The sequence below is a fragment of the Phragmites australis genome, chromosome 24 (genome assembly GCF_958298935.1).
Source record: "Phragmites australis chromosome 24, lpPhrAust1.1, whole genome shotgun sequence".
NCBI lineage: Eukaryota > Viridiplantae > Streptophyta > Magnoliopsida > Poales > Poaceae > Phragmites > Phragmites australis.
The window spans coordinates 15,604,596-15,676,684 of record NC_084944.1 but is presented as its reverse complement, the minus strand read 5'-3'; the positions used below and the strand labels follow the sequence as shown (position 1 = coordinate 15,676,684).

The 72,089-nt window shown below is 45.9% G+C and overlaps 1 protein-coding gene and 1 pseudogene across 1 annotated transcript; both read right to left on the bottom strand.

Moving 5' to 3' along the window:
- Positions 1-20,925: 20,925 nt before the first annotated feature.
- Positions 20,926-22,271, bottom strand: LOC133907814 (thiol protease SEN102-like). Its single transcript, XM_062349907.1, has 3 exons — positions 21,790-22,271; positions 21,456-21,688; positions 20,926-21,354 (listed from the first exon to the last, which is right to left on the bottom strand). Exons 1-3 carry the CDS (start codon positions 22,238-22,240, stop codon positions 20,926-20,928), a joined length of 1,113 nt encoding a protein of 370 aa, XP_062205891.1. The 5' UTR covers positions 22,241-22,271.
- A 10,264-nt stretch (positions 22,272-32,535) lies between these two features.
- Positions 32,536-36,245, bottom strand: LOC133908093 (uncharacterized; annotated as a pseudogene).
- Between the last annotated feature and the right edge of the window lie 35,844 nt (positions 36,246-72,089).

Below are 72,089 nucleotides of genomic sequence, written 5' to 3'. Positions count from 1 at the left end.
GCGTCTCACCGGCTGCATGGCAGCTCTCGGGCGCTTTATCTCCAAGCTCGGGGAGCGAGGACTCCCCCTCTTCAAGCTTCTGAAGAAATCCGGTCATTTCGACTGGACGCTGGAGGCCGAGCAGGCCTTCCGCGACTTAAAGAAGTACCTTACTTCACCACCCGTGTTGGTGGCTCCCTCTCAAGGTGAGCCCCTACTACTCTACGTTTCGGCCACTCCTCAGGTCGTGAGCATAGTGCTGGTGGTGGAGCGCGACGAGTGTTCGGGGCCGGGTGCTGGGTCCCAGCTCCCAGAGGCCCCCGACCACTCACTTGTCCTCGTGGCTCCCCCTGGGCAAGGGGTCGAGCCCGAGCACACTGCTCTTCCCAGCCAAGGAGTCGAGCCCGAGTGCCCGGCCAGCCCCGACCATGCTGCCGACCCTGGGGGCTGCGGCAGCCCCCCGGGTGGGGCCACCGTCCGGGCCCGTCGGGTACAGCGACCGGTGTACTTCGTCAGCAAAGTCCTCCGGGAAGCCAAGACAAGGTATCCCCAGGCGCAGAAGCTACTCTATGCCATACTCGTCGCCTCCCGGAAGCTGCGCCACTACTTCCAGGCGCACAAGGTCTCGATGGTTACCACTTATCCACTGGGACCCATTCTCCGGAACCGGGAAGGCACCGGGCGCGTTGTCAAATGGGCGGTCGAGCTGGCGGAGTTCGACCTACACTTCGTCTGTCGCCAGGCAATCAAAAGCCAGGCACTCTCCGACTTCTTGGCAGAATGGACGCCCGTCCCCTACATTGTCCTGGGAGAGATCTCTACCTATCCCGGGCCAGACGCGCCCGGGTACTGGGTCATGCACTTCGACGGCTCCCTCTCGCTTAAAGGCGCAGGGGCCGGAGTGGTTCTCACCTCCCCAACAGGTGAAGAGCTCCGGTACGTCGTGCAGTTGCAGTTCCGCGCATCCAACAACATGGCGGAGTATGAAGGTCTCATCGCCGGCCTCCGGGCTGCGGTGGGGCTCGGGATTCGTCGCCTCCTGGTCAAAGGGGACTCCCAACTGGTCGTCAACCAGGTATCCAAGGAGTATCAGTGCACGGATCCTCAAATGGCGGCGTACGTGGCTGCGGTCAGGAAGCTCGAGAGACGCTTCGATGGCCTCGAGTTGCGGCACACATCCCTCGCCGCGACAACGCTTTGGCCGAAGAGCTCTCTCGCCTGGCCTCCTCACGTGCGCACGTCCCTGCCGAAGTCTTTGAAGAAAGACTCGCACGGCCTTCCGTCCTACCTGCCGAACAGGATGAAGGGGAAACCTCGAACTCAATTCAGGGGACCCCGGCGGTGCCCTCAGTGGGAAGCCCCGTCAGGGTGCCACCGTCCGGCGAGTGCGCTGTGCTCGCTGAATGTTCTCAAGATGCCTCGTGGATGTCTGACATCCGAGGGTACTTGAAAGAAAAGTTCCTACCCGGGGATGAGGCGTCTGCCGAAAGGGTTGCTCGGCAGTCCAGAAGCTATGCCATAGTAGACGGGGATCTCTACCGGCGTAGCGTGGGAGGTGTCCTCCTGAAATGCATCTCCCGGGCAGAAGGCGGCGATCTTCTCGCTGAGGTCCACGAGGGCGAGTGCGGTGGTCATTCATCGTTCCGCACGCTAGTCGGGAAGGCCTTCCAGCAAGGTTTCTACTGGCCTACAGCTCTCCAGGATGCTTCCGAGCTGGTTCGGCGCTGCAGGGCGTGCCAGTTCCATGCAAAGCAGATTCACCAGCCAGCTCAGGCTCTTCATACCATTCCCCTGTCATGGCCTTTCGCGGTCTGGGGTTTGGACATTCTGGGTCCATTCCCCCGAGCAGTCGGGGGCTATGCATACCTATATGTCACCATCGACAAGTTCACCAAGTGGCCGGAGGCGGTCCCAGTCATCAAGGTGACCAAAAACACGGCGCTCCAGTTTATCCGCGGCATCACCAGCCGCTTTGGCGTCCCGAACCGGATCATCACCGACAACGGCACCCAGTTCACTAGTGCCTTGTTCGGGGACTATTGCGAAGATCTCGGCATCAAGCTTTGCTTCGCTTCCGTCGCTCATCCTCGGAGTAACGGGCAGGTCGAGCGCGCCAACGCGGAGATACTGAAGGGCCTCAAAACCCGGACCTATAATGTGCTCGCTAAGCACGGGAAGGGATGGGTGGACGAGCTGCCAGCCGTGCTATGGGCTAATCGGACTACGCCAAGCCACGCCACCGGGGAGACTCCGTTCTTCCTCGTCTATGGCACCGAAGCAGTCCTCCCCTCCGAGCTCACTCTGGGCTCCCCTCGAGTGCATGCATACTCTGAGGGTGAGCAGGAGCGGCAAAGACGCGACGACGTGGACTACCTGGAAGAGCGCCGGCGGCGTGCCGCTGTCCGGGCGGCTCGGTACCAGCAGAGTCTGCGGCGTTATCATCTGCGCCATGTCCAGGCCCGGTCTCTCGAGGTGGGGGACCTAGTTCTCCGACGCGTCCAGTCGCGCGAAGGAATGAATAAGCTGTCCCCTGTGTGGGAAGGTCCCTTCACCGTGATCGCGGTCCCGCGGGCAGGTTCTTTCAGGTTGGCGACGGAGGAAGGACAGCCACTCCCGAATCCATGGAACATCGAGCATCTCCGACGCTTCTACCCAAAGATGGTCGTGCTCGCGGCTCAGGTCAGCAAGGCCGGGGGCTTCTCCCCGCCCAAGCAGTCCGAGGGTTTCGCCCCTTGGGTAAGTCACTGTCGCCCAACCTTGTAAATATTGCACAGTCAGTATTTCAATAAGCAATCGCTATGTCAAAATATTTTTCTGGATTCCGTATGTTTAATCTGTCTGGTGAGGTGCTCGGTTGTGCGAGAAAAAGTTCGCTCTCTCTCTTTTTTCCCAGCTGATAAAAGAATCCCGATCGGTATGCATGCGAGCAGTCGCCGCTGACTTACGTCCGGCATGGTAGGCTGTGGTGTTCGGTGTCATGGCAGGCTCCCGGGCACTACCGAGTTTCGGGGTGCTCTGGGTAATCCCATCACTCGAGCTGCTCGAGTAGTCCGAAGCTCGGGCCCCCGGAGCGGGCTGTCGGTGCTCGGTCTGGTCTGTCACACCCAGGCGCCACCGAACCATAGGACCTCTGGGTTATGCCTCTGCCCGCTCTTGTCCGCCGGTTTGGGTATTCGAGAGGTCTCGGGTCGAAAACAGGAGCAGTCTATAGTAAGTACCGCACTAACAGAGCGCACCAGACAAAGAAATTCTATATTCTCTCTTAAGTCACAGGCTGGCAATCACGAGCAGTTCGGCCGCGAGGGCTCCAATGCCCCGGTCTCTGGTCGGCCCCGAGGGTCCTCGGGTGGTCCTACCACTTAGGCATGGGTGGTCGAGATCACCCGATCCCAGGAGCCTCGTATACCTTTGGGCACTCGGGCACTCCGTTGAAAGAATCAAGTCCCCGGGCACCCGAGCTCGGAAGCACACTCCTCCTGGATCGGTGGGCCGGAAGGCCGACAGCTGTTCGGTGAGTGGTTATATTCAGACAAGTCTGCTTTCAGTAAATTTATGTTCCCGAGTCATTCTCGGGGGCTCTCGCGCCTTAATCTGTTCGGTGAGGTGATTTCCTCGCACGCAAAAACCCTGCTGCGCGTCTACTTTTTCCCAGAATGACAGAGCAGTTTGCAGAAAGGAGTAGCGCGCGTGCGGTAATGTCTGACCGAAGCCCTTCGTGGTGGTCGTGGTGTTCGGTCCGCTTTTAAGGACCCTAAGCACTACCGAGTCCTCGGGTACCCTGGGTAATCCTATCGCTCAAGCTGCTCGGGTAGTCCGAAGCTCAGGTCTCGGGGGCGGGCTGTCAGTGTTCGGTCCGGCCCGTTTTAAGCCCGGGCACCACCGGACCGCGAGGACTCTTGGTCACATTCTCACCCGCACGCGTCTCCCTTCTACTAACTGAGTGGTCGCAAAGTGAAAAAGTGTTCACTAGGCACGGCGTGTTCCGAGCGGGATCGATCTATCTCCCGGGCAAGGGAGTCTGTGTCTTCGTTTCTTAACTTAGGCAATACGGACTCGCGAGAGCTCGAAGGCCAACTGCGCCAGCAACAGCGATCAGGACAACTTCATCCTCGGGGACGGGAAGGTTGGGAACGGCCCGACTGAGTACTCCCCGGGACTTCAAAGTGAAACACCAGAAGAAACATCAAACACTCAGAGAAACTGGAGTTGCGAGCCCAAGGAAAAACTGCCATTAATATTCACAGGATATATACAAGGCATTTTCTAAGGGTTCTCTCCTACATCTACATTCATCAAGACAACAAAAGAAAAAAGGGTACAAAAGATCTAGTCGGCAGCAGAGGCGTCGGCTGAATCCTCTGAGTCGTCCCCGGGGGCTGGCGGCGGCGGCACCTCTCGCCTGAAGCCGACCGCCACCACGGCTGCGGTACTCCGGACCGCTACCCGGGCAGCCTCTCCCTCAGCCTCGACCACTCCCTCCCGCGCCGGCTCCAGCGGGAAGTTTGGGTCCCTGCTTCGGTAGCAGGCCAGAACGTGCTTGGCCACTGCATGTGCCAAGCCACGTCCCTCCCGGGCGGCGAGTTCCTGGACTGCCCAAGGCAGGGCCTCGAGGCGCTCGCAGACCTGCTGCAGCCCCAACACTTGTTGTGCGGGGCCGTCGCCTTTCTCGCCTTCAACGAGCCGTCCGAGACCACCCTTCTCTACGGCCCGCCGCATCCGCCGGAGTATGTCTTCTAGCATATGCTCAAGGTTGACCCACGAGACAAAGGCGGTCTCGAGCTTCTCCTTGGCGGCCCGCAGCTGTGCCTCGAGTCCCTGGTTCCCGACCGGACCGGAAGAACCGCCAACTGCTGCAGGGGCGGCAGCCTGCTTCGTCTTGGCCACCATCTCGGATAAAGCGCGTTCGCGGGCGGCCAGTTCTGCCTCGTGCTTCGCGTTCTGCTCCGCCCTGGTCACCATGGCCGCCGCCGCCGCGTCAGCCTCGCCCTCTCGGCAACTCAGTTCGCCTTCTCGGCGACTCAGCTCGCCCTCCCTCCGGGCCAGCACATCCTCCTGCTGAGTCACTGAATCCTCCCGAACATCGAGCTCCGATGCTAATAGTTCGTTGTTCACCTCCCGCAAGGAAACGTCCTCCTCCCAACGGTGGATCTCTTCCCTGATCTTCCGAAGGTCGTCTTCCCTGCGCTGGAGGTCGGCGCACGTCTTCTCGGCCGCGCCCTCCCGGCGGGTCAGCTCGGCTTGCCGCTCCTCCGCAGCCTGCTCCCGGGCTACGATTGCTACCTCCCTCTCCTGCGCCTGCCCCATCCTGGTAAGGGCCTCGGCAGCTTGCTGCCTCGACGCCTCAGCCAGGCTGGCGGCGTCTTCTCGCTCCCGCGCGGCTTCTGCCCGCGCGGTCTTCAAAACTTCCTGTTCCCGCGCGACTTCCGCGCGGATATCTTCTAGGAGCTTCTGCTCCCACGCGGCCGCCACACGGGCCTCCTCCTGGGTGCCCGCCAGCTGCGCCTTCTCCAACGCCAGGCGGGCACGCTCGGCCTCGAGCTCCCCCTCCTTGGCGTTCACCGCTGCGCCCAGCCGCCCGACCGCTACTTGGACGCCTTCAATGGCGGCCAGGAAAGGGTCAGCGGGCTGGCCGGGCGCCGGTGGGGCCCAGGCTTCTCCGCAGAGTGTCTCCAGGGGGGCCGAGCTCTCTGCAGGGCCCTGCGCTGCCATCCGCCCCGGGATCTGCCTGCCCGGGGTAGGCTCCGCCGGCGCCGAGGACTCGGGCGGCGGCCGCATTCCCGCATCGGCCGCCCTATCCGCCGGCCCCGGCAAAGCGTCCACCTCCACCGTCATCCGCCCCGGGCTCTCCGCGCCCGGGGTAGATTCCACCGGCACCAAGGATCCAGACGTTTGCTCCGTCCTCCTCTCGGCCGCCGCCTCCGTCTCTCTCCCGCTAGCCGCCACGACGATTGGCGCCTCCGCCGTTCCGATGCCCGCCTCCGACGCAACGGCAGGCGGGCTCGGCTCTGGTCTCAGTGCCCGCTCTTTCTCCGTCGCAGTAGCGCCTGCGGCCGGCCTACGGGAGACAAATGAAAAAATGCCGAAGCTTAGTTCGGGCCAGAAATGCCCATGGAAAAGCAAGAAAGGAGACTCACCGATACCGCCATTTGGCCGCTGGGAGCCTGATGTCTGGGTCCGGCGCTGTCGGTCCGGACTCCTCCTGCCGCCTCTTCTGCTGGGGGCTCGGCTGAACCGCTGCGCGGGCCTCGGGCGCCGCCGTGCGGGCCTCTGGTGCCACCGCGCGGGTCCCGGTTTCCGCCATGCGGGTCGCAGGCGCCGGCGCAGGCCCCATCCGCACCAAGCGCGGCTCCAGCACCGGGAATGCCGCCGCTGCCGTTGGCGACAGCGGAGAGTCTGGCACTAGGATCAGGGCCCGGGGATGTTTTCCCCTATCTCCCGGCGCCACCTCTTCGACGATTTCGGTGGCGCCCCCTACGATCCTTAAGATCATGATACATCTTGGTACTCCCAAGGTGAATGGAGTAAGCTGATTCGTGAGCTTCTCTCAGAATCGTCTTTTTAATATCTTCCCGGTTAGGTACACAAACTCTCTTTTTGAACCATATTGTACCTTGACTATCTTCCGTGAAACCTGGAGCTTTATCCTCCTTAATAAGCTGTCTAATTCCCTTGAGCTTCTCGTCCTCCAGTTGACCTTTCCGAATTTCTTATTCAAGGGTACAATCTAATTCCATGGTGGTTGTTTCCATGTCTGCCAGAAATCCAAGGTTGAGCTTTTCGAACTCTTTCCATAACCCAGGTTGGTTATCTTGAACCATCATTGAATTGCAGTAACCTTTCTGACTCAAGGCGTCGGCCACAACATTTGCTTTTCCTGGGTGATAGTGAATTCCCACATCGTAATCTTTAATTAACTCCAACCATCTGTGCTGACGAAGGTTTAGATCCGGTTGAGTGAAAATATACTTCAAGCTCTTATGATCCGTGTATATTTCACATCGTTTTCCAATGAGGTAATGCCTCCAAATCTTCAGAGCACGAACCACAACTGCTAGTTCTAAATCATGTGTGGGGTAGTGCTCTTCATGCTTCCTTAATTGTCTTGACGCATAGGCCACGACTCGACCTTCTTGCATGAGAACACATCCAAGTCCTTGTCGCGAAGCATCACAGTAGATATCAAAGTTCTTGCTAATATCAGGTAGTACTAGCATTGGGGCTGTAGTCAATCTCTTCTTCAACTCCTCAAAACTTGCCTGACAAGCAGGACTCCATTTAAACACCACATTCTTCTGAAGCAAAGAGGTAAGAGGTCGGGCTATCCTAGAGAACCCTTCTATGAAACGGCGATAGTACCCTGCTGTCGGTGTATTCAGAACCAGGGGTCCCTGAGTCCCGAGACCGGGCCGGCCATCCGCCACATGTCACCATCCCGCAAGGTCCACCCTGCAAGATAAGAAGAAGCTAAGTCCCGGGAGAAGGTGCTCGGGGCCGCCGCCTCTGGTTCCCGAGCACCCCAGTTCCCCGATGATCCGCAGAGCCCAAATACCGGGAAGGAACTGCTCGGAAGGGTTCTCACTTACCCCCGAGTACTGTAGTCCCCCGATGATCCAAAACACCGCTCAGGAGAGAGTGCTCGGGGCTGCACGTAGCAGCCCCCGAGGACTCGGTTCCCCGAAGGTCTCACCCAAGTGCTCGGGAGAGAGTGCTCGGGGCTGCACGTGGCAGCCCCCGAGGACTCGGTTCCCCGAAGGTCTCACCCATGTACTCGGGAGAGAGTGCTCGGGGCTGCACATAGCAGCCCCCGAGGACTCGGTTCCCCGAAGGTCTCACCCAAGTGCTCGGGAGAGAGTGCTCGGGGCTGCACGTGGCAGCCCCCGAGGACTCGGTTCCCCGAAGGTCTCACCCAAGTACTCGGGAGAGAGTGCTCAGGGCTGCACGTAGCAGCCCCCGAGGACTCGGTTCCCCGAAGGTCTCACCCAAGTGCTCGGAAGAGAGTGCTCGGGGCTGCACGTGGCAGCCCCCGAGGACTCGGTTCCCCGAAGGTCTCACCCAAGTACTCGGGAGAGAGTGCTCGGGGCTGCACGTGGCAGCCCCCGAGGACTCGGTTCCCCGAAGGTCTCACCGGAGTGCTCGGGAGAGAGTGCTCGGGGCTGCACGTGGCAGCCCCCGAGGACTCGGTTCCCTAAAGGTTCGCGCAAGATCGTCTGACGACCCAAGGGGTCCCATCGTCGAGGTGTCAGCCAGTCAAGGGCCCAATGCCGCATTCAATAGGCACTCACGGCCTGACATCCTGACATCCTGACATTCTCAGCAGCCCACGCCCTAGTGTCAGACCCTGCCATGCACTGGCGAGGGGGCGTGGGTCCATTTAATGCACGGGTCCCGTCCCGTTTCATCCGGGTGCCTCGGGATAACGTTGCCAGAATCGAAGCGCTCCGCCTGCCACCCTGCCCTGGCAGGAGAACAAGACAGGGTGGGCGCACCGGGCACCTCTGAGGCTGCCCGGTAGGCCCCCTTAATGGCGCCGGTGGGCATCCACAGTGGCGGGTGGTCGGATGCGCGCCGCATTTTTCCACCGCCCCTGTCACTTCGCCAAGACGGAATGATGACGCCTTTCTCCGTGGCGCCTTGGCATTCGCGCCCCCTCTTTCCCATTCTGGATAAGTCAAGGTCGGCGCGCCTATAAAAGGAAAGGATGGAGAACTCAAGAAAAGGAAAAAAGCTCTCTGGAGACAGACTGAAGAACAAGGTAAACAAGGCAAAAAAGCCCGACAACTCCCACGCTCGAACCAGCTCAAGCCGAGCTAGAACACGAGAGCCTCAAGCTCTCTATAAACGGCTCTCCCCTGTAACCAGATACATCCTTGAAGAATTCCCTTCAAGGATAAATATAGCACTCACACAGGAGTAGGGTGTTACGCCTCCGTGCGGCCCGAACCTGTCTAAACCCTGGTGCACCCATCTTTCTCGCACTAGGACGATCATTTCCCACCAGCCACTGCATTTATTTCCGTTCCCGCTTATTTCCCAAACAAGCTTGTCCAGGATCATCCCCCCGGCCGAATCTCTAAAAAGGGGTCTCTCGGGATCCCTGCGACAGGAGTTCATCCTCCGACACCTGCTAATCCAAGAAAGCTTCTGATTTCTGACACGTTGGTTGGTGGTAACCAATTCAGTACATCCTTCACTTTACTAGGGTCTACCGCTACACCTCCGGCGGTTAAGATATGGCCAAGGAACGCGACTTGGTCTAACCAAAAATCACACTTGCTAAGCTTGGCATACAGCTGATGTTCTCTGAGTGTCTGTCGCACAATTTTCAAATGTCCTTCGTGTTCTTCTTTGCTTCTGGAGAAAATTAGAATATCATCAATGAACACCACCACAAACTTGTCCAAATAATCCATGAATACCTTGTCCATGAGATTCTTGAAGTAGGCTGGGGCATTGGTTAATCCGAATGACATAACTGTATACTCGTATAGCCCATATCGAGTACTGAAAGCCGTCTTTGGTACATCTGACGGTCGAATCTTCAGCTGATAGTATCCTGATCTTAGATTAATCTTGGAGAACACCTGGGCTCCTCTCATCTGATCAAACAAATCCTCAATCCGGGGCAACGGATACTTGTTCTTAATGGTTACCTCATTAAGTGCCCTATAATCTACACACATCCTTCGGCTACCATCCTTCTTATCTACGAAAAGAACTGGGGCTCCCCAAGGTGATGCACTGGGTCTAATAAAACCTTTGCTTAACCGCTCTTGAATTTGCTTCTTTAACTCGACTAGGTCGTTAGCCGACATCCTATATGGCCTTTTTGCTATAGGGGCCATACCAGGTACCAACTCAATGACAAACTCGACTTCTCGATCAGGTGGCATACCTGGCAATTCGTCGAGGAAGACATCGGGAAACTCAAAAACTATCTTGATCTGCTCAATGGTTGTTCCTTCAAGTGAATAGAGAGACCGATCCTCTGTTGCTTGTTCCGTGGCTACGAACTCCACCTTGGTACCTTCTCCATTGGTCAGGTGAACTGCTCTTCTGGTACATTCTATAACTCCATTGAACTTGGCTAACCAATCCATTCCAAGGATTACGACTATGCCATTGGTTTCCAAAACTATAAGGTTCGCGGGGAATTCTACCCCTCTTATGCTAAGCCTCATCCTCAGACATATATATTTTGCCTTCAAATTCCCTCCAGATGAGCTAATAAACATATTATTCTTCATCATAACCATAGGCAATCCATGCTTTGCAACATACTGAATGGTGATAAAAGAATACGAAGCTCCAGAATCAAACAAAACAGATGCAGGTCGGGAGTTAACGAGGAACATACCGTACACCACATCTTGAGCATCAATAGCCTCTTCTGCTGTGACATGGTTGACCTTCCCATGCACATAGTTCTGTTGTCCACGATTATTCTGGCTGGGGTTCTGACTTCCATTGCGTGACTGGGCTGGGGTTGGAGTTGTCCTTGGTGTGTTGTTGGTTCGGGCTAGATCTTGCATCTTCTTAGGGCATTTATTCACATAGTGCCCTTCTTCTCCACAATAGAAACATCCTTTGTTCGGGCCTGGAGTTGCTGGACTGTTCTTGGTTTGAGGTGTGGTTGGTGGGGTTGATCGGGGCGTCTGATAGTTGGAGCGCTGAACAGAGTTTTGTGACTGAGTCCGATACTGAACGTTGGAACGAAACATGGGGCCTTGCGGAGACATCTGTGCAGCTCCACGGGATCGTGTGTTGCTTCCTTGTCCTTGGAATGACATCTTCCTCTTCTTCTCTTCCAGCTGGCGGTGCTTGTGCTCAACCATTAGGGCTTTGTTTACCAATGCTTGGAAATTGGGAAACTCCTGGGGTAGCAACGCATATTCTATGGCGTCATTCAGGCCTTCCAGGAAACGTTCCTGTTTCTTCTCCTCTGTGTCCACTTCATTGGGTGCGTATCTGGATAACTGAGTAAACTTGGTCAGGTACTCCCTCACAGTCATGGGTCCTTGCTTCAAACTCATGAACTCCTTCTTCTTCAGACGTACATCTCCAGAGGAAAGGTGATGGGTGCGGAAACTAGCTTTGAACTCCATCCATGTGATAGATGCAGGGTTTTCATGTGCTGCGCAGTAGGCTTCCCACCAATCTAGGGCTTGACCAGTGAGTTGATGTGAGGCGTAGAGAACCATCTCCCTATCATTGCACTGAGCAATGTGTAGCTTCCTATCTATATCCTTCAGCCAATCATCTGCATCCATTGGTTCCACTGCATGACTGAAGACCGGGGGTTGAGTTTGTTTGAATTCTCCAAGCCTTGATGGTTGATGTGGTTGCGGAACATGGTTTGGTTGTTGTTGTTGCATATGCACCATTGTTTGAGCTAAAGCTTGCAAGATTTGAGTTTGCATAGCCATCTGCTACTCCAAGGTTGATGGAGGGGGCGGGGGTGGATTCTGATTGTTGTTGTTCTCCTCTTGAGTGTTAATGCTCCTCCTTGTGTTAACCATCTGGTTAGGGTTGAAGAAAAGAACATAAGTAGATGAGCAAGTCTGGAGAAGTTTAACTAAAGGAACCCATCTATATTATATTATATAGAAATAAAGATACGTCTGTGGACAAAGTGCCAAAGCATCCCACAGCTCGCATCAGCACTTAAGCAAAAACTCCAACTTGCACACTTAGCACCATAACAAAGCTCACACTAACATTAATATTACCCTTAACAATTACATCGACGCTAGGTTCTAATAAGGAAAAGACTACTATGGAATGACTACACTACTGGGACTCCTCTCTAGTGCCGGACCCTGAGGGGGAGGAATCAACTGATCCTTCCTCAGAGGCGGCGGGGGTGTTGGAGCAGATCCTCTTGCGCGGGGGCGAGTGGATAGACAAGTCTTCTTCGTCATCTTCAGATTCCTTTTGATTTGCATCTTGTTCATCCTCAAGGGAAGCGGAGACGAAGGCAAGGTGCTGGCGAACTTCTCCCAATTCCCATAAAGCACAGTTGAGCTCGTCCTCCAAGGCCATGGTAAGGGCAACTTGCTCTCGTACCTTGGGGTTTTCTCCAAAGGTACTCTTCATGAACGGTTCGTCACTTCCTCGAGTTCTGCGGGGACAGTAACCATACGGGGAGTTATCCATCTTGTTGTTGTATTGATCATGAACACGGGATATGGCTTGATGAGCCGCATCTCGAACTCCAGTGGTGAAGGTTGCTCTCAGGACCATTGCTGAGTGAATGCCCACCACTCTTCAAACTTCCATACCCTCGTCTTGACTTCGCTCGTAGTCATAAATAGTGACTTCAACCTTCCATTCCACATATCCAGGGTATAGTTTCTTCACTTCCCTGTAGACTGGCTTCTGAGTATGTCCAAGTCTAGAAAGTATCCCCCAAAGAAGGCGCGGAAGATGTCCAGCATGAAGACCATCACTCTCATGGATCCATATTCTAGAAGGTGGGGTCATCAATCTCCTCTTCAGTTGGCACACGTGGTAGAATAGGTGGACGTCCTCCGGTTGACTTGCAGGCAGTAAGTAGCTGGCGAACCATCTAAAAAGGAAGAGATGGGATGTAAGAAATAGTCTTATGGATAGCAAGAGACAAGTTTGAGAACAATGGGAAAGGCTTGGATGGGTTTAGATGACTAGGCAATTCCTTAGGACGACCATGTTAGCTAGGCTTGCGATCCTAAAGTCAGTATTCCTCTGATACCACGTCTGTCACACCCGATTTTAACGACCAAAACCAAGTGCGGCTTATGTGTGCCCAGGAAGTTTAACACACATAAGGACGTCATAGGTGAAATAACAAAAGCAATACCTTATTCAATTAAATGTTCACCTCTTACAATAAAAGACTTCACCTAAGCAACTTCAAAATTAACCTAAACGACATCATCTAAACGATGGCAACGGAACGAAAGCATTGGCGACCAAAACTCCACAGGCACCGACTGGAAGATACGCTCCTCAGAACACCAGGTCGTCGTCTTGGAAATCCTCAAAGTCTTCCACTGAGCAGCATATGTTTTTGGTAGGAGAAAGCAAGGGTGAGCACATAATGTACTCAGCAAGTGTGGGAAAATAATGACGTGCAGGCTTATATCAAGGATAGGCTGACACAAGGTATTATTTGCGTAAATACGAGTAATGAAAACACATTCGGACTCAAAAGCATTAGACATGTATTAAATGAATGTAACCCAACAATCCATCATCTAGTATACAAGGTTCCCCACCCTGCATGCCACAACCGTCTAGTACTCCCCGTACTAAGACCAAGACCACAACATCTAGTACTTCATGTACCAGAACCAAAACCAAACCACCATCTAATCATGTGAGGATCCAAGTCTCTCATATCCGTGAGCACGGTTGTTATAACAGTTTTACACTCTGCAGAGGTTGTCCAACTTTACCCACGAGTCAGTGAATTCCATGTTGCCGTGTTTGCAAGACACTTAACACACGCCAGTGGTGTGTCGCCAAGAATCACTATATGACACTTCCCACTAACTAAAGACTAATCCAATGCATGTCTGCCACTAGGTTTCACCGCCAGGCTTTACGCAAGCAAAGCTCCTACCCAGAAGCCCCCTTTTGCGCTGACCCAACGCACACTGGACAGACTCTAATCAGTATGTCACACCTTACCCATATCAGCCTCGTGGTTGGTACGTTACTTCTTGGTTTGTCGCTCCACGAACCGGTCCTTACTTAGGTTACTTGAGCAAACACTAAACCAACGTCATAACCATGACAACTATCACCAACATCCCTATGCTCAAGACCTAAGGTTCCATGTTGCTAAAACATCATCATATTAACCATCATTACTGCATATGTTCTTTAGTCAAAATTATGACACTTCCCAATATCCCAAAAGCAAGGCTAAGCAATCTACCCATAAAAGACTCCTAACCATAGACCATCTAGGTTCCAAGGGATGATAAGGGAATATCTAGGGAAAAACCCTAACATAGGTGACTACCCATCATATTGACAGATATTGCATGCAGTTTTGTAAAACAAAACATTTAAAAACATAGGTTCAAAATAATCAAGGACACTTGCCTTCTCCTTGCTGCCGCTCAGTGTATTCTTGCTCCTGATCTTGATGTTCTTCAAATTGATCCGGGACGTTATCGGTAATCGTACAATTACCGGCAAGCAAACAAACAAGATACACTAAGAACAGAGCACAAAACAAAAGAACAACGAGATAAAAAAAACTGGCTAAAAAGAAAGAGCACTGAAAAACGAATCCATCGACGCAAGAATCGCTTAAATCGGAGTTACGATGAAAAAGTTAGGGCTAAAACAAGTCTAGGGTTAAATCTGGAAAAAGAAAAGGAGTTAAATTGAATTAACAGAAAGTCCAGGGACCTTTTTGTAAAAATAGAGGGACCAAAAATGTAATTATGAAAAAATATAGGGACCTAACTGCAAAAAGATAGGGCTCTTTTTGTTATTTTAGAAAAGTTTAGGGGCTAAATTGCAAAATTACCAATTAAAGGAATTATCAGATTTATTTTTATACTGAAAAAGGTTTGAATTACTGACTGGGTAGCTCAGGCTGACGTGGCATGGTGACAGGGGTGACACATCAGCAGAAAGGCTGAGGTGGATGGGTGACATGGCATGGCTGCTGACTGGGTTAAGTGGCAACACGTGGAAGCTTCTGATTGGTTGACCGAAGGGGTAAGAACAGATCTAATCTGGGCTGAGGGCTTCGAATCCGACGGCTGGGGAAGGCTTGGGCGGCCGGTAGGGTGTTCTTCAGCGGAGCTAAGCTCGGGCACGGCGACGACTCGCCGGAGACAAGCGCAAACCTCGTCGCCGGCCTCGGTTCACGACGACAAGCGGCGGAAAAGCATCAGGAGGAAACGGCGATCTCGTTTTGGGGCTTACCGAAGGCGGCGCATCACGGGAAGGTGGTCGGCGACAAAAGGGGGCGGCGGTTGCTTTGGGAGCTCGTCGGAGAAGGCTCTCCGGTGGTGCAGAGATCAAATCGACGACGGGAAAAACTTCTGTGGTGACAGGCACTCGCGATGGTGGGATCGGGATGCTCTGTGTTGCTCTGGAACGGCGTGGCGGCGAGCTGGGCGGAAGCGGCGGCGCGGCGAGCTCTTAACTCGGTGTCTAAGGCTCAGGTTTTGGCGAATTCTGGTTGAGATGCGTTCGGGGAGGGAGGCTCTACCTATATAGGCAGCTCGGGGTGTCCAGGGTGACGGCGCAACGCGTTTGACTCGAACACGGCGGCGGAGGGCCAAATCCGAGCTCGGTTTCCCCGTTTAAATGCGGAATCCTTAGAGATATGGTAGGTTAGAGATAGAGGAGATCCCGGGCTTTGATTTGGCGAAAATCTAGAAGCTTTAAGGCTCGGGACGGCTCGGATTCGGATCGGAAGGCGGTGGCCGGCCCGTGTTTGAGTTCGAGTCGGAATCCGACCGAAGGAGGAAGAAAGGTCTGACGAGTGGGACCCGTCCGTCGGCGACTCGGGTGTGGGCGGCTCGGCGCGTGGGCTGGCGCGCGCGCGACTGGGCTGAGGCTGGGTTGAGGCCCAGGTGGGAGTGGAGATCGGCGGCGGTTGGGCCGAAGCCGAGGAGTTGGGCCGAAAAAGAGAAAGGCAGCCCAGAAGAAGTTTTATTCTTTTTCTTTTTCCTATGAATTCAAATCTAAATTCAAATTCAAAAATCCAGGCAAAAACTCTTCAAATAAATTCATCAAAAATTCAAATAAAATACTACTTGCCTAATTCAGCATGAATGCAAAATATTCACTTATATCCTATGTCATTTTCTTTTTCTTTCATATAAAATAGGGTTTTCTCTCTTCTTAAATAAAATATTTAAATTCATTTGAGCTTTTAACAACTATTGAGAAAAATTTAGAATTAGAAAAATTAGGGTGTACATCACGGAGATGGGGCCTGCAGAGCCCGGCATCTTAACCGTGAGGTATGCATAGTGTGTGACCACCATGAACCGAGTGAGCGCCGGGCGCCCGAGAATGGCGTTGTAGGGGAGGGGGACTTTCACGACATTAAAGATGACATTTTCCGTCCGGAAGTTGTCCCGACTCCCGAATGTCACTGGCAGCTCGACCTGCCCGAGGGGCAGGGTGTGCCCGAGTGTCACCCCATAGAAGGGGAGCGTCGGCTTTAGGCGCCTGGAAGGCACCTGCAGCTTCTCGAAGGCCTCCCGGGAGAGGAGGTTTAGGCCTGCACTCCCGTCGATCAGCACTCTGCTGACCTTTACGTTGCAGATGGTGGGCGACACTACCAGGGGTAGTCGCCCCACGCCTGCAGTACTTGCGGGGTGGTCGGCCAGGGTGAACGTGATCGGGGAGTCCGACCACTTCAAGGGCCTTGCGGCATCCGTGCTCGGGGTCGCCGAGCACACCTCGCGCCGCATGGTCTTGACACAGCGGCGGGAGGAAGGCGTGTACGCGCCTCTGTCAATGAAGGCGACAGTGTGCTCAGGCTCCTGGAAGCCGAGCTCTTGGTTGTCAGGGGCGGCTCTGTCGCTGTCGTCCCTTCGGCGCTCCTCGCGGTCCTTCTAGCGCCGCTCGATGAGCCATTTGACTAAGCGACACTCCGTGAGGTCTTGCCACTCGGTCTGTGGATCTGGCACCACTTCCCCGACTCAAGCCTCGCAGGAGCGGGGGCCCTTGCGGGAGCAGGAACCCTCGCGGGAGCCGGAGCCCTTGCGGGCGCAGGCCTTCTGTCGGCCAGGCCGGCGGTCAGGCTCCTCGGCCGGCCTACAAGCAGGGCCTTGAGCCGGCACGACAGGGACAACCTCGCGCCTTCTTCTCTTTTTCTTTCCCGCCTGTCAGAGCGGGAAGGACCAGGTTGATCGGCAGCGGGTTGCTCAGGGCGCGGAACGTGCCACGCCCGAGCCTCCGCCGCCTTGGCGCACTTGTCGGCCAACGCGAAGAGCTTCGCGGTGGTTTTGACTTCGTGCGTGCCCAGCTTTTCGAGCATCCGCTCATCGCGGACACCCTGCTGGAACACGACGATAATGGCGTGGGGGGTTATCCGCGGAATGGTGTTGCGGACCTAGCTGAAGCGCTGTATGAAGCGCCGTAGCATCTCCCCCTCCTGCTGTTTTACGGCGTGGAGGTCGCACTCCAAGCCGGGGCACGTGAATGTGCCCTGAAAGTTTGCCACAAACTGGTGGTAGAGGTCATCCCAGGAGCCGATGGATCCTAAGGGTAAGTTCATAAGCCAAGAACGGGCTCTGCCCCTCAAGGCTACATGGAAATAATTGGCCACCACCTTTTCACTGCCGCCCGCTGTTTGGACATCGGTGGTGTAGATCTGGAGGAACTCAACGGTGTAGATGGACCAGTCGTACTTCTCCGGCAGTTCTGGCTGGAACTTCGTGGGCCAGTTGACCCGACAGAGCTCACTGGTGAAGGCGCGGCAGCCTGTGCCGTACCCAGTAGCGCGGGCAGCGCCCTTGGGCGGTGAACGCCGGCGAGCCGGGGAACCCCGGCGGTCATGGACCAGCATAGAGGAGGCTTGGTCCTCTGCCTCAGCCTCGTGCCGGGACTCCTATTGGCGCTCAAGGGTGACACGCGATCTTTGACGGCCCTCCGCTCGTTGAGATTCAAGCAGAGGTCCTGAGCTCCAGTTGTGGCCAGGGGGGCAGCACTCCGCTTGGAGGCCCCCCGGCCAGTTTGGCTACCACCTGAGGATGGACCGGCCTTGGTTGCGTCGTGGTGAGAGTTGGCGCGGGAGCTTTCGGCCAGCACCTGACGGTGAGCCGTGCCCACCAGAGCGGCCACCTCCTGGAGCCAGCGGCCTTCTGGGGTTTCCCCCACCGCCTGGACAGGCGGGTGCCTGAGGAGAGCTTGCGCCACAAGCAGCGCGCTCCCAGGATTGGCATCGCCGAAGGCGAGCCTGCGCCGTAGCGGCGCCCGACGCTGCCTAGACGTGGACCTCATGGCAGGAGTTTCTGCCACTCGTTGAGGGTTAGGCGGTGCGCTTGCAACGGCGGCGGCGGCCCTGTTGGGCCCAGCGCCATGGTCCCCGTGAGAGGGGAGTGCCGTGCAGGTGGACCGGGGCTACTGCTGAGGAGCAGCAGAGACTGGGGCCTCCTGTGCAAGGGGCTCTATTTCCTCACTGGAGCTGGAGCCGGTGCTTCGGAGATGATGTCCACTTGCCATTTTTTGGCAAGAAAACAAAACAAATTCAGGGATGCAACCCCCCTACCTGGCGCGCCAGCTGTCGAAGGGTGAACTCCTCAAGCAGGGATCCGGAGGGACCCCCTTTGAGATTCGGCCGGGGGATGATTCTGAATCTGTTTTGCAGGTGAAATCAATGGGCGTAAATGCGATGCAGGTGGGATGGAAGGATCGGATGCAGAAAGTAGTAAATGCTCAGGAGATTTTAGACAGGTTCGGGCCGCACTGAGCGTAACACCCTACCCCTGTGTGTATGCTATAAATGCTCTGAGAATGTCTCTCAGAGGTTCTGCTGGGTTACAAGAATATTTGTCTAGTCTAGGGCTTCGGGCTTCTTGTTCTTCGGTGATCTGAGCTTCTGTGCTTGTACTGAACCTCTGTCTTGCATAGCTTCGACTTCCTTGGCTGTAACTAACTTGTCTTCTCTGGGGAGCCCGCCCCGCCTTAACTACCCGCCGGGGCAGTAGCGTGCCCAGAAAGGGAGGGCACGAGTTCCAAGGCGCTATAAATGGAAAGCAACCATCATGGGCTGCTGCGCGAGGTGACGGGGAGGGTTGAAAACGCGCCCCCGTCCAGTCTTGTAGGTCATCATGCTGTTCTTCAATGGGCGCCGCGGGAAGGACCCACCGGGCAGCCATCGAGCACCCCGGCGTGCCCGCCCGGTCAGAGCAGGCCTGACACAGCAGGGTGGCAGGCGGGGCACCTTGGACTTCTTAGGCCCTCGGGGAACCGAGTGCTCGGGGGCCACTGTTCACAGCCCTGAGCACTCTCTTCCGGATATGTCCTTTCTTAGTCCTCGGGGAACCGAGTGCTCAGGGGCCACTATTCATAGCCTCGAGCACTCTCTTCTGGAACTGGGTGTTCGGGTCTTCGAGGAACTGAGTGCTCGGGGGCCACTGTTCACGACCCCGAGCACTCTCTCCCGGAACTGACTTTCCTTGGGTCCTCGGGGTACTTGGGTGCTCGGGGCCCACTGTTCGCAGCCCCGAGCACCCCCTTCCCAGTACTTGGCTTTTCTGGTCGTCGGGGGGCTTGAGTGCTCGGGGGCCACTGTTCGCAGCCCCGAGCACTCTCTTCCCGACACTTGATCTTCTCGGGTCATCAGGGAACTCGGGCACTCGGGGACCACTGTTCATGGCCCCGAGCACCCTCTCCCGGGACTTGTTCTTCTCGCACCTCGCGGAGATGATCCCGCGGAAGGGCGCCACGTGGCACTCTGCTGTTCTGGCCTCGGGACTCGGAGACCCCTGGTTCCTGTGTCACCGACAGCTTCTATTTTGTGAGATCTTTATAGCTGTGCTCCTAGATTTACGTACATATCCCTTTTCTTGTGGTTTGGATAATTAAATACAAATCTTGTGCATTTGAGTACTGTTAATGGGGTTAGCGGATAAATAATTAATCATGATACATCTGCCTGTTCATTCTTCGCAGAGTGGTTATTGCAGTGCGAGGATGAAAGAAACAGCAGCGATTGATTGGAACGGAGAAATGATCGGTCCGGGATTAATCTGATGACGTGTCTGCTTGAGAAGAGAGCTTTAGAGGAAGTAATTGCAGTTAATGGGGATGACCTATATAGATATTACAGATTAATTAACTTTTGTGCCACCTTTTATTGGAAATAGCATGTAACAAATTGTGGCCATAGATATCAACACTATCCAAAGATAGATATCAACACTACGCAAATTTCACTGCCCGGTCAACACTTCTCTTTGCCTCTTCTGGAAGTACCCATTCAAATTGATGCGGCAGCGAGCCAAGAATCACACAGGTAGTAGCAATCTATTTGCATGTGGAAATACGAGGCAAACGTATCTTTTTGAACCAAACGTGTAAAATTCGAAGTTCCAACCTCAGAATTAATATCTATGTGTAGGAACCTCCTAGGGATGAACTTCTGCGGTTCATTCAATTCCATAACTCGCAACATTCTCGTTTGCTGCTGCCATGGTTGTATCTGTTAGAAATAAATTTGTGCCTGGTCTTTTGTTTCAGTTAACTGTTCTTTTTTGGTCAATAGTTAGCGCATGCATGAGGCCACGGTTTGTGTGGATGCCGTGCGTGCGCCGTTGGGGCGTGGAGAGAGTAGCTCGTAGCGTCCGAGTCTCGCGCCATGAACGGAAAGTACGTTGTGCGTCGTGGGGATGGACGCGGCACAAGCGCGGCGTGAAAATCGCTCGGGCGTTGGTTGTTAACGTTGTATTTCCTTTGCTTTATATAGCGCAAGAAAGGGTCTAGAGAAGCAGCTTGAACGCAGCACAAAATTCCTCTCGGTGCTCAATTTCTCTTCCAAGCATTCGCGTGTGTTTAACTTGTGCGGTTAAGTTTTTGCCGGGGAGCTCTGATAGTATCAGACATCCAAGTGGTTTAGAAAGGGTATATGCCAAGCCTGTGTGGATGCACGGATCGATGCCGTTTTATTTTGAGCTTAAGTGTGTCCCCATACAAGAAACTCCCAAGCAATGATTTTATTTTTCCAGACTAGTAGACCACTGTTTTGTGACCACAGGAGTATGGAGTGATCAGGCCAAGACAAAGAAATACGTAATCGACCATTTAACTAGGCCTTTTCTTTCGACAATAAAAATGAAGCCAATAAGTAGAGTACGAAGCCGAAAGTCCATGTTATTATTCATCAACTAAACGGACCTCCGTATTATTCAACCCTGCCACTGGTAGGGCTAGGGTACTTTATATATGATGATCGGTAGATCATGCAATTTATATATGGGCATCTCAGAGCTCATCCTTGGCGACACCGGCACGTTTGGGATGAGCAGCAGCACTGTCGCCGATAGCAGGGCTGCATGGGCAGTTCTTGATGGGGTAGATGGGGTACATGGCAATGCCGCAGATGCCCTCCTTGGCGCCGATGTCGCGGATCATCCGGATGTATCCTCCCTCGCCCCACTGATCACCCCACGAGTTCTTGACGATCCAGTAGCGCACGCCATCCTGTGTCACGCCGTAGCCGACCGCCACCACCGCGTGGTCCAGATACGTCCCGCAGTCGCCGGCGAACACCCCCTCCTGGTACAGCATCAGGTCGTAGCTCGCCTCGATGTGGACGGACACTGGCTGCAGGTACACCCGGTACTTGAGCGCCTGCTCGTTGTTCGCCGGCACCGCGTCGTACCCGTCGATCTTCACCATCGGGGTCTTGCTCTGCATCCATAGAGAAAATTAATGTTGGTTTATCTTACGATGATCCATCGAATCATCGTACATAAGAGTTGATTGATTAAGCAGCATGCAGGGAAGCGTACATAGTCGATCCTGCACTGGTCGTCCGCGGCTTCGTAGGGTGGGTAGTTGCAGTCCAAAGCAAGGCCGGTCTGCATGGCGTACTCGAACACGCCGGACGTCTGGCCACCGTCTTCGCAGTTGCCGGCGCCGGAGCAGTCGAGTACCTGCTGCTCGGAAAGCGACAAGAGGTTCCCGGTCACGATGGCGTTGATGCTTTCCACCGACTCCGTGCCCGAGAAGGCCCAGCAACTCCCTGCCGAATATTAATGCATTAATACCGATGAATTCAGATCGATCAGAGATTCAGAGGTAACGCTAGTCACATGCATACTGACTACTATTATACGTACGTACCGCACTGCCCTTGGTCCTTGACAGGGGTGACGGCGCCATAGTCTCTCCAGTCGAACGAGTCTGGCACGTCACCGTCAGCGACCTTGGAGCCCATGTACTTGGGCTTCACGGCATTGCGGTTGACGGGCTTGGCGCCCGTGTACTTCTTCTTGAACTCATCGAGCGTCATGTCGGCGAACCTGTTGAGGCCGAGCTTGTAGGTCTTGTCCTTGCGCCCGTTGAACTCGTGCACGTACGCGGCGTTCTTCTTGAACACCTCGAACTTGGCCTTCTTCTCCGCGAGGTCCCGTGACACCGTGTGCACGCCGCGCCACTTCTCGTACAGCTTCCACAGGCTCGCCTCTGTCTCCAGGTCCTTCTCCGTGAAGGGGACGGCCCCGCCGGCCTGCACCATGGCAATGCCGCCTATGGCCAGCACCGCCACGACCAGGAGGATGTGCTGCCTCTCCATGGCCTAACTTGCTAGCTTCAAGTAATTAGTAGCAATTACTTCAAATGTGAGTGACGTGGATGGTGACTTGGTGAGGATGCAGTGGTGGTTGCCTTTTATAGAAGGTAGAAGGGAGCTGAGAGCTTCTTAGCTCGCCATGTGCGTCGTACGAAACTTGGTTTCTTCTTCTTCTTGCTTACATTAAGCCGACACGACCATGGATATGCCATGCAGGTTGTACCAGAAGCTAGTTTAGGTCAATTACAAGGGATGAGGGCTGCTTTGTGATGAGACGCTAGCTCATAGTTTGATGATCTGTCCTCTTATTCAGTACTAGTGATACTGATTGGTACATGCCTGTCCAGAAACCATTGCACTTCTTGTACGTAGTCGCCAGTCATCTTATTTCACGGCAGCAGTTCGCAAATAGTGCAATAATGCATCTAGGGTTGGCAAAAATAAAAAATCTTGTTTCGCAGGTTACATGCTACACTTACACTTTTTTATACTTCAAAAGTTAAATAAGAAAATAATGCAACTAGGGTTGTCAACAAGGCTTTCTCTCGCAAACAAAAAAAAAGGCTTTGCCTCGACTTGATTGTCTCGTTAGCTCGTAACAAAATTGTTTCCAAACTATATATAAGCTAACAAAATTGCTTCCAAACTATAAATAGGGAGCGACTATACCACACCTGGGTGTTTTAGGGGCTCCCAACACCCGATTTTCAGCCATTGAATTTGAGATTTGCAGCTCAATTTAGATCTAACTTTGTACAAACAAAGTGTTATTTAGGACTCTAACACCCGAATTTTAATTACACCATTACTCTAAAATTACACAAAAAAGTGACTGTAACTCATGCATAAATTAAGTAACTGTAATTCCAATATAAACTAATTGTAACAAGGTATAAACAAAAAATAAGGTGTTAGAAGGCCTTAAAATACTTAAATTTTTCTTACCTCATATACCTCGCATACCTAAAGACCAAATCTTGGCACAAATTAGAGGCACCAAAATTAAGGTCTTTGAGCACTCTAAAACGCTCATGTGAGATTTAGCAATTCCCTATAAATAATACAATCGACGTGCCTCCGCTCTCAGACGCCACTGTGGTGTTAGGAGCAGAGAAAGAGAGGACAGTGGTGGCGGGAGGAGCTCACCGGCGAGACTCAGCAACGCCGGGGCTGAGATGCTATTTTACAGGCAGCTAAAATTAGAGTTTATTTCAGTCGACGAGTCTCAGCTGTTAGATCGTGATCGGACGTCAGTTATTGTTTCTTTCACCTCTGATCCATGCAGCACTGTAGATCTAGCCAGCGTGTAATCTAGGAAGCGTGAGAAAGAAAGGGTGTGTTGGGAAGTAGAAGAAGGGCGCTCTGATCTGAATCAAACGGCTGCTGTTGTTGACTGAATTGAGATGTGTTTTCAGTCTCCTGATAGCTAGAAGGTCCCATAAAAATATGCTAATTCTGAGCTTGATAAAATATCCGTTAGCTAAATATCATCGACTGCTTATTCCATTGGTCAAGTACTTGCACTGGAAGAAGCAGGGTAGTATGCGGGTGCCAAATCGATTTGTTAACCGTTCAGTTATGGTATCTATCAAAACGATAGGCTGCAGAATCTGCAGTGGTTGGTCCAGTTTTGCAGATATATATACGTGCCTGGATAATGGACATAGATAGTGACAAAGCATGTATATATTTAGACTGGTGTTACTTTCACACAGAACACGGTTACCGGTTACCTACACTAGTATATATATCCACGTGCACTATAGTGTAGTATTAAACCAGGAGCAAACCATGTGGAAAACAATGCCTTGCGTGGCCTGAATCTGACCACTAAATAAATTCAATCTCGTTGGTGAGGTGGATGACACATTGCACTACAAAAGAAACACAAGGATATTAATGAAAAGGGATGGATCAAGTTTGGCGTGGCTGCACCATTATAAATTTACCGTACTAGCTCCGTCTCTGCCTTCGATGTTTGCTAACACTTAAAAAAATAGGTCATTCCTGTCGAATCATTAAGTACTGGCTACGTCAGAACTAGTATCGATGAAGTATCAGTGTCGGTCCGTAATATCTCACGCTCGATCATTGATTGAGCTGAACTAAACCGACACTGATATTTGACACTGATACTCAGTATCAGTACCGGCTCTTGACACAAACTGGCACTTGTGAGGAACGGTGACATTTTAAGAGGGGATGAATTAGGACACTTAGAAATCTAAATCAAATTGGTTTTAAAAACTTCATAAGATAAACATATCTTAATTTCTATCTAAATATGCTCATGAATTAGGACACTTAGAAATCTAAATCAAATTGGTTCTAAAAACTTCATAAGATAAACATATCTTAATTTCTATCTAAATATGCTCTAGATTTATCTAGTGTGTCTACTCGACTGCTCAAGAGGATTGTAACCTACTCTAGCAAGGTAATATTACAAGTATGAAAGGAAAGACTAGTTTACTAGAGTTATCTTCCTATGGGAAAAGAGTTTATTATGCAACCATTGCGCCAGGCTTGACAACATCATTATGCATAGTTCAAGAAGTATAGGGCTGACTAGACTAATGAGGATGAGGTGGTGCTGACTTGGCATGTTATGCAAGCAACGACTTGAATTAAAGAAGAGGTACGCTGAGGTTCAGTCTCAACCACCCATAATCAAATGATCGGGGTTACGCTTCTAGGTTAAAGATACTACCAGTAAGTCTGCATAGCGGCGGTGGCTCGGCTTTTATTGAAGACAGCGATCGGGCGCGTGGCCACTGACATTGACATTGGGTTTTGGTGGCATTTCAGCAAAATGAAGGGTACATGGTGTAAAATGCAGAAAGGCTAACTCAAAGGCATGATCAGTTTTCGAAGGGGTCGTCCAAGGTAGCGGCAAAACAGAGCGATTGCTACTAGGTTTGGTGGTGACAACTAACAGATGTAGCAACACAGATGCTCACGTTCCTATAGATTGGCTATGAGTTTTGAGGAACCATATGAATAGAGACATTCATATTTCCCAAAAACATAATGCTATAGCACGGGTTTGGACAGATCATCCCCTGAGAGGAAGAACGATCAGCAGAGATGAGATAGGTGACGGCTGTGACATGCTGCTGTGGGCAACCATGTTTCGGTCGTTTTTCTCCTCAAACGGTGAAGGAATCCCAGGGTCAAGAAAAGGTGACATTGATTTCACATCCATACGGCTTCTAGATTAAAAGGGAACGCGAATGCATATCTGGTGCGCGTGCAGCATGCGTCTAGACTGGGGCAGTGGGCACGGTGATCGTGTTCCTGGAGGCGTCGGTGCTCTAATAGCCGATCTGGTTGGAGAGAGCATGGGACACATCCTAGGGCACAAGTATTCATCTTCTCTACCAAGATGTTGCCCTTCTTGTACGATCCCAGCTTTGTGCTCGGTCTAATGGGTATGGCTAAGCATAAAGCCTGTTAGCATCAAGTGGGAATGTATCTATTGGGTGGTGGAAAACTACTTGTTCTCGCAATCAACGCATGAATAACATATGTATTGGGACTGTGTATTTGACTTATGTGCCGCAGCTACTATCAGGAAATATTCCATGTCGTTCTTGTACTCTGCGCTTACACGGCTCGTATGGTACATCCATCTTCTGTGCATCTATAATTATATCATTATTATAAATCCATATTCAAAATATCTATAAGATTTTGTAATCACCAACAAATAAATTACCTCTCCATCTTTTACTGGCAATTGGCCCGGGTTGGAGGAGCTATCTTTTGTATGCTTTTGCGTCCGCTTTCGATGAGTATTTGTTGGTGCCATTCCTAAAAATTTTCATTATTATTCAACCCTTATGTATGAATAATTAAGTAAAAATAAAAAATAAATACGCTCATACATAAAGTTTCTATATTGTGGAGCTTGCTAATTAAATAAAATATAAAGATATAATTGGATCTTGCTACATACTTAAATATCATGGCAAAAGTTTCTAATTCAGGGCTTCCGATGAGTGTTTATTTGATTCATGATAGACATGCAGGGTTATATAGACATGCAAGGTTATTGTAGGATTTGCTATACGTGCCAGAAGCCATAATTGCTATACAGGCCGTGTACATATGTCATTGCTGCATGTGGGGAGCACAATATGCTACCTAGGCAATATGTTTCTAAGTACTTTATGAAGGATTAGATACTGAACATATGGAACCATGAGATGTATGGCTATGACATTGTTGATACATTTATAAATAATCCATGTTCCTCACGAATCTATGTGTCAGACTTTGAGAGGATGAAGAACACACCGGGACGTCGACAAACTCGACGAATTCAAAACGATATGGATGAATCCGAGGCGGGTCCAAGGGTGAAGCTATGAAGCAAGTGCAATAAAATAGGTCACACATACAAGTACTGTCCGAAAAATGTACCTGTTGTGAAAGGTGGGGTCATGACGGTAGTTAAGTGTGAATGTATTTACCGTATCTTAATGTTATATTTTTAAGGTATTCTCCTTAGTTATTTATGTTGCATTTGGACCTTACAGTTGTATCTGATTGTGTACTTACATGTTGTAATATATTAATGTAACTTTGTGTACATGTATTTTATATGTTGTTCACGTAACTATGTGTATATTTTCATGTAATAGGCTGTTTATATTATTCATGTATATTTGGTTGCAATGTATATTTGGTTTCAATATATATTATTCTTGTATACATGTTGTAATATATTCATGTATATTTGGTTTCAATGCAGATATGGCGCACCCACCGATCCCCAAGCTTCTTGACCCTGCAGTGGACAAGAAGCACCATAGTTTCTTATCTACCGTTCACCAGACAGAGTTAGGGGTTTTCCGACCATGTAGCCCTAGGGAGCTACTTATGATCGACGATCTTTAGAAGCATCGGTATGTCGCTAATTAGCTATGTATATGCCAGTTTATTTATTTATTGCATGCCCCACATTCATTTTATATTCCAAATGGTGCAGGTTGGCAGCATCTAGACTCCTACCGCTGTGTCGTTTGGTGGAGGCCTGAGCGACAGAGAACCCTAAGGCAGCAGCGAGGCGATTCTATTTCGATCGCTCGCTGATCGCTGCACTGGTTGACCAGTAGAGGCCTGAGACCCATACTTTCCACCTCCCCTGCGGCAAGATGGCTCCGACGTTGCATGACGTAGCCTACCTATTAGGCTTACCTTGTGTCGGAGCTGCCATTGGAGTCATCAATGTGGATGTAGACTGGATGGATGTCATGCATCAGCGGTTCATCCTTGTTCAGTGGACTGACAACGCACTCGCCTACGTATCCGAGTTCATGTCGGATCCGCGAGGGCCCATAAAGAAGTGGATCCTCCAGTTCCAAGTACCTTACAATTTATCTTCCCAATTACTTTATGATTTTTAAGATATTTTACTCATCATCATTTGCATTACTTGTAGCCTGTATACATGCACCCGGAGGCCGGCTTGTACTCGATCTCGAGGCACTTGGAAGCCTAGCTGCTTTAGTTGTTCGGCTGGGTTATGTTCACTAGCAGCCAAGGCCACCTGGTGTCGAGGACCCTTGTTCCGTACGTGAGGTGGATTGCAGATGCGGAGCCCGATAATGTCCCCCAGTTGAGCTAGGCCTCTGCTGTCCCTATTGTGACGTATCGAGCCTTGTGCAACGCGTGCACGAAGGAGCCACTAGCCACATTTGCTGGGTGCCCACTACTGCTCCAGATGTGGTCTTACGAGCAGTTCGTGATACCAGCCCATTGTGGATCAATCCCCGTATCCTGAGGAATGGTACAACGAGCCTGAGGAAGATGAGCCCACCATTGCTATGGTGTCGATGTTGGGTACGTATGAAATATATTAATGCTTCACTTGTTACATATTTTAGTTCTGGTTTCTTACTATGTTTCTCCACAGCCGCACTAGACGCATGAGCAGGCCAAAAGTGTGTACGAGCTTTTTAGGTCGTAGTTCGACCGTCTTCATCCAGACGATGTGGTCTGGACCCCCTCCAAGCCCATGCACCTGTTGGTCTATCTCCGTTTTTTAACCGCGATGAGGAGTACTGGCTTACAAATAAGCCTCTCATCTTCGACATCTATGTTGAGGAGTACTCACCCCACCGCGTCATGAGGCAGTTTGGACGCTTCCAGGCTTTCCCCCTTGTCAACATTTGCACGGTTCCAAGCCATGTCCATAGGTAACTAAAATCAAATAAATAATCCATAGCATTCATCTCATTAACAGTCTATTTAACGTGGTTGACTTGCAAGTATACATGAAAGGGACAGCCGGGCGCCATACGTCTCAGCGTGGTCCCATGGCTTTGAGAATGTCGTCGAGGAGCCTCGTCCTTTCGTCAAGCCGAGTTTTGAGGAGTACCTGCGATGGTACTCCTCGCATACACGTACACGGGTCACCTACAACCCAAAGACTATCCGGCACCACGTCGCGTCGACTACGTAGGCCTACCTGAGCTATTGGGATGAGGACGCTACATTAGCGGTATGTGTAATTAACATCTTATTTATTCATCATATAATCCCATAAGAACGACTATAAACTAAAATTCTCATTTCTTGTTTGTTTCAATAGGTCGATATCATTTACGATATCCATAGGGACACAGCTGGAACCATGGACCGCCTCAGGCAAGGTGTGCAGCTTAGTGCGGCAGATGTAGCAGGGTTTGTCAAGCGGGTTTTTGACAAGACCGCGTGGGCCCTGAAGCTTACCTCTTGCCGATCCACCACAGACGTTGCCGGTGCTCCTACCAAGTCGAGTGGGGTCTACGCAGAGTCGTCCAGGAGGTCTAATGTGCACCGCCGTCCACCGGGATTGACACTCACACAGCCACCTGGACCACGCCCTACATGCCTGGACACAATAGGTACATATTTTTTATATGTACGACGGTTAGAGATATTCTTTTGTTACTGATGCATTAATTTCAAACAAATATTAGGTGCACATACATATGTCTCAACGCTGCCACCTAGACCATGCCTAGTGCCAACACCCTCACCTCTTGAAGTCCTCTAAGGTAATGGGCGACACTAAATTGCCGTATTCAATATATTCAATAGTATATCTAATATATTCCGTAGGTTACTATGATGATGAAGCTGGGCCATCTTCATCTGCACCTCGACCGGTCGCACATCCACTGTTTGGAGCTCCATCGTTCGCACCCTACTACAACACTCATGCCTAGCCATCTACTGTTGCACCTGCATATCATACAGGTACAATATTATATTTTATACAAATACTTTTATTTGCAAATTTACGGGTATCTAATAAATTCATCTGTTCGTAGGCCCCTCAAGTCAGTACACATGGATGACGGCGGAACCTTCGCAGTCGTCATACCTGAGTCAGGAGGATGAGCCTGGGCCAGACCCCCCGTTGGACCTCGTGAGGGACTTCTTTGGGGCCACCCGGACTACGATGTCGTCACGTAGTCACAGCTGCCCAGTACTCCACTTCGGATAGAGCACACCCAGGACCAGGCCTCGACACCTTTGATCCCTACTATGCCTATCAGACAGGTTGGTCCACCCGACGCCCTGACCTACTCTAGGGGCCATGTGAGGGCGAACCAACGGCAGCAGCTCTGGGACCATGATTGTGGGAACGGTCGACGGCAGCAGGGGAGACTACAGGAGGATTGTACCTTTGCTTTTGTAACTTATATGTCTGTTTTATGATGCATCTTTGATTAGCGAACTAGTCTTATATATTCGGACGTGTCTACTTTCTATGGTCTACTTATCATGTCATAACTGCATTTCTTAATTCATCGTGACCGCACGCTAGTTGCATTTCTTAATCCAACGTGACCACATGCTATTTTTTATCGTCCTGGGCTTTGTATGAACAGTTCTCGACAGAGCTAGAAAAGCATTTCTTACAAAGCTACTTATACATGAAGTGACCACACGACACCTCTGTCAGGAGTCTAGCTTTAGACATGAAGTGACCACACGACTCCGCTTGAACTATGAAATGACAACACCATTGTCCTAACATAATTAATAGACACGAAGTGACCACACGATTCAACTTTAATCATGAAATAACAACACCTCTGTCCTGACACAGGCTGTAGACAAGAAGTGACCACACGAGAGAGCTTGAACCATAAATTAAATGACAACATATGTATCTTGACACATAGAATCTCTGCCTAGGATAAATGCTACAACTTTTCCATTATTGAACAGGGTATCCAATGCTCCAGTCCTCCGCCAAGCCCATGCACTCAGTCCATGCACCAGCCCTTAGCCACCATAAATAACCCTACCTTCATCCATAGATACACCACTCATTCCTCAGCTTTCTCAATTGAAATGTCTTCCTCAGCTTCACCAAGCCCACCCAAAAATATTAGGGGATTTTCATCCCCTAGGGGTTTGAACCACCGATTTGCTTCTGTAGCGACCTTTGTAAGCTTCGCGAGTCCCAGGACATCTCCTACACCTATGGTCTACACTTCTTCTTGTGTACCATACCGCGGCTGAAGCCCGTGAAGCTGAGAGGGTAAGGAAGCGGGAGAGGACCCGTTGCGCTAAGACGGCTGGCCCCGATGCCCTGAGAAAGGGCAAATATTCTAGGTGCACTCAGTAGAGAGCATCTAATATAACCCAGCACATTTTCACTCCCTAAGGCATATTAAGATTAGCAACGACGCGCTATTAGGTTGGTCCTTAGGCGTACCGTACATACCACCATTTTTCATCATCGTGTCTTAATGGTTAGGGTCCCATGTAATGTTTGCTACCGTATATCCCTGTCACCGTATGTAACCTCTGTGCTGGGTAATATGCTAAGAGTGCTTCACATCTACAATTATTCATAAAATTAGATTTTGTATCCTTCCAATAATACATCACTAAAAAAATTACTGATACAATTTTACATCAAATACATAAATAAATATCGATAAATTTACAACGATCCACAATTTCCAAAATATCACTACTCCGTGATTCCGTTTTGGCCACTTTTTGACCGTTTCGATTCAAAATTTCCAAAATATCAATTTCCAATATTTTTCACCGAATGAATGTGCACTATTTTTCAAATTGAGCTATACAAACGTTAAATTAAAAAAATAAATTTCAACAAATCTACCCACCCTACCAGTGCGCCGGCAGGGGCTACCCGGCCTCTCATAGAGCGGTAAGCCTACCCGCCCTCTGAGAGTGTGGTTAGGGCGGCGGGCGCCGAGTGGGCCCCACCCACCTTTTAAGAGGGCAGTAAGGGGTGGCGGTGCCACAGTGGTATCGTTACCGCTCTCAGAAAGGGTAGCAGTCCTTTTAAGAGCGGTAGACGTCTATTTATATAAATTTTACCATCAAAAGTCTATTTATTTAAATATTTAATAGGAAAAATATAAAAAAAAAAACTCGGCGGGATTGTGGCTGCTGTGTGGGTTCGGCTGATGCGCTAGGCAGGCCCAGCTGCCGTGCTGGGAGTTCGGCTCGGTTTGCTGATTTATAAATAGTAACGTAGCCGATCGAGCACAGTACCCCGCCAGGAGAGAAAACAGACCGAGAGAGTTTTAGAAAAAGAGAACAATAGTTTCTCATCTACGATTTCGTGAGGAAACTTTTGGGAACGCTTTAGAGACACATCTTATAACTCGTTCATGTAATAAAGTGTAAATTTTGTAAGTTTCTCGTCCTGTTCTTGGTGTTTGTTATTATGCAGTGATTTTGGATGGATCGTCCAATGGTTACAATTTATGTTGGTTTGATCCATCTAAAAATCATTCTAATGTATCAAGTTAATCCCACGAAAAATTTGATGGTCAAATTTTCATAATTCTTGCAATATTTATGTTTGATCTATTTTCATCCTAGTCTGCCTGTGAATTTTGTATCTTTAAAATTAGAGATCCGATTGACTTGATTTTTATGAGAATAGTTTTTATAATTATCCAGTTTCTACAGAAAAAATTGAGAGTAATCAAATGGTTAGTTTTTTTCTACAAATCGCTTTTAGTGATATGATAGTTGTCTGTTTCAAACTGAATTTCACGAGTAAATCAAATATTTAATAGGGTGATCTAAATTTTAAATTTAGTTTTCGCAATCATTCACACCTTCCGATTAGGTATTTTATACATATTCGATTCTATAGATGTAAAATTCATGCATGAGATAGGTAGACGCATAAAAATTCCATTTCTTGCCTAAGTTTATTCCTGGAAGGTAAAAAATCGAGTACTAGTAAATATCATGTTGAAATAGAGTAGTAAATTCTGATGTCGAATCGTGTAGATGGAATGGGGGAGAAATCAACCCAACGGGCTTTGAATACTACAACAATTTGATCAAAGTTAAAAAGAGGCCACTTCTCGTTATTCCGACTCTTACAGCTGGCTTCAAGAGCCTTATTTCAACAGTAATAAACACCCGAGTTACAAGCAACATATATGCATCTTCCCAAGCTGCAAGAAAACTAGCATGGTTATTGCACTGTGATCAGAAGAAAACAAGCATCATAGTCCGTCACTGCTCAGTGGATGTTCTTGTCCACCGTCGTTTCAGTTATGCAACTTCTCATTATTCGCTCGGCGAGGACACCATTGGAGACAGCGGTGACGGCGACAACAGGGAGGTGGTATTGGACATCGGCTCATGGACGACGGTGTTCGTCGAGACACAGATTGGGTTGCCATCCAACTGCAGCATGATTGCTCCGAGGATCTCGGTCAGAAGCTTCTTGGACTCTGCCTCGTCAACCGCCTTCCCGTCGTCGGCTTTTGCCATCTTGAATGCTTCGTTCACCACAGCATCCACCTATGGTGTTTGGAATCGTTAAACTTAGTAGTTTATTTAAATAAAGGTTAAACTTTAGTTACAAGTCTGCAACATTTCAGATTTTTCAATTATGGTGCTACCAATGGGATAAACTGCGGCATTTACATGTTGGTTCTGCTCTACTGTTACGTGTTATATTGGGTTACGGAGGAACACTTTTACCTGATCAACAGCTCCATAAGGTGGTAAACATGCCGAGTCGGCCATCCTATCAAGTGCAACCCGAAGATATTCTTTTGATGTCTTATCCTTGTGTTCTTTTGGCACATCTCTCCAAACAGAGTCCAATAGCTAGAACAAGTTAAGAGATGTATGTTGTTAATCAGTATCATGTAAAACCGACGATCAACTACTGAAGTATAATTCTCATACCTTGTCCAGTTCAAACTTGTTCGACAGCAACCTCCTGATGCCACTCCCGTCAAAGGTGTTCTCAGTATGCGCGACAATCACAGGGTGCTGTTGCAGTCGTCGAGTGATGATGCCCAGAAACTTCTTGAATTCTTGGAGGAAGACCTCTTGCGAAACATGTTGCTCGAGCTGATCAGAGCGCAGTTCTTGCAACGCGGGTTCTATAATATTATCCACAACCTGTCACAAGCACCCAATCATAGTTTGTAACTTATATTATGTCGTCTCTGTTTTCTCAACGAGCATGGATTAATTGTATAGAAGTTATGCACCGCTACTAATTCACTAAAAAGGGTATTTATTCTGAAAGTAAATATTCAGTACTTATATCAAATTACCCAAGATTCAATTCAGTTAAAGGAATTACATTCTGAGAGTAAATATTCAGCTTTCATTAGATTACCCAAGAGTCCGAAGCCGGTGGCATTCCGTGGTCGACCGTCAGCTGTCGAAGAGCAGCCAACAAGCACTGGCGCAGCGTCGCAGTTCCAGATTCCACTTGTGAAAAGATGGCGACCACTTCTGGCTCATACGTCGGACTCTCAACAAATTCATTCAGGTCTTCCCCATCTATCCTCAGGATCACAATGGGGTCCCTCTTCAGCCCAGCCGCCATTCCAAGAAGTATGAAGGACAGCACCCGCTGAAATCCCGACTTATTCACCGAGTCTTGCTTCCCGTGAGGCCGTGACTGAACTCGTTAAGAACCTGCAGGAAACATTACAGATTGTATAAATGGCTGGTAATTTTCCCCATTATCATGTTACTGTATCACTGTATCTTAGCTAGTATTTGGTTCGTGGGATGGAGTGGATCTATCTTATTTTTGAGCTGTTTGTATAGAGAACAGTGGGATGGAATGGTTCGAAACCAGAAAATATTCTTTAAAGATTTGGGATCGAACCGTTCTTAAAAAAAAGTTGTGGAACACAGCCATCTCATTTCAAACGTGATATTGACGGTGGACCTAAGATACTAAAATAGACTCGTCTCATCCTACCTAACAAATAAGCACCTATATATAAATAGAATCATCACATCCCAAATATATAAATCAAATCATCTCATCCCACCTCATCCTTCAACTAAACACTACTTTACATACAACTTTGATTCTCATGGCTCACTTCAATTCGCAAAAGTTTTAAAACATTTTCAATAAGACAATAATACATTTTTGGAAAAATGCCTAGTGCCAACAAGAGCGAGGATGCAGTGGTGGAGGTGTGAAGAAGTCTATCCTGCGAGGGTACAATCTTAGGATCTGTTTGTTTGGATTTCTATTTCTAACTTTTTTGAAAAACTGTGCTTTTAGATTTCTAAAAAGTTAATTTTGGATTTTAGTTGTTAAATTTTACAATAATTTTTTGTTTCTTAGCACACTACTTCTCAAAAAAAGCTACTCTTAGCTAGCTTCTCAGTTTCTAGTTTATTTTCTCAGATGTAGGTTTCTGGCTTCTACGGAAGCCACATTTTAACAAACATGTTTGTTTGGATTTTTAGCTTCTGAGTTTTTAATAGGAATAGAAGTCAGAACCAGTCTGGAAGAAACAGACCCATATTGTGGATGTGAGGGACACCATTCGAGTAAAAAACAAGTTTATTTGCACCGGAACTGTTTGCAAACGGAACAGCATCTTAGGAACTACACTCTTCTAGAGTTAGCCGTCACCTGATATCTAGTAATTGTACTCTTTTTGAAAATGTTTATAGTGAGCAGTTGTTGTCTGTGGTCATTCCAGAGAGATCAATCGTGTCCGATAAAGAGGAAAGAAAACTGTCAAAAAATTCTTGACATATTGTGATGTTATGTATACGTTGAGAAGTTCCTGGGCAAGTATTTTTTTTGCAGACCATGACTATTTCCAAATTAACAACACTCTTTGTATTGGACTGAGTAAAAACATTGTTATGATACAGTCAAACCTTTTCAATGCCTATATTTCTATTCGAGCAACCGTGAATATACAGGAGTTGGTAATCTTTTGTTTGACACCACATAAGTTGCATATTTACAACATATAAGTTATTTTTTATTCATAATAGGGAAAAGGTAATATTTTTATTAGGAGTACGTAAAATGGACTTATTCTTTCTCTTTATTAGGACTTGGATTATTTGCACTATTTGCACAAACTATTGTCAAGTATATTTTTGAAAAATAAATGAAAGGGAACACCCATATATAAAACATTTTTTTATGGTTAAGCACCCCGTGAAATGAACAACCCCTTAATTTCGCCACATCGCAAGAAAATACACATTAGTTAATTTTACACCTGAAAAATATTAGTGAAGCATACACACCTCAAAATTCTTAAATCTTATAGTTAAGTAGACACTTACACACCCCGCAAGAAAAAGAGGAAACAAAACTAGACACTTACACAGTGCTCGACAACAACATAAACATCCACTCTCAATTTACGGCTCAAATGACTTTCAAAGAACAATGGAAAAAGAGAACTACTGTAACTCATACCTCGGAGTAGATGTGGTCGGCCTGCGGCGACGACCCCCTCGCCGGCAGCCCGATGGCGGCGCCAATATGCGAAACAGCCGGCTGGAGCTCCCTCACCGACAGTCTCCCGTCGCCGTCGCGGTCGAGCTGCCGGAACCTGTCGTCCACGAACTTCGCGAACGCCTCCTTGTTCTCCACGAGCGCCCGGACCTCCGATCCGTCCACCACCTGCACCTCGCCGTTCCTCCGCCCCCTGCTCCTCCTCACCTGCTGCTGCTGCTGCTCCATCTCTCCGCCCTTTTATACCATGAGAGAGATAGGAACGGGAAAAGGTTGCAACTTGCAGCGGCAATGGCGACGGCCGTGGGCTCCTCGTGACACGGGCGAGATGGGTGCTACAGATCGGTCGGTCGCTGGCAAAGTGGCGAAAAGAGATCGGCAATTCACGAGCCCAAACTATAGCTTGCAGAGCTATCCGCGCCTTTTTCTTGGTGTGTAGTGATCAGCTTGCTGCGTAGTTGGTTGGTGCGTTTTATAGATCGTAGCTTCTGTGTGTGTGAGAGAGAGATAGAGAGATGATTATAATGTGAGAGAGAAATAGCGCAACTGGCGGCTGCTGCCTGCTAGTAGGAGTGTGCAACTGGGGGAGGAGCTGCAGCGCGCGCGCATGGGACGCGTGGAGAGGACACGTGGGTTTGGAGATGCATTAGCAAAATGCTGCGTTGCAACGGTTCTAAAATTATACCCATAATATAAATTTATTTCTTACATGAAATGAGCTAACTAACCATATGGTGATGCATGTATTTTTGTACTAATAACATTGAATTGCAATGAACAACATTGACTTTAACATGAGCACCTTTTTTTTTTTTTAATGAAGCAGGGTACAATAGGCCATTAAAATGCCGTGTAACCAGGTATCCATGCATAGGGATAATACATACCACGGGAGCAAACGATCGATATACAATAACATAGTTTCGATTGATATCTAATATTATATACTATAGGTGAACACAAACAAAATAGTTATGGAGCTTCGTATATATGAGTACAAAACAAGCACAACAGTTCTCAAATCTTAGATTTCATGACAAGAACAAACCAATCAAAAGACGCATGTGCATATGTAAGCTACTGTGTACATAGCTATCAAATGAAAGAAAATATTCATTAAGAGCAAAATGATAGAACAAATAACGAATTAATTGATCATTCTTAGACATATCATCAATCTATTTTATACTGGCTACTACCATGGGACAGGCTTTCAGCAGTTTGTCGGCCTCTTAATGTTAGGACTTAAAGAGCCATTGCATGCCATCCTTGCTTAGATATAACCTTTTTCACGCCTGCATGAAAAAGACATTCAAATATTAAACTTAATGGATCATATAGTGTGTCAAATAAAGGACATGTTTATTATGGAAAAAATAAAATTGGTTCTTTCTTGGTCAGAAGCGAGCCAAAGATTTAGTCACCAAAAGATAAACAAAACAAGTGTTCTTTATGATGTGTTGTTGCATCCTATTAGCATCCAAGCAGGAAAGCAGAAAAATAACAATTTCTTAATATTTCCCATCCTTTCCTCAACTCGAAAATAGCTGATAATAAAAGATACCTTTATATGCCAAGCATGCAAGAGGGCTGAGCTGACCAACTTTCATAGTAACAGCAGTGAAGCAAGAACAAATAATTCTTCATTATTTGCTTCACTCGGCAAATTGGAAAATGGCTACAAACAAATGCTATCCTGTGTGCCAAACCTGGAAGAGAGTTGATCCAAGCTTTGAGCATACACAATAGAGTAAGTACTGATGCACCTCAAAAAAGTTCATACAGTTATCCGTTAGTGGAGGAGTTCGCTCACCTCCTTTTCTTTTTCAGGAATTGAATTAGATCAGCTCTTGTGAAATGGCTGCAAACAAAAGCTATTCTGTCATTAGTCATTTTGCGGTGAGAGGAATCAGTGGTAGCATAACATCTCATGTGCAGAGCACAAGACAATCAAATAAATCTGACACACACCTCAATCATGAAGAGTAAGAGATAAAATGATTGCTCTCACAATTTTTGCCAATATTCAAAGCATATAGATCTAGCATTGGATCCTTAAATCCTAATATCTTTGGTGTTATATCAATTGTCACCAATTACAGCTCTCTAAATGTACCAATAAGGACGAATTTTTGTGATCAAATTAACTAAGCTTGTTCACATAAAAACATATGGAACATTCAACATAATGGTTTGGTTTTGCACATGACATGACAAACAATTAGTAATACTCAAATTTGTCAGAATTATATAGTAGAGATTAAGAAGATGATAGATAAATACAGTATCCAAATGAACACTCCAAATAATGCCTTCAATACACGGGAAATCCTTCACAACCTTTTGAGTACATGATGCAAGAGAATTAAAGTACTGAATTACAAACCAATACCAGGTCTCAATGAGAAATACATGAAGGAAGATGGATCAAGATGCCTACCTTGAAGGGTATGTGTTGATTCTGTCTAGATAATAAAAATGAACTACGATTGTAGAATTGTTAGGAATGTCTTTTATTAAGCTTAGTCCTGTTGCATCACAAGAGATAGACTTTACCACTATGTGCTATGTATACAACTAACCAAAATCTATGATTGAAATTGTCATCAATGGCAATATATTCAGGTTGCATTGTTTCTTCGTGTAATGTGGCACTACTGCAGAAACCCCCTTCACTGCCGGCTCCAAAACCACCTTCACTGTCGGTTTTGGAGCCGGCAGTGGGCAACGGGCAGTGATAAATCCTTCACTGCCAGCTAATTCGGTGGACCCAAGGCATCACTGCCAGCTAAATCCTTCAACCGGTAGTGATGAACCTGAAATCACTGTTGGCTGAAAGATTCAGCTGGCAGTGTTTTGCCTCTCTTCCCTCCCCTCCTCCCTCTCTCTGTCCTCTCTGTACTCCCTTTCACTCCTTGATCTCTCCGTTTCTCTATCAATACATGCATACAATGATACATATATTTAATATAAATCAATAATAAATGCACCTCATTAATACATAGTAATGAACACATATTTCAAGTCATAGACATCAACAAACACACATATGTCCATAATAGTTCTCACAGGTCACCCCCTGAAAAGTCGGTCGAGTTCAGCCAGTCCAGTATCCCTCTACTTGTACCTCTATTTCCTCTCCCATGATGAGGACCGCGTCTCCGCACTGTCGACTATAGGCGTGTGTACATCCGGGGACGCGGGGGGCCGATGGTGGTGGAGCGTTGGACCCGGCCATGCCTGATCGATCGTAGCTTCGCCTAAGCTCCAGGCTCACCGACTTGTCAAAGACATCGAAATCTGACGCCTGAACGCCTCTACGATTTGAGCCTTCGGCCTCCTCCAGACCACACTGATGTGCCACCCTCTCTTCCTCCTCCTCCTGGGCACGCTTACAGGACACAACCTCTACAGAGCACAGCTGACAGGGCAGCCTCTCATCCTCATCCTGGGCACGCTTCTTGGTCGGTGCTTCTTGATCATCCTTCGTATCATCGTTGGAAGGCCATCCCATCGATACCAACTTTGCACCATACATAGTAATTCATATCATTCATTAATAAATAGTAATTAATGACATACATTAATATTGTGTCATTTGGTGAAATATAATATGTTGTCAAGCCCCTTGGTAGCCTTCCTCCTTGTCACATACTCTCTACTAGAAGTAATGGTGTCATCTGAAGATCTGTGACGCGTGGAAGGCACGATCGGTTCATGAAACTCGCCGTTTAGGTTGATAATATGTTCTAAGAAGAACCCGGCGATCTGTTCTTGAAGGGCATGTATTTCTGCAGGTTGCAACGCATTTGTGCGTAGTTTCGAGCGCTGCGTTTGAAGAATCGAAAGAATTAGTCCTTGAACACGTATAGAAATTGAAAAGAAGGTATTGATATGTTATTAATTTCATACCTCAAGATCATTGAACCTAACAGCGTCTCCGTCCGGGCTGAATGCGTGCATGTTAGTAACAACATAAAACGCGCAGAGATTGTTGCCGGCTGGCTACCTCATAAACTTCAAGAGGGAAGGATTTGTCAGTGGAATGAATTGAACCTTTTTATTTAGTAGGAAATATAAGACATGAATAGTCCCTGTATATTGGAAAGTCAGTTTTTACATCATATTGCTTCCTGAATGGAAAGTAGATGATACTCTTTTTTCGGTATCTTGTGTACGCCCTGTACATGAATATGAATACCAATTAAACTTAGATGCAATCATCAAGAAAATTAAATGATCGAGTTAACCTGTTTAGCATGTCAATGAGGTGTTGGTAAGTCGTGTGATCTCTCTTTTGTGAGTCCAAGACAATGATCTTGCTCAAGTATGGGTGGATGACAAGGAGGATCCAATGAAAACTGCAGAATATATCACCATAGCAAATTAATACTTGAATCGAGTTGCCCATAAAATGAGGACGCCCTGGCGTGCAAACACGTACTCATAATTGTAGGGCAAGAGTATGAATTTCTTGTATTGGTGGTGAAGCAGACACTTCAATAAGTAGTCCTCGGTGAAGTCTGGATTCTCGCTTATAAGTTTCTAGTTCACAAGCCCAGGATCGATAAATCCTACTTTCTTATCTAAGTATTGTCCGCATGCTTGGATCTCCGTTCTACAAAAGAGAGAAATTAGCTATGCAATTTCAAGGTACAAGATCATATAACGTGAATTATATGCATAAGTCACTTACAGAGTCCACACTCTGACTATAGCCACATCGAGGGCATCTGCCTTATACAATTCACACAAGTTCTTGAAATACACCCAGAAGGAGCCATCCCCATTGAGGAAATAATCATCTGTATATCTTACGGGAAACGCCTTAAAACCCTGTCCGGAATGCTCCAAGTACCATTGATGTAATCGTGCAATTGAGTTGTAAGTTTCTTTCTATATCTGGTTTGACCAAAGGTTTGGTTAACTCAAACGGCCATGTAACATCCATCTTTTGGATATCCGCTCCCACAGTAAGCCGTGCTAGTTCCTCTGCTGTTAGTCTTGATTCAGCTAGGAAGTCCGCAATGCTTGGAGCATCCTTAATGATTGGGCCTGACTTGCTCTTCGCCTGCTTCTTACTGATGCATTCATAGTCAGTCGGTGGCTTTTTTGAAGCCGCCCTTGTCTGTTTAACTTTGGCCATTTTTGTGAAAAATTTCATGGCATCTTCAGGAACAATAGGCTTCGATGGAGGTGGTGGAGGATGAAAATGAGATGTGACATTGGCATCCACAATCTTTTTGGTTTCCTCAGCAGTGAGTGAATAGACATCCTTGGGTTCCACCAACTTCTTAGATGCCACTGACTTTTTAGATGATGACGTCTGCTTGGATGCTGCGGAACCTGATCGTGTTTTCCGAGCTGATGGCTGGGTTCTTGATGGTGCTGGCTTATTGAGCGGTGGATTTGTTTGAGGTGATGGCTAAGGAGGTGGACTTCTTCTAGGCGATTGGTGAGGAGAGGGAGATCTAAGAGGCAATGACGACCCGAGGTGCACTGGAGAGTAGAGGTTCTCAGGAGCTGTCCCTGGTGGAAACACTATGTGGGCCTTCTCCCACGCGATGAATGTGTGCTCGTTCTCTCCTCGCCCCCTCCTCTGCGGGGTAGTCCAACTCAACATGGTGGTACTAGTCAACTGCCTCATCTACTTCAACGACAACGAGCCCTCCGGTATCAGACGTCTGTGCAATTGTTCATGGGAGCCACGGGGATAAGCCACGCCGGAAGCCACCTTGATGGTAATGTTCCTAACACCAATGTGTAGGTCACACGGTGTCCGGGCTGTGATGAGGTCCACAGGATAAGTGATGGATTCAGCTCCCGAAACTCCGGTAGATTCACAGCTACTCCGACGATCACCGGGACTGGAGCGCGCACCATCAGGAGATGCTTTTTAGCCGTTCCTGTTCGCTCACAATGGTACCCCGTTGATGCATGAGGGCTTGGGACACTACTTGTGCTATTTTTTCTTTTGTATGTTTCCTCTCCTTTGTTAGCGATTGTTCAAGCATTTCAATCATCCTAGCTTGTTCTGCTGCTCATTCTGCATCTCGTGCTGCTTGGGATCTCTTTTGACTCTTGTAACTATTGACGTCGCCTGGGAATCCAAATTTCCAACCCATCACACCAACGCCTCATGTGCGACCACCGTGCTCCTTGTTTCCCAGGGTGAAGGTGAGCTTGTCCCTATCCCTGTCTTGCTTGAAAGAGCCTTGTGAAGACTACTCATGGGCTTCCGCAAGCTTGTTTGCAAGATCTTGCATCGCTTCCATGTCTTTGGAGGTCGTAAAGGATAAGCTTCCATTAGATAAGTAAGAAGCACCCCTCCCAAGAAGGAAGTGTGTTGATCATTCGCTCTAGCCCTCCGCCTCAGACGTGACACCTCTCTCTCATAGTTCATCTAGCTGTTGTTGCCACTGCCTTTCTTTCCTCATGTATCCACGACTGCCGACTCTGTGGGGGTACATGTTCTTCTTCAAGTTTGCTTTGTTCACCTCACTCAACCTCTGTACTTCTTCCGACAACTTGTACTCCGTAAAAGCTTACCAATGATCTTCCAGTTGCAGCAATTTGTGGAAATCTAGCATTGTACCTTTTTGCACATACGTTCTGTTTAGTGTCCCCTTCCAGTTCTTAAATGAAAGGCCCATGATCATTAGCGTCTTACACATAACTACTTCCATACCTGTTTCTTTAGGGAAGTCGAACTTCTCTAATATCTTGGGTCACAAGATGTCGTTCTTGATCGAATCAGGAAACACGTGCAGATCACCTCATTCACCAGTCCACAATCTGTAGCTGATGGGCACGTGATAATTAACAACAATCCCACAGACTGACTTGTATGGCCCCAGTACTCTCTCTAGTGCAGTTGGCTCCCCTGCTGGTGAGACATCCGTGATAAAAAATCATCCTATAGGCATCTTCGAGGGACCTCGGACACGATGCCACTCCTGGGATTTCTCATTGTTGTGACCCTCCGGAGCGTCAAGCATCTACGCATAAGCAAAAAAACTATTGGGATCCTATACGATAATATGTAAAATAGATGCATTCATCTACTTATGAATTACCTAATCACCTCCACATGCATCTGGTCCAGGATGAGGTAGTGGCACAGGCTACCTTCTTCAATGTTTGACGGTGGCACTACATCTCCTTCTAACACCTGGGTTGGATTGGCGGTCGGTGATGCCATCACTTCCTAGGAGTTCTACATACGATGACAACGAGTGGTTGAGTATTCTGCATATAAAGAGCAGAGGAAGGAGGAAAATAGAGATAAAGCTGATGAGGGAGGGAGGGAGGTTGTCGAAAGAGTGAGATAACCATGAAGGAACTGATAGTTAAGACCACATTTAACAAAAAAAAAAGTCGCAACTTACAAAGCAAAATAGGCATAAAGGTATTGACAGTTGACACAGTGATCTTACAAGTCACATCATCTTACATAGCAAAATTATGATGATTACAACTAGAACTAGGATTATGACATCTTTACACATAAAATCACATTTCTTATTATCAAAGTTAGCCAATTTTAGCTCGGCTTGGATGACTGTTGTATGCCGTAACAACTTCATGTTTGGACTTGTATCCTTTGTAACATGCTCCTTTGAATCCATTAACTTGTGCGTGGCATTCCTCCCAACTAGAGAACACTCCACTTTGCCGACCACGATGAACAACATACCATGTCATAGCAGTCCTAAATTTCAGAGAATATGAAAAAAATGATATACTACAAACCACACTAACACCAAAAAAATTACTGTAAATAAAATATAGTGTTCTTGTTACAGTACAACACAATGGCTCTAGCAAATGGCCTTACTAGGACTTCAGTACTGATTACCTGTTCAGAGAGAAAATATTTTTCTCAAGTCAGCATTTATGTGACAGTCCTTCTAGTTCAGAGAGCAGCTTATCTCAAGACGAGCTGGACGCCCTATCTGAGGTTGACCTCTAGTAGGACTGACACATCAATGCTGACTTGAGAAAAATGCTTTCTCTCTAAACAGGCCATGTACTTCTTCTATTTTTTCTACATGCATGACTCCAGCCTTGTGCAATGCGTACATGAGTAGTATGCAAAGCTTGGCAATGTGGTAATAGCATGCATCAAGCAAACATCAGTTGCAATTAAATGCATGTGCTATGAAAATAATCACAATGGATGAAAATAAACTGCATCAGTGAAGAACAAACTGCATCAAGCAAACTGCGTGCTGGTTTTTGAAATGTGAGCGCAACATACTTGGTGTTATTTGTTAATACAAAAAATGTTATCTCTTCTCTCTTAAGAACATTTCAATGAAATAACTAGAATTTCTATTATCATGGTTGCCCAATTATCATCGTCGATACATTGTTGTTTACTTGGCATGAAGTTAAAATTGGTAAGCATGCATCTTAGGTCTTTGTTTTCTTTTCTTTGTTAGGTCGATACTAGCATATATAAATCAACTCCAAAAGGCTCTATTCATTACTGGATTATGAAACCCTCATGTAGCTTCAATAGAATCAATTTAACAATAATGTAGGCATCAGAAGTAAGTCTATGTTTTACAAATGCAAATATAAGCGCAACATTTCTTTAAACATGTTGGGTTTGTTTTAGTACTAAAAGCATGCAATTGCAGTAATTCATTTTTCTAAATGGTTTCCTTCTACTGATTAATAGCCAAGAACAAGTATCACCACCTCCTACAACCAAAAAGGCATATATTAAATTCTTTCTTCCAAATTTTGGAATGCCAAATATCTGCACACTTGCTCCACCCAGAACTACCTAACTAAAGAATGTGTGTGTTCGATATGCTCTAGAAAGTATGCACTGCCCAAAGTCAGATGCACATGAGTAGTTCACCCAATACCAAGCTCCAAACTAACAGCGGTCGGCGAGGCACCCAATACCAAGGAGGGCAAGGGATATACCTTTGCTCTATCGGTCGGCGAGGCGGGCGACTGCGGACGATGGTGGCACGAGCAGAATGGAGGTGTAGGGGACATAGACGGTGGTGTAGGGGACGGGGGCACGGGGGACAGCGGTGTAGGGGACGGAGACGGTGGCCTCAGCTCCGGGACAGGGATGACGGGGTTCCGGGGATGGCGAAGTTGGGGAGGATGCGGCATGGACAACGGTGTTGGGGAGGATGTGACAGGGACGACGGTGTCAGGGAGGAGCCGGCGATGTCGAGGAGGTGGCGATGTCGCGGAGGGCACAGGCAGGGCTCAACTTTTCTATGTGCCAGAGGGCGGGCGTCGAACAAGATAATATAGGGGAGAGCTTTCACTGCCAGCTCAATTAGAGCACCGGTAGTGAAAGGGTACCTTCACTGCCGGCTCAATATAACGACCAGCAGTGAAAGGGTACGTTTACTGCCGACTCAATTTGAGCGCCGGCAGTGAAAGGGTACCTTCTCTGCCGGCTCAATATGACGACCAACAGTGAAAGGGTCACTTCACTGCCGGCTCAATATGATGACCGGCGGTGAAAGGGTACCTTCATTGCTGGCCCAATAACTTCACCGGTAGTGAAAGATATTTCACTACCGGCCTAATATGTCCACCAGCAGTGAAACCCCTTTCCCTGCTGGTAGCTTGGGGTGCAAATTTTTTTTCAAAGTTTCGTGCATGTGAGAAGAGACTCGAACCCATGACCTGCATAAGTAAGACTGAACAAACCGCTACGCTACTCAAGTGATTTTGATTTAATTTGTACTATCTATACTTATTAACATTCTGTTGACATAAAATTTTAATACATATTTATTTAAATTTGAACTTGCTATATACCAAAATTATGTTTTGTATATACCTAAATTTTTTGGTTCAATTTTCTAATATAATAAATAAAATAAAATAAATATGTTCATAAATAAAATTAATTAGTGAAATCAAAAATCAATATGCTCAATAATAAAGAAATCTTCCACCATAAACTAAAAACTGAAGGTTCCATAACAAAAGTGAGGTATATTAATTGCATCTAAAATAAATTCATACATAGTAATTAATATAATTTAGCAACTTTGTCTTAACGATTCGCCCTTCATTAAGATCACGACGTACATAGGGAGGTTTTTCGGTGTCTTCCATGGGACCTAGGTCGACATCCTCTCCGAAAGGAGGTAGCGCGTTGAATTGATTGTAGTCTTTCTCGTCAACATCATTCTCCACTCTGACAATCCTTCTTTTTCCTTGAAGAACCACGTGGCGCTCCTCCTTGTTTGCTGGATCTAGGTCCTTTACATAGAAGACTTGCATAACATCGTTCGCAAGTACGAATGGTTCTTCTTTATATCCAACGAGTTTTTTGTCCACTGTAGTCATATCGTACTTGTCGATCTTTACACCCCCTGAGAGTCTGACCCATTGGCACCGGAAAACAGGAACCTTAACACTCCATATTCGAGCTCCCAGATCTCCTCTACGAACCCGTAGTACGTCTCCCTATCTATTTCCATTGCAATTGTAGGCATCTATACGGACACCGCTATTTTGCTTGGCGCTCTTATTATCTTGAGCTCTCATATAAAATGTATAGCTATTTATGTCATATCCTTGGAATGTAAGGATTGTAGTTGACAGTCCGTGAGCCAACACAGTCAACTGAGTATACTCTATCTACTTATACATCACCTATCTACGTAACCAGGCGCCAAAATGATCTCAATGCTCTGGCGCGATCCAAACATCGTACTACCCTGGGTTTATGGTGCGTAGCATCTTCTGGTGTTCTTCGACATATGGGTCCACTACAACTGATTGTTGCAGAACTGCGAAATGTGCTTGCGTGATTGAAATGGGTTCGTTAGTGCGGAAAGAGTTTGCACCTATCATCCCTTTCCCCTGTAGCCTCCCCTCATGGCGAGATACAGGCACACCAATCGATTTGAGATTCATGTATTCAATGCAGAAATCAATGACCTCCTCGGTTCCATAGCCCTCAGCCCTGCAGCCTTCCGGCCGATTTTGGTTACGAACATATTTCTTCAGAACTCCCATGAACCTCTCGAAAAGGTACATCTGATGCAGAAACACGGAGCCAAGAATCCATATCTCTTTCACAATGTGAACAATGAGATGCACCATGATATCAAAAAATGATAGAGGGAACAACGCCTCAAGCTGGGATAGAGTCTCGACCACGTCTTCTTGTAGCTTATGTAGCTTGGTCGGATCGATGGCCTTATGTCATTTCACATTGAAGAACGAACACAGCTTTATGATTGGGTTTCGGACCTTCGACGGCCGAATACCTCTAATTGCAATTGGAAGCATCTGTGTCATCATCACATGACAATCATGAGACTTCATGCCAGTTAATTTCAAATCTTTCATGTTTACTTAGTCTCTTTATGTTGGCGGAGTAACCCGATGGAACTTTGATTCCATGAAAGCACTTGCACATTGCAATTTTCTCCGCCTTGCTCATACTGTAGCTAGCGGGACAAAGATATTTGTTGACTTCTTTCATATCTTCGGGATGTAGATCCTGTTTGAGTTTCAAACATTTTAGATCATTCCGTGCTTAGAGTGTATCATTTGTTTTGCTAGGTATGTCTAGTAACGTACCAATCAAGCTATCACACATATTCTTCTCAATGTGCATAACATCGATTGCGTATCGAACCACCAAATCCGGCCAATAAGCTAAGTCATAAAAAATAGATTTCTTTTTGAACATAGGAGCTCTAAGATTAGATTTCGGAACCAGTGTACTCCCACGTCCCTTTCCAAGGATAACCCTAAGTCCCTTTACCATGTCATATACCTGTCTCCTAGAGCGATGCTTAGGAGGTGATCGAGTATCAACTTTCGCATCAAAAGCTCTCCTATTGTTGCGGTACGGGTGATTCTTGTGAAGAAATTTATGATGTCATAGGTACACCACTTTTCGGCTATTCTTCAGCCATAAGCTCTCTGCTTCATCTAAACAATGCACACTTGCATAGTAGCCTTTAACAGTCTGGCCCGATAGGTTGCCAAGGGTTGGCCAATCCTGGATTATTACGAATAGCATTGCGTGTAGGGTAAAGTTCTCTCATTTGTATGCATCCCATACCTGCACACCATCGTTCCACAGTATTACAAGATCTTCCATTAATGGTTTCAGGTATACATCAATATCGTTGCCAGGTTGCCTCGGCCCTGGTATCAGCACCGACATCATAATGTACTTCCGCTTCATACATAACCAAGGAGGAAGGTTGTAAATACATAGAGTTATAGGCCAAGTGCTATGACTACTGCTCATGTTGCTGAATGGATTCATTCCATCCGTATTCAACCCAAATCTTATATTCCTCACATCTTCTGCAAAGGGCTCCTTGTATTTCCTATTGATATTTCTCCACTGTGTAGAATCAGCAGGGTGTCTCAGCATTCCATCATCCTTGCGCTCCTCGGCGTGCCACTGCATCAGTTTGACATGCCTTTTGTTCGCAAATAAACGCTCCAAACGGGGTACTATAAGAAAATACCACCTCACCTTGATAGGAGGCCTTTTATTCTTTCCTTCACCATCGTTATCATCATGGTCACGCTTGTACCGTGATGCACCATAGATGAGACACGCTTCTAAGTCTGCATGCTCTCTGTGATACAACATGCAATCGTTTCGACATGCATATATTTTTTGCACTTCCAACCCCAATGGGCACACAACTTGCTTGGACTGGTACGTGTTTTTTGGCAGTACATTTCCCTTTGGAAGCAATTTCTGCAAGAACAGTAATAACTCTGTGAAGCTTTTATCAGACTACCTGTTGCTTGCCTTCAATTGTAGCAGTGAAAGCATGGTACGCAACTTTGTGTGCTCCCTCTCGCAGCCCAAGAACAACAGTGTTTTAGAGTCCTCTACCATACGCTGGAACTTTTGAAACTCTCTTTCATTGGTGAAGTTCCCCTCCCCATCGCACAACATCTGCTCCAGATCATCGGCGTCGATATCGGCCAACATCTCCTCTAGGTCATCATCGACCAACGTATCTCCGGCAGGGGGCATATCGGTGTATTCGTCAGCTGGTATATCGGTGCATAAGTCTTCGTCTTCTCTACCAATGTATTGCCCTTCCTGTACAATATCAGCTTCACCGTGCTTGGTCCAATGAGTATAGCCATGCATAAAGCCCCTTGGCATTAAGTGGGAATGTATCTGCTGGGTGGTGGAAAACTGCTTCTTGTTCTCGCAATCGATGCATGGTCATCACATGTATTGAGTATGTGTATTTGACTAGTGTGCCATGGCTTGTACTAGGAAACAATCCACGCCGTTCTTATACTCTGCGCTCACACGCCTCGCATCGTACATCCATCTTCTGTCCATCTACAATTATACCATTATTGTAAATCCAAATTCATAACATCTAGAAAATTTTGTGATCACCAACAAATAAATTACCTCGTCATCTCCTACCAGCAATTGGCCTAGGTTGGAGGAGCCGCCTTTTGTATGCTTTCGCATACGCTTCCACTAAGTATTTGGTGGTGCCATCCCTAGAAATTTTCTTTATTATTAAACCCTTTTGTAGAACTAAGTAAGTAAAAATAAAAAAAGCACATACATAAAGTTTATATATTGGAGCTTGCTAATTAAATAAAATATAAAACATATACTTGGATCTTGCTACATACCTAAATATCATGGAGAAATTTTCTAATTCATTAAAAATCACAATAAAGACGCATACCTAAAGTTTTCATATAGGAGCATGCTAATTAATTAAAATATAAAAATATAATTGGAGCTTGCAACATACCTAAATATCATGGATAATTTTTCGAATTCATTATAAATCAAAAATAAATATGCTCATACCTACTAATTGAAGCTACTAATTGAAGCTTCCGTATAATAAATGAGATATAATTGCATCTATATTGTCTTAAAACATCATGGCCATAGGTGCATCTCTATATTTTCAAAATCTAGAGCAATTTAGCAAATAAAATTCAACTAGAAATCGATTGGAGATGAAGTTACATACCTTGGAACACCTAGGGCACGAGGATTCCTCAAAATTTTGAAGCTAATAAGAACTTAGTGATCAAAAATGGTCGACACCGAGCAAACAGAGCACCTCTCTGTTGTGTGCTCGGGCTTGGGGAAGGAGAGGGCAACTTTTATATAGTCGAGACATCACTGTCGGCTCATATAACAAGCCGACAGTGATGCCGTGCTATCACTGTCGGTCGGTGGATTAAACCGGCAGTGAACATGGAGCAAGGTATCACTGCTGACTCAAGCCAACAGCCGGCAGTGATGCCCTTATCACTGCCGGTTTGTAAGACACGATGAATGTAATTTTCCCACGCGGCTTATGAACCGACAGTGATTCTCCATCACTGCTGGCCCATTATGAACCAGCAGTGATGGGCCGGTATATATAGGGGTTTATGTAGTAGTGTGGAACAGACCCTTGGAAAACAGACCTCACTAAAAAGCCGAACAACTTAATTGTATAGTGACAAAATATAAGCAACACTCATTCAATATACGATTACACGATTGGAAAAATTCAGCATGGGACAATATTTAAGTTCACATATTTGTGTGAGAGTAGAAGGCTACAGAAATGGAGTGGACTTGCAGTTGCCGACTTCATAGACAGGACATGAAAGAAGTAAAACCAACAAAAAAAAATCAATTGATGCATTGCGTGGCATGGCATTGCTTAATTTACCAGGCCTTATGTTGCCTCAATATGTAGTTGCAAAGATCACACATGTTTGGGCCTGAGGTAATTGCTGTGCAGATATTTGGGCCTACCCCTGCACACAGGAAAACTAAGGAAAGTGCACTTTCAAACACTCTTGGACAAGCTAGGAGCAAGGATGCCCGGTTAGAAAGGCAAACTTATGACGGAGGCGGGAAGAACAACTTTGACAAAAACAGTACTAACTGGTAGTTACATACTACTGAACGGTGCTCAAACTCTCAAAGTAGTTGATAAAGAAGATTATAAGATATGGCACAATTTCATATGGAAAGGCGAAGATGGGGACAAGAGTGTCGCCGATCATTGCCTTGTTAATTGGGGTATAACATGACGCCCGTAAGAGCTTGGAGCTTGGGAGTTTTAGACCTTGAAATTTCGGCCGCGCACTTAGAGTACGATGTCTATGGCTACATTGGATGGATGTGGACAAGCCATGAGCAGGCATGGAGCTGCCATGCAATGAGGTGAACAGAGTGTTGTTCGCAGCGTCGATAGCATCGTCATAGGAGATGGAAAAATAGTAGAATTCTGGAATGATCGCTGGCTACATGGCAGGGCACCCAAAGAGATAGCGCCAAACCTTTTCAAGCTGGTGAAATTCAAAAGGCGCAAGGTCTGTTATGAACTGTAAAATGAAAATTGGATCAGATCGGTGACGAACATGAGCACAACGCAGTAGAGAGAGGAGTTCACGGTGCTGTGGGCTGAAATTCAACAAGCCACCCTACGACAAAATTGTAGAGATGATATTATATGGAGGTGCATGTCATCAGAAGAATACAGCACCAGAACGGCCTACAACATGCAGCTTGTTGGAGCTTACACCAACTTCAAATCATCAAACTTATGGAAAGCGCACGCGGAGCCTAAGGCAATCCTCTTTGTATGGACAACCTTGTACCATCGGATCCTAATGGCGGATAATCTTACTAAGCGCGGCTGGGAACACAACCCACTTTGCCTGCTTTGCAAAGACCAACTAGAAATACCAATACATCTATTAGACCGATGTGTTTTCACCAACCAAGTAAGGTCCCATATTGAAACATGGTTGCAGGTGTTGCTTGGCAACGGGGGAGCAATCAGCAGTCCACCAGACCTTTCATCTTGCTTTTAAGCATGCGTCAACGCAGCAGGCCAAGAGAAGAGGAAAAGAGTTTCCGACATCCTCATATACCTATGGTGGAACACCTGAAAAGAAAGAAACAGAAGAATCTTCAAATCAAAAGAACTCAACCCTATCCAAGTAGCTTACAGGGTTAAAGAAGATATCGCTATGAGGCAAATGGCCTTCTAGGAAGCAAGAATGGATTGGCGGAATAAGAATCAAGAAGCAACTTCGAACATGCAGGGTGAAAACCTCTCGTGATGAGAAAAAGAGCAGAAAGTGGGCATGTAAAGCGTTGCAACCCTGATGCTATTGTCTTACTCATTTAGGTTTGTAACCTTTTATTTTAAGGACCAACCCTGGTGACGTTGGCTAAACCGAGGCTCTGTTGTAACCTCCCAAGAATTTTGCTTCTCTTGTTCTTCTACCTATAATGCAAAGGCAGCTCTCCTGCCAGTTTCACATAAAAAAAGATCACACATGTTTTATTATCTCAACATGATTGCTTGCCAGTGACTACAAAACAAAAATATTTGGCTTATCAAGTTGAAATCAATAACCTTGTGGTCATTATTAGCTCTCAGGTACTATCATTTTCCTAGATCTAAATTTGAAAAATCACCACTAAATGGTAGCGCTAACACCTAATGTTCCCCTGCTATTGTCTGGTGTAAATAGCTATTGTGTCATGTAAATAGAGAGAGGAGATAGCAGAGCTTACCGGCAGCCAATGGGCCCTGCTGACTAGCACACTTTTAAAATCTAACCCATAGTCCCTCAAGGTAGCAACCATCCACAAAATATGTGAGCAACAGTTACATATTCAGCTTCAGCAGTTGACTGCGCAATACTAGACTGTTTGCGAGAAGATCAACATGCAAGAGAGGTACCTAAGAAACGACAAGTACCGGAGGTACTCTTTTTGTCAATTCTACAACTAGCAAAATCCGCATCCAAAAAACCACGAAGAAAAAGCGAAGAAGAAGCAGAATACCAAAAACCATACTTGAGAGTGTGCTTAAAATACCTTAGAATACGTTTCACCGCTTGGTGGTGAGACGTCCTTAGTGATTCCTAGAAGCAAGCACACAAGCAAACGGTGAAGTGAATGTCAGGTCTTGTTGCTGTCAGATATATGAGGGAGCCAATCATACTCTTGTACTCCCGCTGGTCCATCGAGGTAGCCATCGGTGTCGCTAAGGGCTTAGCATCGCTCATGTCAAACTTTTTTAGCAAATCCATAGTGTACCTCATCTGGTGGACGAATCTACCTTGCTTGCATTGCTTGATTTGAAGCCTAAAGAAGAAGTTGAGCTCGCCGATCATCGACATCTCAAATTCCCTGCTCATAGTTTCTGTAAACTTGGCCATAAGTGCATGAGAAGACACACCAAAAATTATATCATTCATATAAATCTAAACAAATAGGAAATCATTGCCATTCTTGAAGATGAACAAGGTTTTCTCTACCAACCCCATCTCATACTCATGATCAAGCAAAAAGACTTAAGCCTATCACACCAAGCCCTAGGCTCTTGCTTAAACCCATACAAAGTTTTCTGAAGCTTGTATACTCTTTTTGGGTATTTGGGGTGTCAAAACCTAGATTTTGCTTAACATATACCTCTTTTTCTATGAAACCATTTAAGAAAGCATTTTTGATATCCATTTGGTACAACTTGAAACCTTGGGATGCCACAAATGCAAGAAGGATCCCAATAGCTTCTAACCTAGCTACCAGTGTAAAGGTCTCTCCAAAGTCTATCCCCTCTATTTGAGTGAAACTTGAAGCCACAAGTCTAGCCTTGTTTCTCACTACTGACCCATCCCCTCTGTTTGTTTTTGAAAACCCATTTAGTGCCTATGGTGTGAACATTTGAGGGTGGCTCTACAAGGACCCAAACTTGGTTTCTCTCAAAGTTGTCTAATTCTTCATGCATGGCATTGACCCAATTTGAATCAAATAAAGCATGTCCAACATCATAGGGCTCAAAGGAAACAACAAATGCAGAATTAGTGAAATGAGCATAATGAACAGATTTGGACCATGTTACCCTTTCATGGAGATCTCCGATCATCATCTATGGAGGGTGATGTCTGAATGTATTGAGGGACTTCACGCTGCGAGATGATCTCCTCCTCAAAAGCAGCTGGTGCAGGCTCGATGGCAGCTGAATTGGAAGTCGAGGTTGCAGGACCCTCTACCGATGTAGAAGAGGCAAGAACCAGCTTGTGAGCAAGTATTGTAGTAGGAAGTAGTGGATCATCCTCAAGAGCTAGAAGGTCCCAATATACAAAGATACTTTCGCTCATCTCCTCGTCACCTGCACACTCAAGAATAGGACTAGCACACGAGGTTGATTCATCAAAAGTCACATAACAGGATTCCATGATGGTGTTAGAGTCAAGATTAAAGACTCTGTAAGAATGACCATAAAGAGAATACCCTAAGAAAATTCTATCAGAAGAATGTGATTCTAACTTGTCAAGATTGACATGCTTTAGGATAAAGCATTGGCATCCGAAAACTCTCAAATGGGAAACCTTTGGCTTCCTCCCAAAATGCAACTCATAAGAAGTCAAATTCAAGATCGAGCGTAAGAAAATCCGATTGCAAATATAGCACGCTGTGCTAATTATCTTAATCCAAAACTTTCTAGGAGTCCTATGCTCATCGAGCATTGTCCTAGCCATTTTTGCCGAAGTACACCATTCTGCTGAGGAACATGTGGGGCAGAAAATTGATGCTCAATGCCATATTCAAGACAGAAAATATCAAAGAGATAGTTCTTGAATTCGGTGCCATTATCACTCGAATTGCTTTCAATGCACCAGGAAGTTACTTGAACAACCTTAAAGCCAAGCTCCGAAAGTGTGAGAACACTTCATCCTTACTCACAGGAAAAATACCTAAGAGTAACAAGAGAGGTCATCAACAATGACAAGAACATACCACTTCCCACCCGCAGAACGAACCTAGAAAGGACAAATAGTGTCCATATGAAGAAGTTCTCCTAGTCATTCAGTGATCACTAGATCGTCTGGTGAGTGAGAGGTAGCAACCATCTTGCAATATCGACAAGAAGAACAAACAAGATTCTTCTCAAACTTACGGTTGGGCAATTCTCGGATCAAGCCTAAAGCACTCAAACAAGTAAGCAAATCAAAGCTCATATGCCCTAGTTTCTATATGACATCCAAAACTCAGAACCAAGAGACTCAGGAAATTTAGCTCCAAAAACTCTCGTAACTCTGGAAATCTGACAAATCAAAGCGCCTAAAGAATCAAAAACTCGAGAATTATCACATTTGAAACTCACTTCCAAGTCCTCATCCAACAACTAAGATACAGAAAACAGATTATATCCCAGATGTTCCACCAAAGTCACATCTTTGAGAGTAAAACTCTCATTCACCCTTACAGTACCTTTGGCTTTCATCATTCCTTTCTGATCATCCTCAAAAGTGATATGAGGCTGGATAACTATGATGCATCTCCGGTCATATGACATGAACAACTGGAGTCAATGAGCCACTTGTTCTCCATGCCTCTTCCTGCCATCTACATATGAGAAGAATAGTAGGTGGATGGCTCAGTACTGGGTTAGTCATAAAGTTCTTGGGAATCCAGTGCTGGGTCATCCGCCCTAAAATGGTAAAAGTAGGTGCATGCAAATCAACACTAGCACGCTAGGGGCGAGAACCACAAAGAGGAAACCTTGGTTTTTTAAAGCAATAGAACTCAGAGCCTCTTACACGTGGAACAAAACTAGATAAGTCATGGTAAAATCCATGTCGAGCAATACCTTAAGGAGAAAACTAAAAGACATCTAATACTCATGGGCGGGAGTGAGAAAAAGGCTCATGCACACCAATAGAAAGGTGGTACATGTACCGGTGCTCCACTCCTGCTCATCCCTCATACCACGAAAGCAAAACCCAACTAGGTGACCCTCTCTCTGGCAGTAGATGCAGCGATAGAGTCTCTCGGAAACTCGACTGCCAGTCACTTTAGGCTCTCTCACAGGGGCCCTCATCTTGGGTGGTGGAGCTCTGTTGGGTTGTGGTGGAGCATTCTTCTTTGTGGGTTGTGGAATTGGTTTCTTATTCGTAGGTTGTGGTGTAGTATTGATCTTGGATTTCTTGGCCTTAAGGATAGTGGGTGTGGTGAAAATAGTCTTACCATCCCCATTGTAAGCTACTCTCTCAAAACCCAACTCAAGAGCTAAACCTGTCTTATCGGCACATATTTTGGTCTCGGCCAAGATCAAATTCATTTTTTCTTTGTCCTCTGAGCATTTCTCTACTAGAGAAAGAAGATAATCATTCTCAATCTAGACCTTTTGAACTTGCCCTCTAACTCAGCTGAGTTTGTTCTAAAAGATAGTATAGGTGGAGCAATTCGGCTACACATCCTCAGAACTCCCAGCACCCTCCAATTTAGATTCTAGCTCTCTAATGTGTTTATCTTTCAACTCAATATCCTTTACAAACAAAAGAAAAATTCTTGCAAGTGCCTAAAAGAGTAGACCTAGACTCCTCCTCAAAGAGCTTCTTCTTGATACTCTCAAGCTGACTAGCAACTTGAGCATGCACATTCTGAAGCTCAGTAAGTTCAGCCATAACTATCAAACAACTCTCACACTCCTCATCATCAGGCCTAGACCTAAGCAATGCAAGCTCAGTAGAAACAGACTTATACTTAGGCCTAAACTCCTTCAACTCACGCATAGCTTTCTTAAATAACCTATCCTGGCTAACGAGAGCATCATTCAAGGTATCGACTTTGATGGAAAGCTGGTTGTAGGAAGGTAATACCTCGGAGGGATCAAGCTTAGAGTCACTGTCGTTGCTGTCATCCGCCATGAAGCAGAGTGCGGTAAAGTCCTTGTTCTTCTTCTTCTTGTCCTTCACCAGTAGCTCCTCCTCCTCTAAGCTAGAAGAGGTGTCGATGTCACCGAGAGCTATCAAAATCGCCCTAGAAGCCACCTTGGTCACCTTTTTGGCCGCCTTCTTGGCCATCTTGTCACGGTTCTTCTTGAAGAAGGGCTTTTTGTACTTTTTCTTGTGCTGGTAGAGGTTATGGTCGTGGTCTTCCCTCTTCTCGAGCTCGGGGCAGTCCATCTTGAAGTGAGTGGTGTCACCACACTCAAAGAAGGCACGAGAACCACCCCTCCTCCGGTCTCGGTTATTGTTGTTAAAGCAAGCAAACTTCTTCACAATGAGCGCAAGGTCCTCATCATCCAGTGTGTCCACCTACTTCCTATGATAGAAACCAAGGAAGATAAAGAAAATCCACTCGGTGAAGTGTTAGCACAAAAAAAGCTAGCTCCAGCCTGATTGTCATCATTCGATCCGGAGACCAACACCATGTTCTGCTCGATGGACTTGAACTTACTGATGAGTTCATCATAAGTCATCATAAGACTCTTCAATGCTCGAGATCTTCACTTCCCATATGCTACGATCAAGAGCATAGAGAACCTTGATCGCCCTCTCAAGATCAGGGTAGGGCAAGACTCCAGTGGATCTAAGGTTGCACATAATTCCATCAAAACGAGCAAATATAGCATTCAAAGACTCTCCAGGGCCCTGCACAGACATCTAATATTCTTGGTTGTACGTGCTCTGTCGCCGAGCCTTGATTTGGTTCGTGCCCTCATGAAAGACACTCAGAGTAGTCCTAATTTCACAAGCAGTACAAAGGTGCTAAACCCTGTCAAACTCATTTTGACTCAGGCTTGTGAACAAAATATTTCTGGCCTTGTTGGCAGCCTGATACTGTTCAATTTAAACCTGAGTTGTCCAAGCAACAGAGATCTTATAGTTGGAATCAACTATCTCCCAAATTACACTTCCTTGGCTGAGAAGATAAGCATCCATGTGCACCTTCCAGTACGAAAAGTCTCGACCATCAAACAACGGAATCTTTCCACTTCTCCATTGTCACCTACAGATCACACAACTGGTTAAGGTCAACAAGTGATCAAAATGACCCTGATAATAATTTTAGGACCGAGAACGACAACTAGAGGGAGGGTGAATAGACGCCTCACAATATTTCATTCAAAAATTGATAGTCTTCTCCTATTTTGATCACCTAACGCACCTCAAAACACAAGCGAAATAAAAATGAAGAGAAATTTTAGTTGCAAAGAAAATCTCAAAGAGAGAACATGGCTCTCATCGGAGTTGATGAACTCTAGGTTTCCATTGGTGCTCATCCCACGAGTCATCACAGCAAAAGATTGCAACTTAGAGAAGACAACTCAAGGAACAAAGAAATGGACACATTGAAGAAACTATCCAAGTTGACAATAGAGGCACTAGAATTCAAGACCCACCAGTATACATTTGTATGTGGATTTTATGTCTCTAGCAACAAGAATAATAATTTCACAAGGTACTAAAAATTCAGCCTAAAAACCAAAATGAAAATCGCATCTAAATGGAAAAACTCGCAACAAAACTTGGAGCCAATAGAAGAAAACTCGAAGGAGATGAACACAATCTTCGGAGGAAATACGAACTTCATTACTTCAAGAGGTCAATCCTATTTTAGCCAGATTACGTAATATTTTTCTCTCACAAAAACTATAACCTATTACAGAGGCTATGTCTATCTTCTCATCTCCTCCAAAACCTATCACAGCGCTCTCCAATAGCTGTCTCACTCTCTCTCAACAGCCATACCCCTCTATTTCTAGGCCTTGAGAGCTTCCTTAAATGTTAAGTTTTTTCCTAAAATACCTCTTATTTTCAATGGCCTCCTACCTATCACAGGGGCATTTTGATCCATATTTTGCTCTATCCATCAAACGACCAAGATACCTTCACGACTTAGCTTCACCTCAATGCTAACTTCATGATGATGCAACATGCACTTCACCCTTCCACGATTTTGACGACAAACTGTGAAACCACCTCACATGCTTCTCAAAGTGTGACTCACCGCTGCTTGCTTTTACCTCAAACAAGCATCCTCATGTCGATGCGTGTACTTCGTCTTGCGATCATGATCGTTGGCAAGTCTCTTTCGCTCCCGATGCCTTGGGCTGCCTTGTCACTTGCAATGGTATCCCCTTCGTTTGATTTTATCAACATGTCATCTTCATCCTTCCTTCCAAGCTTTGCTTGACCTCCATGAGCACAGCTAGGATCACCCTCAACTTCGCTTAGCCTCCTCGATCATCTAGCACCAAGCACCCCACTTGGCTCCGATCATCCCGTCTCTGGTCGCCAAGTTGCATCCATGACCTACACATCATGAGACAAGTAGATATGTATCTTTAAACACATTGTACACTTATCACTAGTTAGTCCAAATTGAATTCGTGCAAAAATAGCACATCTCACAAAAATGTGAATACCGGATAATCCGACAATCACATTAGTACGAGCACTGGACCATCCGGTATATACAACTTATCCGGACTATAGACTCCATCTGGAAAAAGCTTCGGCGTTCATTGGGCTCAACACCGGACCATTCGGTCAGTAGACCACCACCAAATCATGATTTTGCACTTTTCTGTTAAATAGTCCTGTGTTTGTTCGGTGTTCATACCGAACTATCCAGTGTGTATAATAGCTCTGGTAAAAACTTACATATCTGTTAAATGCTCCGGTGTTAAAATCCTGTCAACACCGGACCTGCCGATGAGTAGACCGCCGTAGACGCCCATTTTTAGCACATTTGTTAAATAATCCGGCACTGTCTCCAAGTACTCACCGGATCCTCTAGTGTCTATAAATTACCACACACCTAACTATCTGGTGAGCGTAAGTTTATCTGAACTTTGATAGAACTATGATAACTTTATTTCCTTCAGTTTTGGTTAGTCATAATTATAATATCAACACACATATATATATATGTATATGCTTATACAATGAAAACATCATCAAATCAAAATAACACTTGATCAATCATTGATGGTATGTAAATCAAAATTCATTTTAACTTAGTTTGTCCGTTGCTGTTCGTTTTCCCTCGATGACGTGACAAACGGTGACGAAAATGGGATGGCAATTTATATGACAATGCCGTAGGTTTCTGTCAATCCAAAATGATAGAGGCCATTTCGATTTCGTCATCTCTATAACGAGATGGAGCCAGAGTAGTGACTGTGATCTCTGCGATTGAGATGACACGGAAGTTCAAAAGGGTCAACGGCTAGCCGTGTGCATGCACAGCTCCGGCCGGGTACTATCTTTTGACTTGGATAAGATAACGAATGTGACTGAACTGCGAGATCACAGGAGAAGAACGGCCACTTGTACATTGTGTATCTAAAGATTATGTAAGTTACGTGCGTCTCCGTACGTATTGTACTGAGATTTCTTAAAAAAAGATTATGCAAGTGGCGAAAACAATTAGCTGCACGTTTTTGGTGTGCAACTGTCCAAACTGCTATTGACATCTTGCATCGATCGAAACAGAGTGCAAGATACTGTAGCCAAGTTAAGGGTTCCTGTAGCAAATATGCTTTCAGAGATATTGTAGCTATTATATTTAGAGCGTGAATGTGATTTTGTTGATTAATAATAGCATAGTCAATGTGACTAATATATTTGTTAAGTATATATTTTAATAGGTCTTATGGATATAATACATAAAGATACCTCTAAAATTGAGATAAAGATTGGTTGAATTGGAGAAGTCCAAATAACAATGACTATGACGGATGATCCGGCGATAGAGGTGTTGTACATGCCGAAGTGTTTCAACTCATGACACTTGTACACGCCGAAAGGTCCGGTGTATGAAGAAGGTGCACGCTGGAGTATTTTCTAAGGAAGGATTTGAAGATGCTACATGCAGGATGGTTCGGTGTTTTGAAGTTCTATAAACCGGAGTATTTCTTGCAGAGAAAATTTCAACGGTAGTTTGGCATGGTTGTACACTACGAATGGTCCGACGCCGAAGATTGGCTATGCTGGAGTATTTCTTGAGAAAGAATTTGAAAATGCTACACACCGGATGGTCCGGCGCTCTAAAGTCCTACATGCTAAAGTATTTCTTGCAGAGAAGACTTAACGGTAGTTTGGCATGGTTGTACAAGCCGAATGGTCCGGCACTGAAGATTGGTTATGTTGAAGCATTTTATGCAGAGAAGAAGTAGCTCGGTCGGCTCAAGTGTACATGCCGGATGATCTAGTGATGGAGCTGGTAAAAAAGCCGAAACATGCGGTGTTCACAGAAGCTTTGAGTAGGGATTCAACGGCTAGTTTTTGAAGGATGGTTCGGTGAGTATAATATTGTTTACACTGGATCATCCAGTGTATACAGTAAAGTTGACCCATTGGGCAAATGACTAGTTCGTGGGGTTAAGACTATAAATACCCCTCCACTCGATCATTTGAAGGTGTTGGAGTCCAAAGGAAGCTCATATACAACAGTGGAGACATCCAAACCACCAAAATGCTAAAAGTAATCATCCAAGGCGTTAAAACACATGATTAGGAAGTGATTAGTGCTAATAGGCCTAGAGAGTGTTATTACTAGGTGTTGCTACCTAAAGAGTGTATCAAGGAGTGATCCTATATTATATCAAGTGAAACGTCGGCACCTTAGGTCTTGGTGGCTTAAGCTTGTTGACCCTTCGATTTGATATGGAGCAACGACAAGACTCTTGCACGGGGACGCGAAGATCATTGCCTTGTTGGCTCAAGCTCTGAAGTAAAGATGGTGAAAAATGACCGGAAGAGAGGCTTGTTGTGAGGTCTTTCCTTCATAGCTTGGTGACTCTACCCACTTGAGGTCTTGGTGGCTCAAGGGTCTTCACCGGGTGCCATCTAGGAGCATATTCTTCATGCAGCTCCAATATGGATCAGAGGTGGCGTTTATGCTATCAATACCACGGGATAAAAATCTATTATGCCGAGTTTGCTGGAAGAAAATTATGAGACCCTCTACAGAAAGGCCTCCGTGAGACCCTGATCTGCGCCGTTCATTCTGGATCCAACGATCTGATTGAGCACATGTGAGAGAAGTAGATGACACGTGTCACACAGAGATAGAGATCTTTCTGTGAGACCTGGTCTCATATAATTTCCTTCCGAGTTTGCTGTCTCTACATTGTTTACATTTTTCAATTCCATACTTACAATTTACCTTTCTAGATAGGTTGCAATCTCTTTTGAACGGTAAATTAGATACACTAGATAAACTTATAGCACATTTAGATAGAAATTGACATAGGTTTATCTTGTGAGGTTTTTAGATCCGATTAGTTTTAAGTGTCCTAATTCATCCTTCTCTTAGAACGTCAACGATCCCTTCAACTGGTATTAGAGCCTCATCTCTTGATAGGTTTAACCACCTAGAATTGTGATGTCCGAGGTTGAGATAGATATCCGTAGGGCTCTACTTTTCGATGGCACTAACGTCCTCCGTTGAAAAACTCTAATGACTTATCATTTACAAGTCAAAGATTTAGATGTTTGGAGGGTCACCAAAGAGGGGATGAGACCATGTCTCACAAACAAGGAGAAACAATGTGATGCCATGGTGAGGAGTATTTTTTATCATCTCTATGCATTGACGCTTTTAATCATATTTATTCTCTTAACTATGCATATGATATTTGGACTAATCTCATTGAAATACATGAAGGCATAAAAGATGTGCGTAATAAAAAAATATCATATGCTAGTCTCTAAGCTCAATAGTATAAAACAACATGCCTATGAAAGTGCTAATAACATATACTGACGCTTGAATATTTTTGTCAGTAAGATAAATGTGCCAGGTTTGACATAAATTGGAGACTATCAAGTGGTGAGAAGTATACTTCAAGGTATTCTTCTAAATACAAGTTGATAGTCTCCATCATCTACGACAAAAATGACATCAAGAAGATGACTCCAAGCCAAGTAATCGGTAAGATCATCGCCCATAAGATGACAATGAATATGGGGGTGAAAGCTTGCTTGTGAGACCAAGTACCTTGCTCTCACAAGCAAGCAAGAACCATGGTCACACATGAAAGCAAAGGTGAGGAGATAAGAGCAAGAGTCAATCTCAAACGAAGATGATGATGATGAAGATGAAGCGAGCGATGAAGAAGATGAGCAAACCAACTCAAGTGATGAAGAGATTGATACCAATGTCATCAAGCTCATCTCACAAGTGGAGAACAACATCAAGAGAATTAACGCCAAGATTCATTATCGAATCTCCATGGAAGACTTTTTCAACACAATTGATCGTATCAAAAAGGAGAAGGAGATCAAGAACAAGAGGTAGACAAGAGGAAGAGACAAAGCATTTGCAAGCATAGCAAGATATGTGAGTGAAGATTAAGATTCAAACTCAAGTGATAAGAGCTTTGCCATCCACTCCTACAATGGTAATCATCACATAAGTGCCTTATTGTCAAATGTATGAAAAAATGATGTAAGTGATGATGAGTCCGATGAGGATTCACTCTCTCAAGAAAAACTTCTTGAATTGATCAATAAGCAACAAAGGGTGTTAAAGAAATAATATAAAGAACTTAAGAAATTCAATGCCCTTAATAATATTCATGCTACCTTTGTGTCTAATTATAAACAATTATTTAGTAAATTCAAATTGCTAAACAAGGAGCATGAAGAGTTTAATGTAACATTTGAGTGCATTTAATCTCAACCTAAGGTTCCTTTGAAGCAATCTCCCTCTCTTAAAATTCAATTCTAAGGTAGATGCTTTCAATTCTTGTGATTATTTAATCGATTTATCTAGTTAACTCCTTTGCAATGAGACATGTGTTGAGAATATTATTGTAGAATCATCTAATGATCTCATTGCACAAGAAAATGATGAGCTCAAGTAAAAAGTGGAGAAGCTCAAGAAGTACTTGGCAAGATTAAAGGGCAAGAGACATATCCAACCTACTCAAGATAACCGTGATACCATGATGAAAAAGCTTACGGATGGGTCAATCATGACATGCTTCAGGTGCCATCAAGAAGGTCATAAGTCCTTCTAATGAAAGCAAGTCAAGAAGGAGACCAAAGAGAAGAAGAAGATGACGAATCTCTCCAACAAAACCTCCAACCTCTACACCAAACCCAACTACAAGATGAAGACCAAGAGCAACCACTACAAGCTCAAAAAGAAGGACAATAATAAAGTGGTTGCACAAATAGTTGGGAGAAAGGACCGGAGGTGGAACCAATTGTAACACTCTAATTTTTTTTTCTAATTCTAAAATTTCTCAATATTTTATATGAGTTCAAATGAGTTTAAATATTTTATTTAAAAAGAGAGAAAACCCTATTTTATATGAGTTCAAATGAGTTTAAATATTTTATTTAAAAATAGAGAAAACCCTATTTTATATGAAAGAAGAAGTAAATGACATAAGGTATAAGTGAATATTTGGCATTCATGCTGAATTAGGCAAATAGTATTTTATTTGATTTTTGATGAATTTATTTGAAGAGTTTTTGCTTTGATTTTGAATTTGAAGCTTGGATTTGAATTTTAAAAAAAAGAAAAATATTAAATCCTTTCTCGGGCTGTTTTTTTTCCCGACCCAGTTTTCTTCGGCCTCAGCCCAACAGTCGGCCTCGGCATTCTCTTCCGCCTGGGCCGTGCCCTTCCTCCTTCGGCCCACTCGTCCATGCCGGCCCAGCCGACCGCACGCGCCCACGCTTGCCCGTGGACACGCCCCCGCTAACGCCACCTTCACCTGTGCCACCGCCATGTGGGACCCGCCGGTCAGGTCTATCGTCTCCGAGTCGAACTCTGTCGCGCCGCCGAGTCCGAACAGGAAATCGACGCCGCCTTGGAGTCCTGCAGTGCCCCGCGACCCTCCGAGCCGCCTATATATGTGCCCGTCCCCTCCCCGAACTCATCTCATCCGAAAATCACCGAGACCCGAGCCCTAGTTGTCGAGATTGAAGCTCGCCGAGCCGCCATCGCCGCCGCTTCGACCGAGCTCACCGCCACGCAGTTCCAGAGCTAATCAGCACAGCCCGAGCCCGCCATTGCACGCGCCTGCCTCTGCTGAAGTTCTCCTCGCCGTCGCCTTGGCCCTTGCGCCGCCGGAGAACCCTTCCTAACGAGATCCCGAGGCCCTCCGTCGCCCCTTCCGTCGCCGCCCGCCTTCCCATGCCACCAAGCCCGCGGTAAGCCACAAAACGGATTCCCCGTGCTCCCCCGATTCTTTTGCGCCGCTCGTCGTCGCCGCCGGCGAGCCTTAGCCGATTCCGGCGAAAATCCCTGCCATGCGCCGCCGCTACCCCTCGGGCGTCGCCCTGTTCTTCCCCTCCGGCCGCCCAATCTGTTCTGTGCCGTCGGATCTGTCCTCAACGGCCCAGATTAGATAGCATATGTACCCCTTCGCTGACCAACCAGAGGCTGCCACGGGTTGCCACTTAACCCAGTCAGCAGCCATGCCATGTCACCCATCCACCTCAGCCGCCACTTCAACCTTTCTGCTGATGTGTCACCCCTGTCACCATGCCACGTCAGCCAGAGCTACCCAGTCAGTAATTCAAACCTTTTTCAGTATAAAATAAATCTGATAATTCCTTTAATTGGTAATTTTGCAATTTAGCCCCTGAACTTTTCTGAAATAACAAAAAGAGCCCTATCTTTTTGCAGTTAGGTCCCTATACTTTTTCGTAATTAAATTTTGGTCCCTCTATTTTTACAAAAAGGTCCTTGAGCTTTCTATTAATTCAATTTAGGTCCTTTTCTTTTTCCAGATTTAACCCTAGACTTGTTTTAGCCCTGACTTTTTCATCGTAACTACGATTTAAGCGATTCTTGCGCTGATGGATTCGTTTTTTCAGTGTTCTTTCTTTTTAGCTAGTTTTCATCTCGTTGTTCTTTTGTTTTGTGCTCTGTTCTTAGTGTATCTTATTTGTTTGTTTGTCGGTGATTGTGCGATTAGCTGATAACGTCCCGGATCAATTTGAAGAACATCAAGACCAGGAGCAAGAATACACTGAGCAGCAGCAAGGAGAAGGCAAGTGTCCTTGATCATATTGAACCTACGTTTTTAAATACTTTTTTTTTACAAAACTGCATGCAATGTCTGTCAATATTATGGGTAGTCACCTATGTTAGGGTTTTTCCTTAGATATTCCCTTATCATCCCTTGGAACCTAGATAGTTTATGGTTAGGAGTCTTTTATGGATAGATTGCTTAGCCTTGCTTTTGGGATGTTGGGAAGTGTCATAATTTTGACTAATGAACATATGCAGTAATGATGGTTAATATGATGATGTTTCAGCAACATGGAACCTTAGGTCTTGAGCATAGGGATGTTGGTGATAGTTGTCATGGTTATGACGTTGGATTAATGTTTGCTCAAGTAACCTAAGTAAGGACCGGTTCGTGGAGCGACAACCCAAGAAGTAACGTACCAACCACGAGGCTGATATGGGTAAGGTGTGACATACCGATTAGAGTATGTCCAGTGTGCGTTGGGTCAGCACAAAAGGGGGCTTCTGGGTAGGAGCTTTGCTTGCGTAAAGCCTGGAGGTGAAACCAAGTGGGCAGACATGCACTGGATTAGTCTCTGGTTAGTGAAAAGTGTCATAAAGTGATTCTTGGCGGCACACCACTAGCGTGTGTTAAGTGTCTTGCAAACACGGCAACATGAAATTCATTGACTCGTGGGTAAAGATGGACAACCTCTGCAGAGTATAAAACTGTTATAACAGCCGTGCTCACGGATATGAGAGACTTGGATCCTCACATGATTAGAGGGTGGATGGTTTTGGTTCTGGTATAGGGAGTACTAGATGGTGTGGTTTTGGTCTTAGTACAGGGAGTACTAGACGGATGTGGTATGCAGGGTGGGGAGCCTTGTATGCTAGATGATGGATTGTTGGGTTACATTCATTTAATACTTGACTAATGCTTTTGAGTCCAAATGTGTTTTCATTACTCGCATTTACGCAAATAATACCTTGTGTCAGCCTATTGTTGATATAAGCCTGTATGTCATTATTTTCCCACACTTGTTGAATACACTATGTGCTCACCCTTGCTTTCTCCTACCAAAAACATATGCTGCTCAGTGGAAGACTTTGAGGATTTCCAAGACGATGACCTGGTGTTCTAAGAAGCGTGTCTTCCAGTCGGTGCCTGTGGAGTTTTGGTTGCCAATGCTTTCGTCCCGCTGCCGTCGTTTAGATGATGTCGTTTAGGTTAATTTTGAGTTTGCTTAGGTAAAGTCTTTTATTGTAAGAGGTGAACGTTTAATTGAATAAAGTATTGCTTCTGTTACTTCACCTATGACGTCCTTATGTGTGTTAAACTTCCTAGGTACACATAAGCCGCACTTGATTTTGGTCGTTAAAACCGGGTGTGACACCAATCCATTTGGGTGACACATGAAGTCATCACAAACATGAAGGGGCCTAATCAATTTGGGTTCCAAAGACTTGAAGTCCACAGGTCGGCACGGGGATTTGGAGACTTGAAGTACATATGAAGTGAAGGTTCAACCAAATAAACCAAGTATACAAGATTGGACACATTGATAAAGATCATGATCATCATATACCCAAAGTCTCATCCAAAGATAAAAGAGATAATAGTACTAGATGCAAAAAAAAAATTCAATTAATGTGTACATTTTCCATGTCTAGGATTGCATATGCATATTTTAATTTATTGCATTGCCTAATATAGATTTTTCTTATGATAGGTTGCTTGTATATCTCTCTAATCTATGAGCAACCTACATGGTTTATTAGTTGTAGGTTTTTTACATGGCATATTTTTTTAAATTGATATTCTTTATGTGCCATGAGTCCAATCTATATGATAAATTTTTGATTGTTATCAATGATAAGTGCATATCTCTCACAAGTATTCAACACTTGTATGCACTCATTTAGGGGGAGCATATCCTATTAGTTGTGATTTTGAAACTAATATGTGTTGCAACTGATATCTTTTGTAGTCTCATGGAAATCTACATGTCCCTGGAGGTATGCAATACTTATTTGTCAATTGATATCATGGTCAATGCATTTGTTCATTTAAGCTACCTCCATACATAATATGGTTTAATCTTTCCATCTTGAAAATTTGTCTAGTTGTGCATATTTCTATCTTATCATATATATGCACACATATAGGGCAAACATATAGGGGGAGTTTATGTCACATTATGTGAGTTTAACGAATTGTCATCCATATGTTTTCATTTTAATTGGTACCATATCCTTGATTTAAAACCCTTCAATTAGTATCATTTTATTGGATCATGGTTCATGAAGCTCTCTCCCATGTGCTCTAACGTTTTTCCCTTGAGTTCAACATGTATTTGTATTCCTTTTTGAAGATTGTTAATAAATAGGGAGAATTTTGATGACCAAAATAATTGCAAGATGGCATACCTAGTAGAGAACAAGCAAAGGTTGACAAAGTGGAGAAGCTCTTGCATAGGTCAAGGGAGATAGTGGCGATGGAGAAAGGGGGAGCCACAACAAAAGGGGAACAAAGTGAATACAATGTAAAGGTAAGAACAAATGTTAGTTTCCTCTCAAAAGATACCATTTGTTGTTCTTACCATTCATCTAAGCAAAGTGGTAGGGCATTGTTCATTATTTGTGCCATTTACTTTTGGTACTATCTATTTGCCACTTGCTTTGATTGTGTTGTTATCAATCATCAAAAGGGGGAGATTGTCGCAAATATTCCCTTAGCAAGATTGCATGTGATTTTGGTGATTAATAACAACATAGTCAATGGGAATAACATGTTTGTCAAGTATATATTTTAATAGGTCTCATGGATGTAATACATGAAGATGCCACTGAAGCTGAGGAATACTTTAATTAGAATATTCTTTGGGGAATAGAGACTCGCACTTGAGAACTTTTAGGAGCAGTTCTAATGTTAGTCAGATTGTAAGTAACGATGAAAAAGAAGGAAGAGAATTCTTGGTTGAGTTCTCTAACCTTTATTTAAAACCTTGACGAGCTTTAGCAGTATGCTAGTCGTGGCGGCCTCACTGCTACTCTCATATAGGCGAATCCTGGAATTTCAGTTCAAACTTTCAAGAAGCTCCTGGTCGTACCTTCCCTCAAGTCCGATCTTGGGACAATGCAACTAACTAGAATTGCCATGTTATGTATCTCTGTGGTGTATATGATACCATGCCCCCTGGGGGCGGAGTGGGATAAAGATTGTTTGAATTGGAGAAGTCCGAAGAAAAATGACTACGCTGGATAGTTCGACATGTGAAGAAGGTGCACGCCGAAGTATTTCCTGAGAAAGGATTTGAAGATGCTACATGCCGAAGTATTTCTTGCAGAGAAGACTTAACGGTAGTTTTGATGAGTAATGTTGGCCTGATCTTCCGATAGGTAGCGATAAGTCGGTGGGTGGAGAACTCGACGTTGATGATCCAAAGGCTTCGACCCGAACAGATCGTCTCCCTTGAAATCACTACACCACAGCTCCGATGGTTATCAACCGTGTCGCGCGGTTGACCTCGCCAAGAAGGCTCAATCCCTGCATGCGTACCGAGAACACAAGCAAGAACGTAGAAGATGCAATCTGAAATATTGCGAATTGAATTCAAGCACTCGAAGTCGGGGTTCCACAAACACTTGCGGCGGTCTAGTCGGTCCCGAACAAGAGCGAAAATCTCACAACTGTGTGTAGATCAATGTCTAAGCAAAACCCAACCCTAATTAGGGTGGTAGCTACTGTATATAAAAGACTAGGGTCGGCCAAGGACCCCTGGACGCGTCCCTAATGGACTCCAACATGATACACGGCCCAACGGCCCAAAAGATGGTGGCGCAGCACCTTAACAGATTCTGGATGTCCACTTGTTTTGACGATTCCTGTTGACTCAGAAATAATTTGGACATGAGACTAGTCCCGTTGGAAAGCTTATCTCCTTAGCTTTCCAACCATGTGTAGAACGTCGAAAACGGAGTCCGTATGCATCCTGGGCGACGATTTTAGTGTAGACTGGTCCTGAACTCCGAAACGGACTCGAACTGGATTGGACCTCCACCTTGGCTTGGGCGCCCTTGCTGTTCTTCTCCCATGTTCCTAAGTAACAATACATCACAATTATTCAGTAGCATCCCATCCTCATCAAAATATAAAGGAACACTAAGGAACGAGCTCACCTCATGATTTAGTTGACGTGCACGAGCTCGTGTCAATGGACCTATTGTTGGAGGAATACTCGGTGTGTGTGTATCCGAAAGAGTGATGTCCTCATCATCCTCCCCCTCTTGAATTTGGAGTCGTCCTCGACGCAATGTCATCTTCTTCTCCCAAGTAAGGCTTTAAATCTGAAATGTTAAATGTGGGACTAACCCCATAATCTGCAGGCAACTCAAGCTTATATGCATTATCATTAATCTTTTCCACAATTTTAAAAGGACCATCAGCTCGAGGCAGTAATTTAGACTTTCTCAAATCAGGAAACCTATCTTTGCGCCAATGTAACCACACAAGATCACCAATTTCAAAAGTAATATGTTTCCGACCTTGGCTACCATAAGTTCTATACTTCTCATTCATCTTTTCAATATTTTGCTTAGTCAACTCATGCATTTTCAGAATCAAATCAGCACGTGTCTTAGCATCAAAATTCAATTTCTCGGATGTTGGTAAAGGAAGTAAATCAATAGGGGCACGGGGGTTAAAACCATACACTACCTGAAACGGACTTACCTTGGTGGTGGAGTGAACTGATCTGTTGTAAGCGAACTCAATATAGGGTAGACACTCTTCCCACATCCTCAAATTTTTCTTCAAAACAGCCCGCAACATGGTGGATAATGTGTGGTTCACAACCTCCGTTTGTCCGTCGGTTTGAGGGTGACATGTCGTTGAAAATAGCAGCTTTGTCCCAAGTTTATTCCAAAGTGTCCTCCAAAAGTGACTAAAATTTTTTGCATCACGATCCGAAACAATGGTGTTAGGCACTCCATGCAAGCGAATGATTTCCCTGAAAAACAAATCCGCTATGTTTGTAGCATCATCGCTCTTGTGACAAGGTATAAAATGTGCCATTTTTGAAAAATGATCCACAACGACAAATATACTATCCCTCCCCCTCTTGGTCCTAGGCAATCCTAAAACAAAATCCATAGAAATATCCTCTCAAGGCACACTAGGAACAGGAAGAGGCATATAAAGTCCATGTGGGTTCAAGCGAGACTTAGTTTATTGCAAGTAGTGCAGCGTGCCACATAGCGCTCGACATCGTGCCTCATCTTAGGCCAAAAGAAGTGAGTAGCCAGTACATACTCGGTCTTCTTTACTCCAAAATGTCCCATCAAACCACCTCCATGCGCTTCCTGCAAGAAGAATAGGCGAATAGAGCTAGCTGGGATGCATAGCCTATTAGCACGGTATAGTAATCCATCATTCAGCACATATTTATTCCAAGTTCTTCCTTCTTTACAATGTTCGAAAGCATCTTTAAAGTCCAAATCAGTAACATATAATCCTTTAATTGTTTCTAAACCAAAAATCTTATGATCGAGTTGGGACAACATGGTATAACGTCTAGATAACGCATCTGCAATGACATTGTCTTTACCTTTCTTGTGTTTAATGATATAAGGAAAAGACTCTATAAATTCAACCCATTTAGCATGACGTTTGTTCAATTTGGCTTGGCTTCTAATATGTTTCGAAGCTTCATGATCAGAATGAATAATAAACTCCTTAGGCCAAAGATAATGTTGCCATGTTTCTAAAACTCGCACTAAAGCATACAACTCCTTATCATAAGTCGAATAATTAAGAGATGGCCCATTCAATTTCTCACTAAAATAAGCAACGGGTTTACCTCCTTGTAGTAGCACTCCTCCAATTCCAATGCCGCTAGCATCATATTCTAACTCAAAAGTCTTACCAAAATCCGGAAGTTGGAGTAGAGGTGCATGCGTAAGCTTATCTTTCAGCGTATTAAAAGCTTGTTCTTGTGCTGGCCCCCATTGGAACGGAACGCCCTTCTTTCTCAACTCATTGAGTGGGGCAGCAATAGTGCTAAAATCTCTCACAAAACACCGATAGAACCCTGCAAAGCCATGAAAGCTTCTCACCTGTGTGATAGTCCCAGGGGTCGGCCAGCTCTTGATGGCTTCAATTTTAGCTTCATCCACTTCAATTCCCTATGGAGTAACAACATAGCCAAGAAAAGCAACTCTATTCGTGCAAAAGGTGCACTTGTCAAGGTTAGCAAACAAACGTGCTTCTCTCAAAGCAGTAAAAACAGCACGTAGATGATCAATGTGTTCTTCATGTGACTTGC

Excerpts from the sequence above, each read along its gene's own strand:
- LOC133907814 (XM_062349907.1), bottom strand. The coding sequence starts at position 22,240 with ATGGAGAGGCAGCACATCCTCCTGGTCGTGGCGGTGCTGGCCATAGGC. Across the intron at positions 21,689-21,789 it reads CAAGGACCAAGGGCAGTGCG|GGAGTTGCTGGGCCTTCTCG; the intron begins GTACGTACGTAT and ends AATATTCGGCAG. Across the intron at positions 21,355-21,455 it reads ACCAGTGCAGGATCGACTAT|AGCAAGACCCCGATGGTGAA; the intron begins GTACGCTTCCCT and ends CTATGGATGCAG.